Raw genomic sequence first — 67007 nt, forward strand, 5'->3', positions numbered from 1 at the left:
GGGGTCAGATTCTGGATGCATTCTGAAGGTGAGCCAGATTGACTTCCGGATGGGTTGGACGTGGAATGCAAAACAGAAGTCACCTTCTATGCTGGGTTCCCAGCAAAGGCTTCTTTCAGGGATTGGTTCCCAGAACAGCAAAGAGGGCCCGCCTGAAACAGGGCGGGGGCCAAGGATCTGTCCCTCTAGCCTATGTTTGCCAGTGATTGGGTGATGTTATCTGTCACTCACGATGCGAAGCCGCGCCTGGAGGCGGCTCATCAGGGAGGCCCGGTGGAACTGTCCAATCAGGTGCGCCGACGGCGGGGGAGGGCGGGCTTCCGCGGCTTGGCGGGCTTTTGCGGTCTGATAGCCTTTTCTTCCTCAGCAATTCCGCTCCTGCTTTTCAGAGCCGGTAGTCCTCAGCTCGCAAGACTCAGGTGACTGCGCAGCCTGTGTACCGCGCTAGTTTGTGTGCCCGAAGGTCCCTCGAGAGGACATCATGTCCCTATGGAAAGCAGAAATGGCAAGTTAGCGACCAGGGCTGACGGCACGGGTCAGCGCCTGCCTTGAGGCCCGGAGTGCTGGTGAGCTGCGGAGTGTGGCAGAGTCGGTCCTTGCTGGTGGCCCCGGTCTCTGTCCCCTGGTCCCGCGGGTTGGGCTGAGGGGCAGGTTCTTGAAGTCTGAAGCAGGCGTGCAGCCTTCTCCCGCCTGGCAGGTAGCCCTAGCCGCGGTCCCATGGGCCTGATGGCCGGGCTCTGTGGCTAGTCCCTGAGGTCAGCTGCGGACGTGCAGTTCCCGCTGGTGGCCCTGGGCCCTGGGCGGTGGCTCCGAGTGTTGAGTGGGCGGCTCAGGTCCCTGCTTGCCCTCCCCTCCCTGCTGGCTGTCTGCTCCTACTCTTCCACATGTGTCCCAAGTAGGACCTCAGATTGCTTTCCTTCCCCCACTTAGGCGCCTCTGAAGTGGGCTGTAGGTGCTGAAATTGCACCTGCCCTCTGCGTTCTGAAGCGCCATCTGCTCTACAGCTTTGTCAAATAGCCGTTCTTCCTACTGTGTTTCCAACGGACACATCTAGAAATTTTCATTTTCCCCCTCGTGAAGTATTGCAAAGCATCTATCTGTCTGTCTGTCTGTCTATCTATCTATCTATCTATCTACCTACCTACCTACCTATCTATCTATATTGGGAGCAAAACTAGGGAAGCTTTGTCAGTGACATCCCAGCCCCCCTCCCCGCTGTTTTTTTAATTTTTTTTTTTTATTTAGAGATCTTCTCCCAGGTATTTTGGATACTAGCCCCCAAAATGTGATCCTCCTGCTTCAGCCTTCAGAGTCCCTGGGATTACAGCCTGTGCCACTATTCCTGGCAAAAATAACACTTTGAAAGCATTTGTTTTCTGTTATAGGATATTATACTTGAGGGGAAAGAATAATTACCTGACACAAACTGTGTTTGGGTAAAGTAAGTGTTTTAAATGAAATAAGGGAGATTGTATTGGTACTAGGAATATTGAATCATGGGGTACATCATCAGCCCTTTTTTGTTTGTTCCTTTTTTGTTTTGCTTTTTGTCACAAATTATTTATTTTACTTTGTTTTTATTAGTTACACATGACAGGAGAATGCATTTTTGACACATCATACATAGATAGAGTGTAACTTTCCTTTTTCTGGTTGTACATGATGCAAATTCACACTGGTTGTGTAGTCATATATGCACATAGGATAATAATATCTAGTTCATTCTGCTGTCCTTCATCCCCAGCCCTTTTAAACTTTATTTTTAGACAGGATCTGGGTATGTTGCCCAGCCTAGCCTGGAACTTGTGATCCTCCTGCATCAGCTTCTCAAGCTGTTGGGATTAAAGGCATTGGCCACCCCACCTGAGGAAAATAGTTTATTTTGGTTAAAATATTAATGATGATAGTCAAACACATGAATTCATCTCATCCTGAATGATGTATGTGTCCCACCCTGGAAGAGATTCATATATATATATATATATCCCCAACCCCCTCTATAATTCTTTTTTTAAAATTTTGATTCAGGGTATTGCCAGCTTGCTTAGGGCCTCCCTAAGTTGCTGAAGCTGGCATTGAACTTGAAAGCCTTGTGCCTCAGCCTCCTGAATCTGGGGTTTTTGAAAACTCATTTCTAAAAGACACTTTTACTTCAGCATTCTTTATCAGATTTTAGGTGATGGTTGACTGAATAAACAATAATCTGCTGTTTTTCCAGTTGCAGGCTGTTTGTTTACTTAAATCCTTTTAAGGAATTTCTGCTAATTTTTCACAGTGATTGTTTCTAACTTAGAAGAGTGAAGGTTGTTTTGAACATTAAGATAATCCTGTGATGATTTTAGTACAAAATACAGAAACTTGGATAAGATCTGCTTTGTGCATTGTGTAGCCAGTGACCAGGGTCTCACACTGGGATGTGAGGCCACTGTCCTACATAAGAGAGGGACTGTCTGAAAGGGGAGTGAAGGCCACATCATGCTTGCTATTCTCCACTGTTCTTCATGACTGCTTCATGTGGCTGTGGTGAACATTTCAGGGCTTTTGGTCATGATGATGTTCTTGTTCTGATGGTTCTGCTTGTGTTTCCACTTTTCTCTGGAGGGAAAGCTTGAGGAGCACTCCCACTCCCTGGAGCCATCGTCATCTTGGATGTAAATGACTTTTCTTCTTCAAAGATCAGTTGATATATTTGTGTGAGTGTATTTTGGGGGCTCTATTCTGTTGTATTTTATGGCAGTACCAGGGTGGTTCCAGGCTTTCAGTTCTGTTCTATTTCATTGCAGTAGTCTGATGGTTCCAGACTCTATTCTGTCATTTTGGTGTATGTTGATCTTTTTTTTTTTTTAGTGCTTATGATTTTTATAGAATTGCGTAGCTTATGGCAGTACTTTGATGGTTCCAGACTCCCTGTTGTGTCATTTTGGTGTGTTTATCTTTTTCCTTACTGCTCATCATTTTTGTAGAATTGTTTAGCTTATTCTATAAAACTAAATTTCTACTGGGTGCAGTGGTGCATGCATGTAGTCCCAGAAGCTGGGGACACTGATGCAAGAGGATCTCAAGTTTAAATGCTAGCCTCAGCCACTTACGAGACCCTGAGCAACTTAGTGAGTACTGTCTCAGACCAATAAATGTGCTGGGGATGTGGCTCAGTGGCTAAGTGCCCTTGGTTCAATCCCACCTTTTTTTTTATTTGCCCCATAATAAATAAATAAATAAGCAAGCAAGCAAATAAATAAATAAAACTAAATTTTTTTTAAGCTTTTCAAAAGTGTTAGTCTTTCACATTTGAATGTATAATAAATGGACTTTTGTCTACAGAATAGAGGGATGTAATGCCTTTTGCCACCTAGATTCCAGTTTGCCTACAGCATCATTGTGATTTCTCTCCATGATGTCTGCTGTCACTCATCTTTCCATTCTGTGAAGGCCAGCTCACGATGGCTTTCTCATGGTCCCTTTCTAATCTCTGCTGATACTGTGGTGCTCAGAAAAATCACATGTTTTAAGTCCTTGAGTATGGATGTATGTCAGTGGTAGGGGCACCTTCTGGTAGGTGATATTTTAGGCTGTTCCATCACTGTGCAGACACCGTAGTGTGCTTACGTTGTACTTGTGGTGGCCTGTTTCACACCCAAACTGTGTTGGATAGGTGAGGATTTGGGGCTGCAAACCTGCTGATTTACCTCACCCTGGAAGTGCTCCCATGTTTGGTTTATTTATACCAGCATCATTACAGGCATGAGGAATCTCTTTCACAAAGACAACCATTGCACATGTGGCCTATCTTTGTTCAAAGTGCCCTTGAGCAGAACATGGCTGTGTGGCACGTGACTGTACCTTGTTCTAGTGAACCGCCTACTGTTCAGAAGAGATTGACAATCATTTGTCATTCATTATTGCTATGAAAATTAGAAAAGTAGTTTCTGCTGTTTATTAAGAAGACTGTTTTTGAGACTTATATAAAAATTTGTAAGGGTGTTATTTGGACAAGGTGATATCTTAGGGTGATTGAGTTATTTCTAAGACATGTGCTATCTTTCCACTTACCCCATTCTGCTTTGACAGTAACCACAATAAATTATTAAGTGGTTGTGTTTATTAATAATTGTACTTCTTTACTAGTTGGCTAAAGTAGTTCTGGAGTAAAGTGCCTGCAAATTGTAGTTATTCTCTTGGTGTAATCACACAGGATGAGCTCAGTCCTCAGTTAACACATTGTGACCATCTGTGTGAAAGATTTTCTGAATGTTGTCTGAGAGAAGCTCCTTAGTGACCCCACACCAAGAGTTTTTGCATGGGGGCTGAATATAGGCACTTTTTAAAGGAAGAAACAATAGACTTTAAGAAGGAAACAGTAGATCAGTAAATACCATGTTGCTTACATTAACTGTGTAGGCACAGTGAACCACTGTGGTTGGCAGGATCTGTCCCAAATGCTGTGTTTCCTGATTCTAGCAATTTCCTACTCAGTCAACATTCTTTCTAAGTATAAGTAATATCGGGGGTGCTAATATCTGCTAATTGTTAGAATGTGTGTTGGAGGTGCAACCAACAAAGAAGTTAGGAGTGATATGGGAGCTTGTCTTTCTTACTGTGAACTCATCAAAAGAAGACTGTAAAACACTCTACTGTTTTCCTTTTGAGTGACCCAATTCCAGTGTTGGAATAACTGAGGAATTGAGTGCAGTAAAGATTTGGTGGACCAAATCATGGAGTTGATCTCGAGTCCAGAGAATCATTAAACATCATGCTTCTTGAATATTGATTCCTCATGCTGTCAATCTCTCCTGGCCTCCACCATACATTTGTGGGCTATTTTAGATCTCAGTGACCCTTGAGGATGTGGCTGTGTACTTCACCCAGGAGGAGTGGGCTTTGATGGATCTATCCCAGAAGAAACTTTACAGAGATGTGATGTAGGAGTTCCTCAGAAACCTGGCTTCTAGAGGGAATAATGATGTTTCTTTATTTAATCAAATAAAGAACTAGTGTTTATTTTGGTCATTTATGTGGAACACGAAAAGGAAATCATTTGGTGAATTATTGCAGCATAAAAGACTCCTAGAATTTGTTAAAGCATTTCTAGTTCCTAAGAAGTCATAATGATTGTTCTGGATTGTCGTTCTAGCAGAAAAAAAAAAAAAGGAGAAGACAAGAACATTGAAGATCAGATTGAAAATTCTGGGAGCAATCTAAAGTAATCGTACTCAGAAAAGGAAGCAATGTCCTTAAGGGAATCTAAGAATGTCATATTTTTAAAACAAACCAACTTAAGGAATATGCACAACTTGAAATAAATTTATTCTTATAAGATTTTTTTAACTGGAAATATATACTTAACTGTGACAGATATTCAGTCTTCTCAAGTACTTGACATGCAGAAAGTATATGAAACTGCTTGGGTGAATATCACTATTTGGATAATAGACATAGGGAAGCTGTGTTGCAAAGGATTGTTTCCTTTGAATCTCTATTTTCAGGCAATTTGAACAAGTCAGAAAATCTTGCCTTTACCTGATGTTGGTAGTAATGTAAGCCAAAGACCCATGAATAACTACAAAATCATGAATGAATCAAATATCGATAATGTGCTGGTCATTATTCCAAGAAGTCTCATGGTAAACTTCAAAGGTAAAGAAGATAATGTGGGAAAACTTTCAGTAAGACTCTTAACCTGACAAAGATAAATTTATTAGCATAAATCCATGTGACTGAATTATGTATGCAAAAGACTTCATATGTCCTTCACTCTTTCACAGGCAAATTACATCTCACTCTGAGCAGAAAAGCTACAAGCATGAGGAATGTAAAGAGAACCCACATGATTTTAAACAGTATAGGAAATCTCTGGTTTCTTTCAAAAGTGTTCATATACAAATGTCAATACAACCTCAAGATGGACTTTATAAAAGTACACTATGTGGGAAAGTCTTCATTTGTTCCAGTTCCATTCAAAAACACGAGGAAACTCATATTTGATGGCAATCCTATTAATGTAAACAATGTGGTAAAGCCTTTTCTTCTCTCACAAATGTTCAAAGACACATGATTGCACATGGTGGAGATAAACCTTTTCAGTGTAAGGTATGTGGGAAGGTTTTCATTTTCATTTTCATTCTTTATTTATAAGACCTCATTCTGGAGAGAAACCTTATGAATGTAAACAAGGTAGTCAACCCCCCCCCTTTCTTTTACTCAAAAGTCTTCAAATCACATGATTATGCACACTGAGAATGGAAGTTTTAAATGTAAGTTATGTGGGAAAGGCTTTGGTTACACCAGTTTGTTTAGAATACATCAGAGAACTCATCCTGGAAAGGAGCCCTATGAATGTAAACAATGTGGGAAATCCATCACTAGTTCCAGTCACCTTGGAGTACATGGAAGAATGCATACTGGAGAGAAGCCCTATGAATGTAAACAATGTGGTAAAGCCTATAACACTTCCTCTTCAAATATATGAACAAACTCATACTGGAGAGAAGCCCTATAAATGTAAGCAATGTGGCAAAGCCTTCACTCGTTCCTCTACCCTTCGCTTACATGAACAATCTCATACTGGAGAGAAGCCCTATGTTGGTAAACAATGTGGAAAAGTCTTTGTTTCATCCAGTGAACTTCACTCACATGAATGAACTCATACTGCAGAGAAATCATACTAATAGAAACAATTGGCAAAGTCTTCTGTTATTACTTTTTTACTTATAAACATGTAGAAAGTTTTCTGGGAAGAAATTCTTTGAATTTAAAATGTGGTAAATTAATACTCCTTGTCAACTTTAAAGACAAGAAAGGGCTCAAACTGACATAAATATATAAACTGGCATATATATATATATATATATATATATATATATATATATATATATATTGTCCCTGGAAGTTAGTCTGGTGGTGCTCTACCCCTGAGGTACATTCCCAGTTCTTTTTTTTTTTTATTTGGATACACGGACTTGCTGAGTTCCTTAGGGTTTTACTAAGTAACTGAGGGAGGCCTCAAACTTACGATCCTTCAGCCTCAGCCTCCCGAGTCTCTGGGATTAGAGGTGTACACAACCATGTCTGACTGAATAACTTTTTAAATATGAAAAATATGGCAAATCATTCCACTTCCCTAGTTGTCTTCAAAGCCATTTCACTTACACTTGAAAACAAACCCCCTAAATGTTTCCTGTTACATTTTCCTGCTCTTATATGAAAATACTCATAGACAGAAGCCCTGTGAATGTGAGAAATGTGGGAAACGTTCCAGTTTTCCCCACTTCTTCTATGGACTAGGAAGATTCCTGGGAAGGGATATAAATCCCCCAAAGATAAACGTAACATAACCCTTTTTACGTTAAACTTTTTAAATTTGGATTCATCAGGTCTTAGTGCTGCAGAAAGGAACATATGTCCAAAAATGTACATAAGCCAAAAGTACTTTGGAAGGATATTCTAACTGGACAATGGAAAGGTCCTGACCCAGGGATTGTCTGGAGTGGGGGGTCAGTTTGTGTGTTTCCACAGGGAGAACAGCAGCCGATTTGGATTCCAGAGAGACTAACTAAAGTGATATCTACAGACCAAAAAGAAGATGATCTGGCTCAAAATCCAAATCCATAACACTTGATATTCAGAACCTCAGTTTAGCTATTCTTACGTCGGTGATAATGGTTTTCCTACACCTGGAGGCTAATGAGCACCATTACGGCTTATTTCAAATGTGAAAAACCTTGAAGCTTACTTGAGGGAATACCTTCAAATCCATATGCAAGTTACAAAAAGAATTTTTCTATTTTATTTTTTGAGCTCATACAGACCTAGGTTAATGTTTTTCTGATCAGCTTTATTTTTTTTAATCAACTGTGCAGTTTTTAAACATTGAAATGGATATTTCACATGTGAAAAGCTACAAGGCCTTTACTGTTGTATTATGTGTGCACACTTGTGTTATGTGTTATATGTCTGTATGTGTGTATGTCCATATATTAAGAGTGCTCATGAAAAAGTGGATCCAAATATTTTTATTCACATGATTTAAACAGTTTAAATTGGGTATTGCTTTTAAAAGTGAGGTTAACAGATCTGTTTATTTACTTTCACCTTTCCTTTTCATTATATTTGATAATTCTGTTCAGGATAATGTAAATAATTTCCAGTATTACTGAAAAACCAAATGAGACTTCGGAATTACAGCTGCCATCATCACAACTGTTGCTGTTTCTGCTGCTGCTACTACAGCTTTTGCAATGGCTGTCACACAAACTGTACAAATTGTTGCATTAATATTTACTTCAAGAAGAAATATACATATTAATGAATTTCTCTGCTTTAAGCTGCTTGCGAAACTTACCTGGACTATGTATCATTTATATGCATTATGAACTGATACAACAAATTGTAATTAGTACCAAGGTAACTTTGCTGATGGTGTCATCGGTGGTACAATTTTTCCATAAGGAGCTGTCGATTGACTTGGTATAGTGGCATTTTGTATCTTCCCCCTTCTGCTTGTAGCAGGTTATCCACAAGTATGGCTGAGTGTGTTGGGCCAGTAGTCAAAGACAGGTAAGATCCAATTACAATGGTACCAACCTAAGACAGGAGGCTGACGATTTGAAGTCAGACCATCCAATGATGGGTAAGGACCATATGTAGTATTGGATAACCTAAAACAGGCACGGTCCCTAAGCCACATACTTGTTGTTTAAATTAAACAAAACAGGGAGATGATGAGGGCCACAACCAAGTTAAGATGGCACCTGGCAGCATGCTAGGAGGAGTGGTTTCTGAGCCAACGCCAGAGAGCCATTAAGATGATGAGGATTCCTTAATGACTGACTGCTGTATCTAGATGATAATTAAGTTAAGCTGTGTGTAATTATTAAGATGATGAGGATTCCTTAATGACTAATTGATGTATCTAGATGATGTTAATTGAAACAAACTGTGTATAATGAGTTAGGTATAAATACCTCTGCTGTCCTACAATAAAGTGGCTCCCACTGTTTCAACCTCACAAGTTGCTTGTCACCCCCTATTTATTTTGCCCAGCCAGACTGCAGCAGATTCTCATTGAAAGATTTATGCCAAATAAATAAATTCTATGCAAGTAAGAAATGTAAAAGTCTCCAGATGTTCTAGTTTTTTTTTTTCAGTTGTATGAAAGGACTCATACTGTAGAAAATACTGTAAATAAGCAATGTGGGCAGTACTCAACTTTCACAGTTTCCTTCAAAGACATCAACAGATTCACATCAGGGAAAACCGTTCTGCCCTTTAAAAAGTGTGGTAACACTTTCAGCTTTCCAATTGTCTTTAAAAGGCATGAAAGAGCTCATTCTGGAGAAAAGCCTTGAATGTAGAAATGTGGTGAGGCTTCCAGTTGTTTCAGATCCATTCAGTTTTGTTCAGACTGAAGGGAATTTTATTTTATCTATCTATCTATCTACCTATTTATTTATTTTGGTATTAGGGATTGAACCCAGAGATGTTTAACCACTGAGTGATATCCTAGCCCTTATTAATTCTTTTTTTTTTCAATTTTGAGCCATGGGCTCACTGAATTGCTTAGGTCCTCATTAAGTTGCTGACTCTGGCTTTGAACTTGTGATCCTCCTGCATTAATCTGCTGGGCTTTTGGAATTACAGTCATATACTGCTTTGAGCAAATGACTTATTTCTTGAGAAAAGCACTGTAGGTGTGTGAAAAGAATGTTTGCCTTGATTTCTTCTCTTTTTTATTCAGAAGTAATGGAATGGCACCTTGGGGTGGAACTAAGTGTTGCATCAGTGTGAAGATGTGAAAACAGCATTATTTGCTGGGTTAAATCTCTCTTATTATTAGATTCAATTTTCCTGTATTTTAAGTTTTTTTGCATCTGTAGTCAACTCTCATATTATGACACGATCTTATACATACTATGCATAAATATGTGTGTAAATCTAGTATGTAGTATAATTTTATATATAGAAGTATATATTATATAGAATAGTTGACAAAATTTCTAGTTTAAATTTATAAACATTTATTTGCAGCATTTTAATTATTTTTTAAGTTTCCATCTATCTACTTCCTTAAGAACATTTTCTTTCATATTATCTATTTTTTCCACTAAAGGCCTTAGCAAATAAATCATATTTTAAACCTCTGGTTTCATACTTAAAATTAACATTTTAAAGGCCCATGTGTAATTCTAATATTTTCTGTCTCCTCAAATATCTTACAATTTTATATATGTTGTGACAGAATAAAAATGTGATAGGTTTTAAGTATCATTACCAAGGTCAGAGAATGAAGGGGGAGCAGAAAAATAAAATTATCATCATCATCATATCTGCAGTGCTTATAAGATCTTTCTAAATTCCTCCCAAGGGCCTCACCAAATTCCTGAGGCTGGTTTTGAACTTGTGATGCTCATGCTGTAATCTCTTATGCCACTAAGAATACAGGCATATGCTATCATGCCTGGTTCCTGGATGTTTCTTGAAACTCTAATGTAAATCAAAACATGCCTCATTTGTGTATAGTTTCCAGGTGTTGACCAATTCAAAAGCAAGAATTAGTTTCTAATGGGTTTATGTACATTTATGTTCTTCAAGCTGGAAGATTCTGTGCTTCTGTTTTTAATAAAGCTTGGCTATTCAGTATCACTTTTAAAAGAGAATTTTGAAAGCTCCCCAGGACTACTGAAAAGTTTCTTTTGACCTAATATGACAATCTGGCAATTTCCTAGTTTTATATATTTGATTCAGTAGAAATATTGCATACTGGTCTTGATCAGTTGATGCAGAGTCTGGGTTTCTCTATAATAAATCCATTTGCCAAAGGCAGAAGTTACAGGTTTGCTAGTGGCCAGTGTGAAGCACATGAGTGATTGCAAGTGTCCTTGGGTGGGGGCATGCTCTGTAGGCATTCAGTCTTGGTGAGTACATGGGTGCAGGAATCAGACTCCTAGGAGGGTCACAGTATCTCCTGGCAGGAGCTGCCTATGACTTCTGGGAAATTGGCTGGTATGTGAGGTGGCAGGTAGATGACTGCCTTCTGATGTATTTGGTTGAGTAGCTGAACCAGTAGGGAGGAATAAGAAATATGATTCTTCATTATACTAAGACATGTTTTGAGAGCCAAAAACCTTATCATCTTGGATCTTGAGCCACATGTTTTCCTTCAAGTATGCTTTCCCCCACAAACTTTTGTAGCTTGATTCTTTTGTGGAGTGAACTGAGATGGATATGAAGAGGTTTTATTTAATGACATAGTGTTCTGGAAATTTTGAAGACATGCAGCAGATTTAAATTCCAACTCTTGTTACAACTTTATGGAAGATTGGAAAATTCTCAAAATGCTATGACTCATCAGGTGCAGTGGCACCCAGCTGGAATCCCAGTGGCTTGGGGTGAGGTAGGAGGATTGTGATTTCCAAGCTAGTCTCTACAAAAGCGAGGTACTAAGTAACACAGTGAGACCTTGTCTCTAAATAAAATACAAAAGAGGGCTGGGGATGTGGCTCAGTGTTTGAGTGCCCCTGAGTTTAATCCCCTATAATTTCTCCCAAAATGCATATGAATCAAGTTTTAATATACTGTATTATGGGAGGATGGGCCTTTCCATTACACCATTTTTTTCCTTTGGTTTGTCAGGCATGGTCTGGCAGTGCAGGAATTCTGTAAAATGAACAAATTCAATTAAAAAAAAACCCCACAAGCATATGGTTTTTTAAAGTAATGAGATAGCCAGAGTAATCATATTTTAAACCTCTGGTTTCATACTTAAAATTAACTTTTTAGAGGACATAAATGCACATAAACCCATTAGAAACTAATTCTAGGAGGGCCACAGTATCTCCTGGCACTAGCTGCCTACCACTTCTGGGCAATTGACTGGTATGTGAGGTGGCAGGTGGATGGCTGCCTTCTGATATATTTGGTTGAGTAGCTGAACCAGTAGGGAGGAGTAAGAAACACAATATTGTTTTCATAACGACTATTCCAAGAGTCTCCTGCTCTGGGAATCCTCAGTAATTGATGGTCATTACTGGTGACCATGATTTCTTTATTACTAAAAGAGTTGTGAAAGCCTCTGCAGTGCAGGAGTCTCTGAAGCTGATAAGAGTGCCTGTCTGTTCAGAGCATTTTGGTGGAAGAATCCCATATGGGCCTGCCTGATTAGTAGATGGCATGATCATAGAGATTGTGTGAGACTTACAAGTGAGGAACACATTACCACTAGGTCCCCTGCAGCCTAAAAAGTGTCATATTTGCTTGTTTTTAAAGAGTGTGTCAGGGATCCTTGGAGAGGATGTCAGCAATGTAAGGTCAACCCTGTTCTCCTGGAGAAAGGGGGTGCTGTAAGTCTAATCTCATGGTACATGTTAAAAGCTGTTGAGTACTCTAAAACAAGTACTTGGTCCTTTTAGAGGTACGTACAATTTTCAGTAGAATTGCTATTTAAATAAAGGCAACAGAAAACATTAGCCAAATCTTTCTGTTATTAATGTAGAAAATCAAAGTTATATATTTTTTCTTTTAGAATTGCCTTCCTATTCTCTCAAAGATTTGGCATATTGTATCTTCTTTCATTTGTTTCAAAAAATTATTTCTCCCTGGATTTCTTTTATGATAGGTTCTTCTTTAAAAATTGTATTATATAATCTTCAGGTGTTATAATGGTTTCTGCTTTTTATCTTTTTTAAAAAATTTTAATCCATTATGATCTTATCAAATGCAAGGAATTATCTCTAATTTTTTTATTTGATAGACCTGCTTTGAGCCCTAAAATATGATGTATTTTAGGGAAAATTCCATGTGCCACTGAGAATGAACTGAATTTGGTTGTCAATGAATGAAATATTTGATGGATGTCTTCTGGATCCTTTTGATTAACAATGATTTTTAGTTCTGAAAGGTCTTAAATTAGTATATTTCTGGATGATCAATCTACTGGGAAGAAATATGTGTTGGAATCTCCCAGTGTTCTGGTTTCTTTGAATCTTTATATTGAGAAGGGTTTGTTCATGTGGGTAGTTGCATGAATGTTTAGGGTATAAATATATACAATGATTATATTTTGTTGGATGATTCCCGTAACCAGTATGAAATGGCCTTGGCTTATGTTAAGATGCTACTGCAAGCAAAGGAGTGCAGGCATCTCTTTGAAATAAATCATTTCCTTTGTATATACACCCAATGGTACTATTGCTGAATCCTCTGAAAGTTCTACTTTTAGTTTCTAAGGAACTCTTCATTTTTTTTCATAATGACTATACTATTTTATATTCCATCCAACAGTGTGTAAGAGGTCCTCTTCCTCAACAGCCTTGTTAGTTTTGTGAATTATGTTTTTCCCTTTTGTAATAAATAGCCTTTCTAAATTGGGTAGCATGACTGCAGTTTAGATTTGCCTTTACTTGATAACTTATAAAACTGAGAAGATGCAGAAATTAGAAAGTTTTAAACACTAGGATATTTCAATTTGTGCTTAAAGAAGTTTTACAAATGCTTTCTCAATAATTTGATAGCTACAGTTTTCTATTTGTATATTTTTTTATTTTTTATTTTGGTCAATTAAATATGAATCTATCCTTATTTTAGATTCATTACCTAAATATATTTTAGGTGTTAGTTACTTAGACCATGCATTTATTTAAAGCTTGTATGTTTATATTTAATTTCAGAATGCAAAACATACTCATGTATATGTATATGTGTTAAGTGTATATATACATGTAAAATTTTATATGGTTTCATGTATGTGTGTATACAGTGGAATATCTAGAATCTAGAGAAGTTCATGGACTTCAGGCAAGGTACTTACAGCTGTTTTAATGGATAAAAATTAAAGTGGACCTATTATCTCAATTTTATTGATTTTTACATGAGAAAAAACTGTCCTCACATTATTGAAACAAATGCATATTGGTTAAGGCTGCTTCCATGTGATGTGAAGGCTCTATTTTATTATGTTATAGGTATTATAATGTTAACAGATTGGAACATGGGTAATGAAATAGATGCTGTGTTGGCTTTTATGACACACAGTAAAGTAAATAAGATTTATGTGTCATTCATTTTTATCTCTTCCCTTCTCTTTTTCCAAAATTTTGAATCATGATAATTTTGGCCATCTCATGGTAGATGAGTCATTGACAATCCTATGTAAATCAGAAATGACAGAAATTATTGTAGTGGTAGTTGACTTTGAATAGTATATTTTTACTTGCTAATAACTAAGTTATTTAAATACCATGATACATGATGTTGTCAGTCTAAACTGCTTGTTTCATGTTGACTTGAAATGACATTTAAAGAATAATTTGCTCTCAATTTTTTATTTTACAAATTATCAAAATTCATACCTTAATTAAATATCAGTTACTCCATAAAGACTCAGAATTCTACCTAAATGATCTTAAAATTCATTTGGCCATCCAAATTGGAATGACTGAAGCTCATTTAAAAGTTTTGGCTTTTATATTAGGATAAAAATATATAAAATACAGTGAAAGCATTCACATTAATGTACAACCATCACTGCCATGCATTTTCAGAGGTATTTAATCAATCTAAACTAAAAATTGTTAATTAAATGCTCTCTCCCCTTCTGTTATTCCCAGACAACCACCACTCCAATTCTTATTTCTGATAATTTGACTCCCCTGCTTTTTCATGACTGGCTTCTTTCCCAAAGTATAATCTCTTCAGTGTCCATCATTACTGTAGTCTATGACTATATTTACTTTTTTGTAACCCCAGTTATTTTATCATTGTGTTAGTGTTTCACATTTGTTTCTCATTAACCTGAAGATGGACATGGGCACACAGATACCTTGTTTTAGCACTTCCTTTTTTTTTTTTTTTTTCATGTGTGTGCACCCTAGAGGCGAAATGCTGGCCCATTTATTAATTCAGGGATAATTTTTTTTGAGGAATCACTGTATTGCTTTCCACAGTAGCATCACCATTTAAAAATTGCCACAAAACCTAGAAAAGCTTCAAGTTCTACACATCCTTGTCCAAACACATTTGTCTTTTATTTTTGGATGAAACTTTTCCTAGTTTATGTGAAATGGATTCTCATTGCAGTTTTGATCTTCATTTCTCTGATAAGTACATATACTGGGCATGAATAATGTGTTTATTATTCATTTGGATATCCTCTTTGGAGAAATTCAGTCTTCAAGTTGTTTGCTCTTTTTGAGTTGTCCTTCTTCATTGAGCTGTGGGTCTCTTAATGCTCTGGATATTATTTCTAATCAGATGTGTGATTGTGAGAATCCTTCCCTCCTGTGCTGCCTTTGCACTTTCTTTGTAGTGTCTGATGATACAAAAACGTTTTAATTTTTATAAAGTCAAACTGATGTTTTGCATGTTATTTGTACTTTTGGTGTCATATTCAAGAAATCACTGCCTAATGCACTGCCAAATACATTACTATAAAGATTTCCTCTGTACTCTTTCATTGATGTACCTCTCTTATACCTTGACTCCCCCAACCTGCACACCCTTCCATGGCTCAGCACTTAGCACCTTGTGCTGAGGAAGTGACTCCTGGCCACATCACCCCCTGCAGGGTGCTCGCCCTCTTCCAAGTCTCTCAAGGGCTGTATCCCTCGTTATGGCTCAGGGGAGAGTTGACTCCATCCTTGCAGTTATCAATGCTAGTGTTTTCTCAGATGTTTTAGGATCTTGTTCCCAAGGAGAAAATACTTTCAATAAAACCTTTCTGATTTGTTTTGTGATGTTTTCATACAATAGCAAAAATATTTGATTTCTGAGAATTTTCTTTCCTTTTGCCATATGAAATCTATTATTTTATTATATGTTTCTATGAATGCACATAAGTATCCATTAGTTCTCCATTATTATTTCTCTTTTGTACTTTTTTATATTGTCAACTATCTCATGCTGTTTCTTCTGTCTCATATTACCCAGTTTGTCCTTTAAAACTTCTCTTCATATTTTTAACAATCATTGTGATTTGTTTTCCAGTAGTCCTTTACTGTTTTACCTCATCTTGTAAAATTAAAGAGACATGTTTTGTGGATTTAATGACATCAGATTCTTCTCCAAAGTTGTGAAATTTTCTGTAAAAGGATCCTTATCCAAATCACTTCCAATCTAGGGAATACACTTGCATGTATTCTAGTGTATACACTGTGTGTTGTCAAGAGCATCGTGTGTGTGTGTGTGTGTGTGTGTGTGTGTGCAGATGTATACACACAATAACACTTGTATGAATCTTAATGTTTCATGATGTGAACTTTCCTCAAGTCTGTTGACCTTTGGGTCTAAAATAATGTTTAACCTAAAAATCACATACCTTTTGGGAATATTTCTCAAAATTGTTCAGTGATCAATTTCATCAAGACCAGAATCCCCTATACTCCTCTGATCTGAATATTCTCAGGACACAGTTCTTCCATCCACTTAGGAAACTGGCAGGTCTTCTATTCAATTTCTTTTTGTTGAAGGGCCCATAAAGCCATGTGTTTCGTACATAAGTGTCACAGAAGCACAGAGACGTAACACAAATGCTTTTTGGTAAGAGTTTGGGTACAGCTGGGAAGCTGCAGAGAACATTGGCATAAGGTTAGGGACTGACATTCTGTAGCACTCTTGAGATTAAATGAACACCCAAAGGAGATTTGGTGGAGGTGAACACTGAAAATCCAGAGTATGATGAATTACTGTGACTTTGTATGTGAGGTATTTGGCAATAAGATTTCAGGATAGATTTCAGAACAGAGGAAAAAAGTTGATGATCCCTGACTGAACAAATGCTGGACCTGGAAGTGTTGTGCAAGGACCACTCAAGAAGGTAAAATCATATTTCCTTACAGCTAATATTAGAATACTGGAAATTTGGAAGTAAGTCTTACAAATATAAATATGGAAGAAATAAATCATGCTCTGAGGATTTTAAAATATTTTGTAATATGGACCTCTACTGGATGCATTACATGAATTTTCTATGCCTATATTTCTGGGAAAAACACAAATATAATAACTTGTGAGTGGGTTTATTGATATAAGACATTTGTATCCTACTGATATTTTAACAAATGTTATTTTCTGTACATCTTCAAGTTTCTTACAAAACATTTTGTCATAATATTTCTCAGAAAATATTAATTTCTAAGGAAGAATATGAGACTTCTTTTTGGTAAATACATAAAACTGGTTCTTCATTTAAGATGTACAAATTTAATGAATAACACACAAATTGATTCACAAAGGAATTTTCCAAATTGATCTAATAGTCACTACTCAACATACTGATTCTTGTGTGTCACTGCAGAATGAGCAATATTAAAGCTCTGTGGCAAATTATGAGCAAGAGTCAACTGATTTCATCTTGTTGGGGTTGTTTCCATTATTAAGAGTAGGTCTTGCAGAAACATTGTCACATGCCTATAATTCCACTGACCCAAGAGGATGAGGCAGGAGGATGGCAAATTCAGACAACCTCATCAACTTAGTGAGGCTCTAAGCAACTGAGTGAGACCTTGACAAAAATAAAAATTAAAAGGTCTGGGGATGCTCCTCACTGGTTGAGTACCCCTGGGTTCAATATTCTGTAACCAAAAAAAAAAAATTGGTCTTTTCTGTATATTTTCATTGTTCTCATCTTGATTGCTCTAATTGACAACCTATCCATGATCCTTCTCATCTTTCTCAATATCTATTTCCTGCTTAGTTGGCTGTTTCTCATTAATCTAAGTTACATCTCCACAAGTGTCCCTAAGATGACTTCTGCTTTCCTATTTCATGGAATGTAGAATTCATTGTTTCTCCTTTCTTACTTTAATAGGTGGAGAAACACTATTTCTGATATCTGTGTCCTGTGATATATAAGTGGAATTTGTTTTCCTCTCTAGCCCATCTGCATAACAACAACAAAATACCTATTACCTGTACTGGTGATAATGTTTTGTTTTGTTTTGTACCCGCTATTGAACTTAGGTGAACTTAGCCACTGAACCACATCCCTAGCCCTATTATGAATTTTATTTAAAGGTAGGGTCTCACTGAGTTGCTTAGCACCTTGCTTATGCTTAGGCTGGCTTTGAACTTGTGATCCTCCTTTCTCAGCTTCCTTAGCTGCTGGGATTACAGGTGTTTGCTACTATGCCTAGCAATACTGGGTCTTTATAAAGGGCTTCATCAACTTCTGTGCTTATATCACATATGTACTCCATATCTTTTACTGTTGATCCAAGGCCATCAATCATTGCTTCTGGGATATCCCCACCATTTTGGCTCTGGCTTGAATGAAAATTTGGGTCCATGAGTACACAGTGTTTGTGAGCACTACCCTTTCCTCATGATTGTATTAATTGGAGTTACTTCCTTCTGTGGTCAAGTTCTCCTTGCTCTCTGCTTTATGCACTCAGGGTAGGGAAATAGAAGGCTTACTTCCTCTATAGCACCCACCTCACTGTGGTGACTTTCTACTATATATGCTTTGATTACACTTACCCACAGCCAAGATCCCTCTGGTCTCCACCAGAGGACAAGGTTCTGGCTGTCTTCAACACCACCCTCACCCCAGTGCTCAACTCCATCTTCTACAGCCTGAGAAACAAGGAGGTGGTGGGGCCCTGAGCAGATGGACTCAGAGGATCTGTTCTGTGTTATGTAGATAAACCTTCTGCCTTATTCCCCAGGACTTGTCTGAAAGTCTACTCAGCAATGTGTAGTAACTGAAAATATTATTTTATACCTAGAGTGTAGAGACTAAAAAGAATCTAGAATATAAATGAACTGATCATCTGTACAAATTGTGTTATAAATATGTCTAATTTGAAATAAGACTTTTTAATGATGTATTTTCCACTAATTATGAATGTGTTTATTTTCTGCTACTATCAATGAGATTTTTTTTTTGGTCTTGCTGAAATACAATTGGAGATTGACTAACTGAATTGGCATTCAACATAACAATTTTATTATTTTTCAACTTATTATTTATGCCCATCCAAAACAGAAAAAGTAATTCTGCTAAATAATGAAGCTAATCAAAAACTGTAAACTTTGTATTTTCTTCCCCTCATTGTATAAATTTAATCATTATCATTTTTTTAATTTAGGGAAATTATTACAGGATTCATCAAAGAACTCATTAGGAATTTTTAAGTCTTTAAGTATCACGTGTCAAATTAATGCTTCTTTGTGGGGGCTGAATCCTAAGAGTGTGAATATCAGTGAGGACTGATAGGTACCAATAGAGGCAAAGAGTGGAGAGGAGGTGAACCAGAAGATGTACATGTCAGGGTTTAGTCTGATGAGTGGAGGTAAAAATACAGAGGCCCTCCCAGCATCCCCCCTAGCTTGACACACAATCCACTTATATCCCACATGGCCACTACTACTCATGCATCCCCTAATGCCTGTCAAATGGGGCTTTCTTTACTTTCTACTTGCCACATCTCATACATTTATTGAAATGAGTTAGAGAAAGTCAGCATTTATGCACCAAGAATTTCAGTCATTCTTAGCAGATATTTGAAGATGATCTTAATAATTTTCAGCTCATTTAAGTAAAGTTTTGCTGAATATTTACAGTTGTAAAAGGTTTGGTATAAATTTCTGATGTATAAGTGCAAAAAACTTTTATTATGCTAAATTTCACAAATCTTAAGAAGTAATTTATGTTCTAATAAAATATTTAACTCTTGCTAAAAGTGAAATTCATATCATTAAGGGTTTAGGCTTCAAAAATAAGAAACACACACACACACTCACACACACCACAAAAATTGATTTTTGGCAGTGTCGAGTATCCAAACCTGAGACATGCACCTATGAAGCAATCTCTCTACCACTAAGGTATGCTCTTTGACCTAAATTAAAATTTCATCAACAGCATTCAAAAGATTCTCACTGGGCTGAGGTTGTGGCTTAGTGATAGAGCACTTGCTTAGATGTATGAGGCACTGGGTTTGATCCTCAGCACCACATATAAATAAATTAAATAAAGGTCCATTGACAACTAAAAAAAATATTTAAAAAAAGATTCTAACATTTTTTCAAAGTTGTGGAAATTATGCAAAAATAAAATGTGTGCATGCTCAGCCTAGTTATGTATTGTACATCTTGTTGTACAAAGTACACTTAATTTTTTCCTTACTCTTAATAATTGTTTTATTTGGCTCTTTATAATAAAATAGCATTTTGATCCCCAAGATTTTTTACTTTTCATTCATATAATCTTTTCATAAACTTTAAATTTCATTTTTGTATCTCAATTAATGGGTATTCATTTCATAGTAAGAGTACTCCAATTGTTGGAATTCAAACTTGCTAAACTCTAATACGTTCCTGCTAGATGTTTCTGCTTGGTGTTCTTGCAATGATCAGGTGTACACTTCTATTTAGTTATAGTTTCCTAGTGAAGCATAATACCTAAGTTCCCAAGAACTTCCTGCCTGTCTTTCAAATCAGACAGTAAGTATGTTGTAGATCCCTCAGGGCAGAGTTATGGAACAGAAGAGAAAACCAGCTTCTCACCATGGCTAGTGCCACTGCCAACAGAGCTTCTCTTCTCTCCCGAGCTATGTTCCTCTGTTAAATCTGCTGCTGCCACCATAACTACTTTATCTGAACCCAGTACAGCCCTTTGGCTCCCTTGATTACAGAGGAACCCATGATCTTGTCCAAGAAGTGTGTTTGCACAATGTCAGAGGACAAACTAATATCTCTGTGTATAAACCTGCACATAGAGAAAATGTGTGAGCCCTGCTGCTGAACTGAACTCTGTGCTAATGCTGTCACCAGCTCAGCCCCTCAGCTTTAATACATGCTCAGAGATGAAATGATGAACAATCCAATATGTCACAGCACAGCACTGATGCTCTCACAGGCCCTTTCTGAATGGGGGACACTGTGTATATACACAGGTCTCATGTCCTAAGACAGCCCTAGGAAGGACAGCACTCAGATATGGAATTTGATGGGAATTTGCTATGGTGGGAATGTCTGTCCCCTCTAAAACATCTATATCAAGATCCTAACCCTGTGTTGATGGCACTAAGAGGCAGGACCTGTGGGAGGTGCCTATCAGGTCATGAATGTAGGGAGTCATGAATAGAACTGGTACCTTTGAAAAAGACCTCCTAGTGAGCTTGTTCACCCTTCACCATGTGAGGACACAGAAAGAATACACCATGATTAACCAGGATGCAGGCATTGAATCTGTACAAATAGATTTACATTCTTATATGCTTCCCACCTTAAGGTATCTTGGCATCACAGTTTGAATGCCCTAAGGTTCAATCTCTGCTTTTCTTGTTAGTTACTGTCCCTGGAAAGGACCTGGAGGATACAGAATTAAGCAGTGGTGCTGACTGCAGGCCCTGTCTTCATTTTAGTCTGTGAATGATGGAGGCAAACAGTAGCCTGGTCCACTCTTTGACACACCATTTCTTTGGGGGAACTTGTGCATTTCTCTGAACTTAGTTTGTTTGAAAGCAAATGTCAGCACTGTGCCCTGTAATATCAATAGTGATATCACTAAAACTGAGCATGCAAATTGAACTTTTGTAATTACCCATTTAAGGTAGATCTGAGATGTCAGAAGAAAAACAGTAAGATCACACACAACTGTTTCAGGAATTGCCCTAGTAGGTCACAGAATTAGCCTGCTATCTTGTCCTGACTGTATGTTTTGTTCTTAACATCTTTGATGGAACTGCCAGCCATGACCTTAAGATTACCTTTGCGCAGTAGCTGCTGGACCCATCTTGAAGTGCTTTCCAGGTTCCTTAGTGACTTGTGCAGATTCTCCTTCACAATTCTTAAGGTTTGATATGGGGCGTTGTCTCCTAAGTCCAGTACAGACGATAGAAATCCAGTTTCCTCTGTATGAAACAGGCTGGCTACTACATAAAGCTAAGAAAAGAAGGCAGCAAAAAAAAAATTAATTACACACACACACACACACACACACACACACATGACACAGAAAGTAATTTTAGAAAGCGAAGGCAGGACACCTCTTTGACGTTAGGGGTCCAGCTTCCACACTGGAAAGAGAGAAAAAGAGCTTGTGATTGCTTTATTTCTATGGGGGAACTTCAAAAGCTTTCTACAGAATGTTCTTAGCAATTAAGGTAGGAGATGAGCTGTCCATTTCCAAATGGGTCACGCCCAACTTTGGAGCCCCAAGATCAGTCTCCTAGCCAAGTGAAAATAAAAGTCATGTGCACTGGGCAATCCATTAAGTGGGAGGAGCCACAAAATAGCTTGTAGTGCCAAACCATAATCTCTTTGGCTCCAAAACTGAGTGAAGATGCTCAGGGGTGGCTCCCCACAAGGTATCTACCAAAAGTTCATGTGTGAAACAATGCAAGAATTTTCAGAGGTGAAATGATCAAATTATGAAACGTGTGACCTGATCAATGGATTAATGCACTGATTTGGATTAACTAGTTGGTAATGAAAGATGGTAGAATGTGACTGAAGAAAGTATGTTCCTGCTGTTGCCTTTTGTGTTTGTGTTTTTCTCTGATGAGTGGAGGTCCCTCTCTTTGCTTCTTGACCCTAGCATGAGGGCAGCAGCTTTCTTCCACCAAGCCCTTCCCCCATGATGTTCTTCCTGACCCTGGAGTCAGAAGAGTCAAGTTGACTGTGTATAGACTCAGGTCTATACAACCATGAGTTCCAAATAAACTTTCCCTGCTCTGTGTTGTTGACAGTAGTTCTTTTGGTCATGGCAACACAAAACAGATTAAAACACAAATAAACCCCTTAACCTTTCCTGTGTGCTCCATATACTAGCATCAACTTAGTCTTTTCACCAGGATTCTGCACAACAACTCTATTTTTTTTCTTTCTTTCTTTTTAAAAATATTTTGTAGTTGTTGATGGACTCTGTTTATTTATATGTGGTGCTGCGAGTCAAACCCAGTGAGTGCCTCACACATGCTTGGAAAGTGCTCTTCCACTGAGCTATAACCCCATCCTGCAACCCTATTCTTTATTCCCAGATAAAAAAAAATTTGTTGGAGACTCATCTGTCCATATTAGTTTTTTGTTTTAGTTTTAATGGTTTCCATACTGACTTTCCAGTGAAAGTCAGAGATGATGTAATTTTCATGCCAGTATCTCTTTGCTATCAGTGATATGAAGAAGACCAAGGCCATCAGAAATGATTTTCTGAAATCCTTCACCTAGTAGGTTCTTGGGATCAGAAGAATAAGAAAGTTGTGTTCACAACCATGCAAATGCACCCAAAAGGCTCTTTTTCCCTTCAAATCCCTGACATTTGGAGAATGAGTATAGAAAGAGGAGACACCTGCAATCTGTTATGTTTTTTCCCAGCATATACTCCATATGGTCTTGAATGTTGTATGATGATGCAGCTCAGGGAGACTGATCAAATCATCTCCACATCACTATCCTGGTCCCGTATTCAACATGCATCATTGTGGTCATTTTTTATCCCAGTTGTTAACCTGCAGTCAATAGTTTACACTGCCTCTCATTCAGTTTTCCCCTCCAAATGTTAGATGCAAACTTAACAGCACATGTTATCTATTCAGATTATTTTTAATGCTCACCATATGCACTATAGTCTTTTACATCTTAAGATAGCAAAGTTTGATATGAGGAAAAAGAAATGAATATTTTCTCTTTCTCATTCACAATTGTGCTTCAGCATTGTGATAACATGGAATGTAGCAACAATTGACTTAAAAAATCTACATCAAAGTTATTCAGTAATTTTTTCTTGGTAAAAAATTTTTAGTGGGTAAAACAGCAATTACTTGTACAAGCATATATTGTATCAGTCTCTGAATACTGATAATTTAAGACATTTTTGTGAACACAGATATGTAAGTTCCCATAAGTTGAAGGCTAGTTTGATATTTGGGCCTTAAACTGAGCCATTCTCTTCCTTTTTCAAAACTCTGAAAGATCATAAAACAATTTTACTTTTCAGCCAGCTCTAGGGTCACTATCCTTACTTTCTGAAGTACTTCCTAGACACAGTTAAACTGACATTTACAATATGATTGCAACACCCAGGGTTCTTAATTGAAAGAAAAACAAGTAATCAATCCCCCCTGATACAAAAACAAAGAACACTGGTGGCCCATTAAATCTTCAGACACAGAAGAAGCAGGATGAATGTGTATACATTAATAGTGCCTAACAGCCATGAGGCAGAATTAATAGAAATTGTCACTTGGTCAAACCTCAGCTAGATGTGCTGAATAACTCCAGGACTTTCAGGACAAGGGACCTCAAGACAGCCCATTGCATGGGTTTGTGGAATGTGAACATTAAATTGGATGGTGAGTCACCTCCAGGAAGGAGCTGGGCATGTGGCTGGTGGCTCATGGAATTGGCCAGGCAGATAGATTACAAAGGATAGATCATAGTGACAGTATACACACAGCTGCTTGTGAGACATTGGATTTTAAAACTAATGTGCCCTGTTAGAGCACACTAAGTACTTAGATTTTAGGGAATCAGAGACCCAATGTCCAGCTCAGGTGACCACTGATGACAAAAGCTCAAGATGATCTTTCAATGAAGGCAAGAACCATGGCAATTATTCCATCATGGAATGAGAAAAAGGCAAAGAGAGAAAACTGTGGCATTGGTCCCTGTGGCAGAAAGAACTCTTTTATGTATTGTGTGCCTGGAGAAAAATTTCAAATGTAAACGATTGTGTTTTCTAGGAGCTTTTTGGATTTCAATATGTCTATGTAAATTAAAACTAAAATTTATAAGAATAGAAAATTTTTGTTTGTTTGTTTCTGTTGTTCCTGACATTTTTATTGGTACTGGGGATTGAACCCTGGGGTACTTAACCACTTGAGCCACATCCCCAGCCCTTCTTCTTTCTTTTAATTTTGAAATAGATCTCCTTAAGATGCTGAGGGCCTTGCTAAATTGCTGAGACTGGCTTGGAACTTGCAATCCACCTGCTGTGTTCAAAAACACAGTAATACTGAATGAAACCTGTGACACTCAAATATTTAAATATTCATATGTTTGGTCTTCGAGTTTATCAAAATCTTTCAAGTATCCAAACATGTTAACAATACATTTAGTACAAAAGATTTTTGTATGCATGTACCCATGATGTTCAAGGATCAGCTGCATATGGTATTTCCTAAATCCTACCAGGTGGTTCTTTGAGGTGATCTTTTGTTCCTCTGAATTTTGGACAGGAGCTCAGGAACTTGTGGTTCTGGAAGAAGCAAAGGTTCGATCTTGGCAGGTGTGTGTCTTGCCTCTCTGGAATGACAGAGCACCAGGGTGGATAAAGATTAAGATATCAGCCATATTCCCTGAATGCAGACCAGCTCTGACAATCTACATGTGACATTTACTTAATACATAGGTGTGTCAGTTTCCTTTTCTGTAAGATGAGGATAATAATAATAATAATCATAGGAGAACCTCCACACCACTGTTTAGGGGGTAAGTGAGTAAATGAATCTGCACTGTGCTCATTTATGCCTGACAAGGAGTCCATACTCCCCAGCATCAGCCATTGTCATTACTGGAGTTGACACCTCTCCTGTGGTGCAGTAGAGATAGACTGGAAAACAGAAGCAGCCAGGGCTTCTTCATTCTCTTGGGATTTTCTGACACTCTCCCCTGGAGAGGATCCTCTTTATGGTCATTCTGGTAGCCTACCTGCTGACCCTGGTGGGCAACAACAGCATCATTCTGGTGTCTCGGCTGGACCCTTGGCTTCACACGCCCATGTACTTCTTTCTCACCCACCTGTCCTTCCTAGACCTCAGATTTACCACCAGCTCCATCCCTCAGCTGTTCCAAAATCTGAGTGGCTGTGATAAGACTATCAGCTAGGTGGGCTGTGTTGTCCAGCTCTTCCTGTTCCTGGGCCAGGGTGGCCTGTTTATTGCAAGCAATCATGGCCTATGAAAGGTCTGTGGCCATCCGCAAGTCTCTGCACTACATGGTGATCATGAATTCCAGACTCTGCCTGGGCTTGGTGACCGGAGCCTGGGGCTGTGGGGTGGCCACTTTCTTGGTCATGTCTCCAGTTGCCCTATGATTACCTCGCTACTGGCACAACAAGTTGGACCACTTCCTGTGTAAGATGCCCTCCCTGGACTGCATGCCCTGAATCAGCAAGATGGCTATCAAAGGTACTATTTTTGTCCTGGCCGTGGGCATCATGCTGTCTCCCCTGGTCTTCAACTTGATGTCCTATGGCCACATTGTCAGGGCTGTATTCAGAATCCAGTTGTCCTCAGGAAGACACATAATCTTCAACACCTGTGGCTCCCACCTCAACATGGTCTCCCTGTTCTATGGGAACATCATCTACATGTACATGCAGCCAGGAAGCAGGTCCTCCCAGGACCAGGGCTAGTTCCTCACCCTCTTCTCCAACATCATCACCCCCCTCCTGAACCCCCTCATCTACACCCTCAGAAACAAGGAGTTGAAGGGGGCACTGAGAAGGCTGCTGCTGGGAAACCGAGATGGGGGCAAAGAGTGAGGGCCTGAGGAATGTAATGTATCCAGCCTGAAGCAGCTGCAGTGGGACCACTACTGGTCTTTGAGCTGTGGAGCAGAGGAGGTTTCAGCCTGCAGGTCTCAGCACCCTTGTATGGCTGGCCTTCTGGACGTCTGTTTAAGGTCAGCATTTTGAGTTCTTTGAGAGAAAAGATCAGGGTCTGTCATCAATACCCTAGATGCCCAGACCTGACCCCACCAACTCATACCAGGGCCACGCTGGAAGCAGCTCCACTATGAGTCCTGCTTCTGTTGTGTGTTTTTAGTTCACAGTAGTGCTCTCATCATTTTATCTAGAATCTCAGATCTATCAGGGTTCTAGGTGTGAACCACGATCTCTTTCTGGATGGTATCAAATGCTAAGTTCAGTGTGGTTTGGCATTTTCTCTTCTCATATTCTCCAACAGGCTTACATAAAATCATGTCTTTTTATGACCTTTGTCACCAGACAGATGGATAAGGATTGTAGGAACACAAGGTTAAGAGAATAACTATAAAATGGGCCCACTGCTGACCCCACATGCTTTCTTTGCCAAAAATCAATTTTCCTGCAGCTGTGCCTGGCCTAAGACGACAGGATACATCACATTCCTGAGCAAACTACCTGCTATCTGCATAGATATTCAAGTAGTAATGAACATTAATGGGAGTAACTTTCATGACCCTCTTTTTCCAGACCAGATTCTGAAAGATAAGGTTAATTCCTCCTAATGATAAACCTGTAAGAATATATAGTTAAGAATCCAACTAGAATGGGTCAGCAGGGGAAAAGGTAACATAGGGTTGCAATGACAGTGTTCTGATGTCACCCTATTGTCAGTCAAAAATCAAGAGGCAGACATGAGCTGGTCTTACTGAAAACTTCGCTGTAGGACCTCAATAAAACTGGAGTGCAGGAGTGGTACACTGTTCATCACCTCTCTGAGTGGACTTACTCTCTCCCTTGAAAGTGTCCCCTTCCCCTTTTTCCTATCGCTTCAGTAGAGGCATGCCTGTTACTGTAACATGTCTGAAACCTTTCTGACTTGATCAAGAATAAGGGTTTGAAGGGAATTTCTGCTGTGTTTCAGTCTCTCTGAAGACTCCATGCCTGTAACACCTCCTTCCTCAAACTTGGTCATTGTACCTGATATCTGGTTTGATTCTGTATTCACCACGATTTTCACATGTGACATTGATTTTGAATCATTTAACTCTTGAAGCATGATGATTTTGCGGTTGTGTTATAATTGTGCTTGTGAGAAGCACCTGGTGTTTGCCAGGTTCCCACCTGGTGCTTCAAGGTCATCTCATCTCTGTGCTTGTGAGAGGCCAGTGTGACTGGCATCCTTCCCACTGTACCCAATTGGTGCTTGAGATGTGGAGGTTGCATCAGGAGATTTGTTCAGGAGAAGAGAACCAGGATTTATCCAGGGCCTCTCTGACTCCAATCCCTGAGGTTCCTACTGCACAGCAAACTTTCAAAGTGAAAAAGTCCTTTAGCCTTTGACAGGTGGAGACTCTCCCCAGGACTCCTCCACTTACTGAGCACACAGATCCCCTGAGAGCTAGGAGGCACACTCTGATTCAGGGGTCCTGGGAGGGCTGAGGGTCTGCACTTCCCTCATCTCCCAGGTGACATTCACTCCTGGGACTCAGGTCACAGTTTGAGGACCTAGGAGCAGGTCCCCTTTGCCCTGAGGGCAGACACCTCTATGGAAGACCCAAGACAACATCACAAGACCAGGGAAATGAGGTGTTAGAAGATGGCACAGGCTCCTCTGCCACCATAGCCCTTCCCAGCCCCGTGCCTTCCCAGACCTCCTTGGTCTATTCCTGTCCCCAGTCCTCTTCTCATTTCCTCCTCTTCACGTCCCATTGTGGGTTTAAGTGGAAGCAAATCAGAGCTCCTTGGATGTGCTTCCTGGGCTTCAGGGAACACAGGTGTAAAAGATTAAGGGTGTGGCTAGGCTGAGAGTAAGTGAGGTACAGGGGGCTTCCTGTGAGACTGTCCCCAAAATGAAACCCAGGAGTCCTGCTGGAGCTGAGCCAGTCCAGGGTGAGGTTCCTGGGAATGGGGCAGAGCTCCCTGGACTCCTGGGAACCCTCCTTAGTTTAGAAAGTGCTCAGTGGTGCTCTGAGTAGACTCCATGCTTTTTGTCCCCAGGCAGCTGGGGATGTCCAAACTTCCTGCTTCCAAATATGCTCCTGAAAGAACAAAGCATCACCAGTTTTTGTCCTCAAAGGTCATTTTCCCTTCTTGCAATTTTGGAAGCCAAAACAAGACCAAGTGCCAAATGAGCAGCCAAGTAGATTTTTACTTTTGCAAGAGGATAAGCAGAGATAAACTCCCAAGTTAACCCCCCCACACCTGAAATAGGGTGGTGATTTTTTAAATTATTTTTTAAATGAAGCATATGACGACAGAATGCATTTGATTCATTGTACACAAGTGCAGCACAACTTCTCATTTCTCTGATTATACACAATGTAGCGTCACACCATATGTACAGTCATACATGTACCTAGGGTATTAATGTCCATCCACTATTTTTCCTTCCCTATGTGCCCTCTTTCCCCTTTGCCTAATCAAAGTAGAGTAAGACATGAGTGGTCAGACCTCTAAAAGTGGAAATATTCATGTGGGTTATATTGATGATTTCTGAGATGGTCTGGTGGTCACTGTCAACAAGTTCATCAGCCCCTGAAGAGGGACTCTGGCCTCCATCAGCCTGTCCTCTAGACAAGATTAGGTTGGGGCAGAAATTCAGTGAGACCACCAAGGCTGGCCAGGACCAGGCAGGTAACAATCGTGGTTTGCCTAACTCTTAAGTGTTTCAGAGCAGGGATCATCAGGGAAACTGGGGCCCTAGGAAGCCCCCTTCAAGCCCCAATTTTTGCCATCAAGTCCAAAAGATTTTAGACAGGGTGCTCAAAGTAGCAGTCATGATTGTATTATAAGGGATAGGAAAGAGAAAAGGGACAGTTTCAAGGAAGAGAGAGGGTTCTCTCAGACAGGAGTGGGACAACCTGCCTTTCTGCCTTCCAGTTTTACTGAGTACCAGGGAAATTTCCAGAGTCCTGCCCAAGTCCACCTTCTGACCTTCTGACTTTTTACTGACAGCATAGGAAGTGCATGGACCTCCTCCAGAGATGGGGTGGTGCTCACAGAGGACATTGGGTCCCTGAATGTGCCTCAGTTTTCTGCCACCTTACTTGTTTTAGCACCCTTTGAAGACATCAGCAAATTATCTTTTTGGTGGTCTTTGTGTTTGGTTGCCAGGGTAACTGAGTTGAGATAGCTTCTGTGATAAGGGAGGATCCAGGCCACCTGGCAGGGAATGGCCTGATCTTGAAAAACTAGTTTGTCTCAGGGATGTGCTTATGGCTGGTGAGGTGTTAATACATCTGATCCCCTCCACTTCTCTGAAGGAGAGGACGTTGAGTCTCCCAGAAGTCCTGTAATTTTGGAGACACTGGCCCTATGTGTTGTGGGACACTTGAAGGGTTTATAGTCCAAGTTGCTAGGGCTTGGGGGCTATAAGTAATAATTAGACACATTGACAAAATGGAAGAAAAACAAAGTATACAGACAATAGTAATTTCATTCAAAGCATTTAGATGTGATAACATATCAACATCAGTGTGAACATTATTACTTTAGTATAGTAGAACATATAAGGTATATGATAATTTATAATGGCACAAAATAAAATGTGATTAATATCCCCATTGTTAATATGGAATTTATTGTTTTCCATTAAGGTCATTAATTATTATTATGTTTGTTTATAGTGATCAATATATTCCTTGAATTAATTTTACTGACAAAAGTGTCACTAGAAATGTAATTACAGATGTAGACTACATTATACATCTATAGGTCAGCAGTGCTCTAGATTTTTTCAGTCTGCATGGAGAGAAGCCATGCAGAGAAGCAGGGACAACGGTGCTCACTTCTTCCTGGGGGAGAACATCCCATACACTCTTCTCATGGCCCCCAGGACCTCTTTGTTTCTTAGGCTGTAGATGATGGGATTGAGCATGGGGGTGAGGATGGTATAGAAGACTGCAAGGATCTTATCCTCTGCTGGGGAGCGGAGACTCCTGGGACGTAGGTAAGTGTAGACAAAAGGTGTGTAGTAAAATGTCACTACAGTTAAATGTGCTGAGCATGTGGTGAAGGCCTTTTTTCTTCCCTCTTTTGAGCGCATGTGGAAGACAGCAAAAAGGACCCGTCCATAGGAGGCATTGATGCCAAGGAAAGGAACAAGGAGAAATAGGCTTGTGCTCACAAACACCATGTACTCATAGACCCAGGTGTCCACACAGGCCAGTGGCAACATAGCAGGAACATCACAGAAGAAATGATTGATGGCCCTGGACGTGCAGTAAGGAAGATGAAGGGCATAGACAGTGTGTGCCATGGAGTTGATGGAGCCCAGTGTCCAGGACCCCAGGATCATTTTCCCACACAACCTTTTACTCATACGGATAGGGTAGTGGAGTGGGTGGCAGATGGCCACAAATCGGTCATAGGCCATGGAGGCTAGTATTAAACCTTCTGAGCCGGCCATGGTCAGGAAGAAGAAGCTTTGCACACCACAGCCCAGGAAGGAGATGCTCTTCTGGCCAGAGAGGAAGTTGATGGCCATCTTGGGGACCGTGGAGGAGATGTACATCAGGTCCATGAGGGAGAGCTGGCTAAGGAGAAAGTACATGGGGGTGTGGAGCCGTGGGTCCAAGAAGATGAGGGCAGTCATTCCTGAGTTCCCCAAACAGGCGAGAACAAATACAGAGATGATCAGGAGCAAGAGAAGTAGGCCAGTTTGGTTTTGAGGAAACAACCCCAGCAAAGTAAAATCATTTGATGTTTGGTTCCATTTCTCCATGAAAATAAACTGCTTTAACTTTTTAAAAATGAAAATAAAAACAAAATTAAGCAATGAACATGACAAAATAACAGGAGAATAAAAGAAATTATATTTACTACTGTTTATTTAGAATGAATTGGTAATCCTAAAACATCACAGCTTTGCTCATTGGATTTTTAAATACAAGTATCTGTGTAATTCAGATAACTAATGTATAGTAGTAGCTCATATTTTTTATATCTTTTCTCATTTTTAATTGGTACATTATACTTGTACATAATGATTGTATTTTTAGTAACATATATGCACATAATATAGCCATATAATATTGCTGACATCACTCCCTAGTATTTCCCTCTTTCCTCTCTGCCTTTACTCCTTGATCCCTTTCCTCTACTGATCTCCCTGTGGTTTTCATGAAATTCCCATTCACTTGGCTTTCTTTTTCTTTTTCTTCTCTGGCTTCCACACAGGAGAGAAAACATGATTTTTAACTTCTCAGTTTTCCTTCTTTCACTTAACATAGTGGATTCCTGTTTCATCTATTTTCCTTCAATTGGCATAAGTTATTTATTCTTCCTAGCTAAATAAAAATACATCATGTGTGTGTATCATATTTTCTTTTTTTTGAGACAGAGAGAGAGAGAGAGATAGAGAGAGAGAGAGAGAGAAATTTTTAATACTAATTTTTTAGTTTTCAGTGGACACAACATCTTTATTTTATTTTTATGTGGTGCTGTGGATTGAACCCAGCACCCCGTGCATGCCAAGTGAGCATGCTACTGCTTGAGCCACATCCTTAGCCACACCATATTTTTTTTTATCCATTCATCCATAGATGGATACCACCATTGGTTCTATAGCTTGCATATTGTGAATCATGCTGCCATAAACATGGGTATGCATGTATCACTATCATATGATGAATTTAATTCTTCCATTTAAATACTGAAGAGTGGCAGGGCTGAGTCATATGGGTTGGTTCCATGCCTATTCTTTTGAGAAACATTGATACTGATTTTCATTATGATTAACTAATTTATAATGTCAACAGTGTAAAAGTGTTTCTTTTTCTCCACATCTTCTCTAGGGTTTATTATTATTTGTGTTCTTGATGACTGTCATTCAGAGTGGTATGAGATAAATCTAAGTGTAGTTTTGATTTGCATTTTTCTATTGTTACTGATACACACTAGAAAACACAGAGACAAAGTCAGACACCAATTCTCATCTGATCCCTGATAAAGATTCCAAAAATACAGTGGAGAAAGAATAGGGTTTTTTTTTCAAAAATTTGCAATAGGAAAACTGATTATACATATGTAGAAAAATGAAACAAGAACTTTACCCTTCACACAGCCTAAAGTTCAACACAAAAGAGACCTAAGCATAAGGATAAGATCAGAAACTTAAACTCCTAGAAGAAAACATGGGGTCAACATACCAACAAACAGACACAGGCAATAACTACTTAATAGGACCCTTAAAGCTCAACAGATAATGTCTAGAGTTCATAAAGGCATGCCATCAAATTAAAACCTTTCTTTAGAGCAAAAATATCAACAAGGAATGTGACGAGAGAATCTAGGAGATGGGAGGAAACCTTTGTGAGGTACTCTTCTGCCAAAGGATTAGTGTCTAGAATATATAAAGAATGAAGAAAATGTTTTAGACAACAGTAAAACAGCTCATTTAATAAGTGGGCAAATGAATTAAACAGACCCTCTCAAAAACAGAAATACAAATGGCCAACAAATATATTAAAAACTATTCAATTGATTTTGATATGCTAATTGAATATTTATAGTTCCTGCCCCAGTTCTCTATGGTAACCATCTCAACTTGAAATCCAAGGTTTCTTGTATGTGAACCAATACAAATTAAACAACCAAGAAAGTCCTTCCTAGACACTTCTGGGCAGGAACATTCCTCAGGACTATGCACCACCAGAAGAAAACATGGGGTCAACATTTCAGCATTCAGGCACATGGAACAACTACTCAGTAGGACCCCTGAGGAAGCCAGGATCCCTGCATTGTTACCACCTCAGCTTAACACTGACTGTTTACCAAACTTGTGGAGTGTGTGACTCAGAAATTTTCTGTGTGCTTGACACTATGTACTCAGTGACGTTGCCTTTTCAAATCTTCAGTTCCTGCTCTTTCCTCCCCACTGCCATTACTGAAGCTAAGTAAACCAGGGTCTTATTCCAAGTGCTGTGCTGCTCTTTCAGATGCTGTAGATCACCATCCAGAGCATTGTTTTTAAACTGTGAAGGTTTTGTGTGTCCTATATGATCCACCTAGTATGTCTCTATATGATCATGCTTAATTCTATAATTCAGACAGGTAAAAGCACATGGACCTTAGACAGAATGCTTATTTCCTCTTCCAGTTCTGAAGTTTGGTTTCCATAAGGGGCAGGCAGAGGGGGAATCTGCTGCTATGTGGATCAAATAGGAAAGAATCTTAAATGTGGCACATTTGATATTTATAGCTTATATGTATTTTCAATTATTCTCTTCAGATGTAATTACATAAGTAAAGCAACAAAAATTAGATGTTCATCATTAAGAATAGAAAAAAGGTAAAGAAACCATTAAGAGGGAAAAGTGAGTAACCTTCCCCTCCTAGATAAATATTTTATACTTTTTATGCAATTCTTATTAGTATTTATGTTTTTATGTAAGTACTTTTTACTTGTTGACTTATTTTATTCTGACAACAACCCTAAGAAGTGTTAAAATATCACTATTTTATAGGTGAAACAACAGAGGCACAGAAAGATTAATTTACAAAAGTTCAGATCACTAGTAATCGTCAGATCCCAGATGCTAACCAAGTAGTCTAGGGTCAGGTAGTCTAAATTCCACTGTACCCTAATTTCTCTAATGTTACTGAAATATTAGTTAACTCAAATATTTTAAAGTTGATTGCCATTGTTAATATTTTGGTACACCATTCGCAAACTGATAAAATTTCAAGTCTTTATTAGTTTAATTTTTATAGTACAACTGAAATATAATGTTTATATTTGTAACTCAACTTTAATACCCCCTCTTTTTCTCTTTAGGTCTTCTCATTTCTGATAATGAATTTTGCCTTTCATTTATTTTCCCACATTTGTATGAACTTTGATTATGATAGTTTATAATACCTACCACAGGTAGCCTTGGTATGAGATATGCTGCTTTACGGTTTTGTACACATCCATCTGAAAGTTTGCATCCTGTCTCAGATATAAAGTTTTATCATTTTGGATTATCGTCTTTTCAACAGAAAACAACAGTAATTAATAGCTTGTTGTCACAATTTACACTTAGTAACACAATTTTTGGCTTCATGTAACCGCTGAAAACAAGTAACATTTTGGAAAAGGACATCTAATAAAAAATGAAAAGCATTTTAGAGCTTTCTAATTGACAAATATTAGGAGTAAAAACATGTTTGGGGAACTGGACAGATAAATGGATGTGTTGGGCATGTGGGAGAGATGGGATCACAGACAGCTCTTCTTCTAAAAACTTTTGGAAACAAAACACTCAACCTCAGTGAAAATGAGAAAACACCAGACAATGATCTTCATGAGAAACTCATTCCTTAAACATGTTCACTCCTTCCATTTTGTGCCAGTGCTGCTGGGTATTCACTTGCCCTAATAGACAAAATACAGAAGATTCCACTGTCTGAATTTAATATTTAGTGGGTGATAGACAATAGAGCAGCAGCTCACACATGCTCTCTGATCACACAACTATTTCTAAAGGTAAAAGAAATCAATCAGGGAATAAGGACAGAGGGACAGCTGGGCAGCAGCACTGAGGAAGCCCCTCCAACGAGGTGCTATTAGAGCCCTCAGTTCCTAGACCACTCTTGCACAGACTGAGGAGCAGGACCAGCCCTGGGGAGAGCCTTCCTGAGTCATCAGGGCAGCAGCAGAGATAAGAGGGCTCTGGAAGTTCAGGCCCTAGGCAAGGGTTTAGGAAGGAGTGAGGACTCAGACTCTGCTCTAGACTGGTGAGAGGCCAGTGGATGTGGCATGGGGGCAGGGCCCTTCTGAAGCTTACTCAGCAGGCTCTGGATGATCAGACAGGTGAGAGGAGGAGCCTGTGACAGAGACTGGATGGAGGGCAATGAGGACACCTGGGGCTAACCTGGGTTTAGAAAAGGTAGTCAAGCAAGCAAGGGAACCCTGAGGCCTGAGCATATCAGCATAGCTGTGTACTGCTTAGGGAGAGGGTAGGGACCTATTGACTCCTCTGTGTGTCCCCTGGCTCAGGGGCTATTGCTTATTGTGCTGTCAGTATATCTGCTAATTGACAGAACCAAATAATAATCTTAGGAGTAAATTAGTGATATAGACCAAACTACAATCTGACCAGATCATTTTATAAATTAGTCTTTAGTATGCACACCATAGAAATGAAGGTACTTTCTTCTTTGTTTAGTAAAGGTATAATTGCAGAGGAAGAAAGGACCTAGCAGCCCTTACAATGTCAAGCCCTGAACACACAGTGTGCTGTAAATTTGTATCTCAATCTCCCAGTCATTTTGAAGAGAGATCTGTGTTAACAATTAGATTCTCTGCTATGTAATTCAATGTCAAAAAATTGTTTAATGATAATTACTGCAATAATTATTTTTTTCCAAAGTTGAAACTTTTTCTGTTGTCAGGTAATTGATAAGAATATTTACTTTCAGTGTCCTACATCTTGAGTTTGAAAGTGTTATAATCTAGGACATTGGAGTTTGTCCTGAGGGTCTTTTTTCATTGGTGATCAACAAGTTTCTTCATCAAAGATGGAATTTATTTTTATGCTCCAGCTTTATATAAAACACCACCTTTTAGTAAGTTTATAACTTGAATAGTATTGTTTCTGTGGCTACAGATCAGTGTCTCTCTTAATCATCCTTCCAGGCATGTTGTTCAATTCTATAGTTAAAAAACCCTGCATTTGACAGGTCCTAACAGAGGTAAGGGAAGCAATTGTAGAAACCCAAATTTATGTTGCAAAGTTTACAAGTACTGCACATTTTAAAAAGTATTACGGACACTCATCCCAAGACCAATGAGCAAACAGTTGAGTCTCTGCTAACTCAATCCCAGCAACCTCAGGTGAGAGCTGTGGAGAAAGGAGTAAGAGAGCTTTGTGTGTCCAGCATATAGCGGGTCATGAAGGCTTTATTCAACTCCCCTCTTCCTTCCATACCTCAAATTTGGAGGAGACTCAGACCCAGAGAAATGCATTATCTCAATTAAGGTCACAACCCTGGGGAAAAGCACAATGTGGAATTTTGAAAGTTCATATCACCTCATTTTACTTTTTTTTCTTTATTTGGTGCCTGGCATTGAACACAGTGCTTAACCACTAAGTACATCCCCATCCCTTTTCATTTTTATTTTGAGACAATTTCTGGCTGAATTGCTTAGGGCCTTGTGAAATTGCTGAGGCTTGCTTTAAACTTGTGATCCTCTTGCATCAGTCTCCAGAGCCACTGGAATTAAGGCATGCACCACCATACCCAGCACCTCATTTTACTTTTATGTTTACCCTTAACTTTCCCAGTCTGTCATGTAATGACTTACTCATTGTACAGTAGAAAGTGTTTTCTTTTGAAAGGAAAACCACATCTCCACAAGGTCTCCATTAGTTAAAGCTACCACAGATCAACAGCTCAGCTAAATAATATCATTTTGTCTCATCTCATTTGAAACTCATGAGTTTGTATTTGGAGAGAAGTAAGTTTATAATTAAAGGATGCCCTGCTTACATTTATTGAGTTTTTCAAAAAGGTTTATACACCAGTGCGTCCTCAGTCTTCCAGGCTAAGCAACTAGGGCCTGCCACTGAGTAGAAAGGAATTCTCAGAACATATTCATCTTCACTGCTCCTCCCTTTAGCCATCATCTTTATACTGAAATCACAAAGCTCTTGACCTTCTGCATGGTCCCCTATGTTATAGCTTTGTCCATACATCTTCCTTTGCTGTTACCTTGTTCAAGTGGAAACAGTAAAACATTCCTTACTTACTCAGGTTCTACAAGGAGGACAGAAGGATGAGCTGCTGCAGCTGGTGTGCAGGACCTTCCTCCAGGAAGCCTCACATGTTCTCCTTTTACCTCTAATTGATCCCCAGTGTCCAAGTCCACAGGGAGAGGAGCCTGGCCATTTCACCTGAATTTGCTGACTTGGAAATGAACTCAGTTCAAACTTCGAGCAAATCCACCAATCCACTCAGCTCTTCAGCTTTGACCTGCTGCCCAAGGTTAGTCTCAAGAGGGAGGAACAAGCTATTCCAGAACAGCATGGAGAGCTGTAAAGGGTGTTAGGTAATGGTTATTGAATCTCCTTGTTTTTCTTATTTAGAGACCTAAGGATCAACCAGATGTAGGAATCACATATGAGTCTTCTACTGGAGAATAACTACATTAGTTGCAGGAGCAATTACCCTCTCCAATCTGGTCAGTTTCCAGAGGAAATTATTGGATCTAATGTGACTAAGATAAATTATGCTCTGACCCATACATTCTTCTATTTGAGCAGAGGTAGATGATGGTTTTGTGATAAACCAGTCAAAAATTTTACTAACATAAAAATTTGATTTAGACAAAATGTGAAAAAATAACATTTAAATTCAGATTAAATAAATCTATCCTACCAAGTCCACCACTGACTAGATGACTGAGTTGGGATTACACACTTAAAATATTAGTTCATTGGAAAAATCATTAAAATAAGACTAATTGGAAGAACATTATGAGAACTAATTTGAAGTATGCATGCTCAATGTTTGCAGAGTATTTTTTGCAGGGATGGTAATCTCTTACTATCTTATTGAGTGTCTTACTAGATGTGAGGATCTCTTACTATCTTATTGAATCAAGAGACTGATAAAACTGTGAGGTGTGCATTCATGTTGTTTTTGGTGCTTAATTTTGATCTGGAGTATTTTATTATATTGTGAGATGACCAAATTATTTAACGAGATTGTATTCAAATAATACTAGTAAATCATATTATGGAAATATAATGAATTACAAAACTTAATTATTTCAAATTTTAGGAGTGCATATGTTCTAAATGAATAAATAAATCTATTATTATTATTACTAATCTTTTACAAATACCTCCTGCCTCCTCCTTGTGCAGAGGGGGTGCCTACTGCATCTACCTGCAGAACTCCAGCCCAGCCTATCCTCAGCCTGTCCCCAGGCTTCACAGTTGACCTAGAGCAATGAAACATGGCTGCAGAAGTGTGCAAGCCATAATGACAAATCTTAGTTTGAATTTAAGAACACAAATATCATATTGGTTATTTGGCATGTCACAAAACATTCTTATTTTCTAAAATCTAGTCAAACATTTCTTTTGCAAAATCCAATACTCTTCCATGTTTCCTTGACTTAACTTTGAAATAAATGGATTTAGTGAGAAAATACAGTCAGTATTCAAATCTCCTGAAATTAACTGTATCAGCCTCCTTCTCTCTGGACCCACATGCTAAGCCTTTTCACCACTGACAGTGCAAGACGTGGCCCTGCCCCAACCTAGGTGCACCATCATTTTCTGCAAGTAGATCATCTCTTCTGCATCTTCCCTTTCCATTTGTCTCTCAGCTGGATTAGTCTCATTAAGCATGTAAATAATTTGTTAAAGAAAATGTGTGGTAGTAGGAAATTTAATCATAGTCTTCAAACCAATGTAAAAAATCAAACAACCTGAGGTAAAGTTCAGGATAGTTTTCAGTTGGTAGAGATGGTAGCTGTTCCATATTAAGGTGGGTAATGTGGGTATGATGGGTATTAAAGTGGATGAAGTGGGTATTAGGGCCAGGGGATCATACTGACCTGCGAAGATAAAAGGACCCTAAATTTCCATGATGGGAATGGGTGAAGACAAACAAAGCAAGTATTTTCATAAGTGTGTGACACAGATGAAGGGTGTAACATGGGAGGGACACACAGTAAACTTCGTTCCTTGAACACCTTGGAATGTATGTTTAGAAACTTTACTAAGAGTTTTAAGGGAGACTATGGGGTGAAACTCACTCCACAAAGGTTGCATACTCTGTGAACTAGAATGACCCAACTTAGATGTGATCTGGACATCAGAAGAATCTTTAAATGAGAGAGTCATTGCTGAGGTCTTTTTAATAGTTGTTGGAACACCTGGACACCCAAAACAGTTCCCTTATATTGATTGCTGGCAAGAGGTACTACAGAAACATCCCCCTTGGTTCAGGGCCTGTCTAAATGGACAGTCCAAGCTGATGTTGGATTAAACCATAGCAGCCTCTAAGACCCCCTGAAAAGGCAGCTAAACAGAAAAAAAAACTGACAAAGAAAATACAGAAAAGGAACCAGTTTTTCCCCAATGAGGGAGAAAAGAACACACCACCTTACACCTCTATTCAATATAGAGGAGCTCATGTGGGTGACCCAAGCTGCTAAGGCAACATCCAAGTCTATGCCCAAGCCCAGTTCCCTGACACAGACACAGAGTCGGACCTCAACAAAGATGAAAATTTCCCAAAGATAAAAACAACCCACTCCACCCAACCTTACCAAGACCTATGAGACAACAAACAGGCTGCCCCCTCAGCCCATTCATCCCGAGAGGCAATGGATGATGCCTCTTCTACACTAGCTACTTCTTCCTCTGTGATGTCTTCAGGAATCAAAGGGAGTGAAAATCAAAGGAAGTGAAACTATTGTAAGATGGAATTCAAGCAAGTTACTTCAATCTCTTTCAATGGATAAAAATTAAAATGGATAAATTACCTCAATTTGATTCATTTTTACATGATGAAAAAAAATATCCTAACATTATTGAAACAAAATCACAATGGTTAAGGCTGCTTCCATGTGAGGTGCAGGGTCTATTTTATTAACAATATTTTATGATAGGTGTTGTTAAAGTTAGCAGATTAAAACATGGGTAATAAAATAGATACTGTGTTAGCTGTTATGACACACAATAAAATATATCATATTTATGTGTCGTTCATTATCTCCTCTTTTTTCAAAATTTTAAATCAGGATAATTTTGGCCATCTCATGATAGGTGAGTAATTGATAGTATATAATTAAATTAATACAATAAAAAATACAGAAATTGTTGTAGTGTTAGTTAATTTCAAATAGTATACTTTTTACTTGATAATAACTAAATTATGCATCATGATATATGATGTTATCAGTTTAATATGATTGTCTTGAGTTGATTAGAGATTACATTCAAAGAAATAATTTACTCTCCTCAATTTTTTTCTTTTGCAAATTATGAAAGTTCATACCATAATTAAATATCAACTGCTTCATAAAGACTCATAATTCTACTTTAATAATCTTAAAATACGTTTTAGTATCCAAATTTGGAATAATTTAAGTTTATTTAAAAGTCTTGGCTTTTATATTAGGGTAATAATAAATAAGATAATGTAAATCATTTTAATATTTTTAAGTGTATAATTTTGTGCTATTAAGAGCATTCACACTGATGTACAACCAGCACTGCCATGCATCTTCAGACTTTTTAATCAGTTCAAACTAAAACTCATGAAAAATTTATCTCCCCTTCCCTTAGCCCCAGGTATCCACCACTCCAATTCCTGTCTCTCTTAATTTGACTACTCTTTTTCATGACTAGTTTCTTTCACTAAGAATAATGTTTTCAGTGTTTATTCTTATTGTGGTCTATGTCTAAATTTACTTTGTTGTAATCCCAGTGAGTTTTACATTGTGTATATGTACCACGTTTTGTTTATCATTCACCTCCAGATGGACAGGGCACACAGAGAGTTGTTTTAGCATTTCCTTTGGTTTCTTTGTGTGAATACCCAAAGGTGGAAATGCTGGATCATTTATTAATTCAGGGCTATTTCTTTTTTGAGGAGTCACTCTATTATTTTCCATAGTGGCATCACCATTTCAAATTGCCACAAAACCCTGCAAAACTTCAAGTTTTATACCTTCTTATCCAAACATATTTTCTTTTACTTTTGGATGAAACTTTCCTTAGTGAATGTGAAATGGCTTCTCTTTGTGGTTTTGATCTTCAGTTGCCTGATGAGTACAGAGGTCTGTGATAGCTTCATGCCTGTGGTATGCTTGGCAGCTAGGGAGTTTCTGTGCAAAGACACAGAGTGCCTTTGAGGGAAAACTTCTATGCAAAGACACAGGATACCTGACTGCTATGGCAATGGACTTCATGAGGATGCTCTATGTTAGAGTCTTATCAGTCTCTTCTTGATCTCAGGCCCACAACTCTTGGGAATAAATGAACACTTGTTAGACAGCTGCAATGTTTCACTGAGCCTAAACTTGCACATAACAGTAACTTTATACAATGGAATTACCTGAGAGCTACACAAAGCTCCTAACATTGCATATTGCAACTTAGTATGTAACTGAGGAATAAGCTGCATAATGTTGCTAAGTCTGTAACATGTCTAGTAATACAAAGAACAATATGTATTAATGATACCAATATAACCTATTATTATAAATAAAGCTAGCATCTCAGGTGAGCAGCTTTGTTTTTGCCTGTGTACTGTGCTTCTTTCTCCTTTTATTTTCCTTACACCTCCCAATGCATATACCAAGATCCTCACCCTGCATTGATGGTTCTAAGAAGTAGAACCTGTGTGAGGTGAGTATAAGGTCATGAACATAGGGACTCACAAATGGAATCAGGGCCATTGAAAATTAGCTCCTAGTGAGCTTTCTCACCCTCCACCACGTGAGGACATAGAACAAAGGCACCATGTTTAATCAGGATGCAGCCCTCACCAGGCACTGCATCTGCAAGAGTAGATTCACATTGCTTACATATTTCCTACCTTGAATGCACTAAGGTACAATCACAACTTGGATGCACTAAGGTACACTCTCTGCTGTTCTTATCAGGTGCCACCAAGCATGACACAGGCATCAGTATATCACAGACCTCTGTACTCATCAGGCGACTGAAGATAAGAAGCACAAAAAAATACTGAATTCAGCAGAGGTGCTGAGTGCAGGCCCTGTTCTCATTCCATGTGGTGAATGTTGGAGGGAAGAGGAGCCTGGTCCACTGTTCTCTGACACTCTATGGCCTTGGGAAACTCATGCATCTCTCTGAACTTTATTTGTTGGAAAGCAAAATGTCAGCATTGTTCCCTGTAATATCGGTAATGGCATCACTGAAACTGAGCTAGCAAATTGAACCCTTCTAACACCCATTTAAGGTTGACCAGAGATGCCAGATGAAAAACAATAAAGTCACTGCTTCAGGAATTGCCCCAGTAGGTCATGCAAACTGCCTGCTGTCTTTACAACTCTATTTTTTTTCTTAGCACCTTTTTATGGAACTGCCAACCATGACCATAAGATTGGATTTATACAGTAGCTGGTGAACCCATCTTTAAGTGATTTCCATTTTTATTAATGACTTATGCAGATTCCACTTCAAACTTCTTAAGATTTTGATATGAAGTATATCTGAAAAGATCATATTTGAAACAATGTAAGAATTTTCAGAGTGAAATCTAATCATTTTCAGAAATGATTAGATTAGGAAAAGTGTGACCTTATCAGTGGATTAGGCAGCTATCTAGGTGGTAACTATATGCAGTAGAGCATTACTGAAGCAGGTAGGTTTCTCTGTGTGTGCCTTTTGAGTTTATATATTGCCCTGATGAATGCAGTGCATTCTCTCTCTCTCTCTCTCTCTCTCTCTCTCTCTCTCTCTCTCTCTCTCTCTCTCTCTCTCTCTCCCTCTTCTTCTCCCTCTCCCCCCCTCTCTTTCTCCCCTGTCCTCCTTCTTGACCCCACCATGAGGGCAGCAGCTTTCCTCTACCATGCCCTTCCTCCATGATGTGCTTCCTGACCTTGGAGTCAGAACAATCAAGTTGACTATATAGACTCAGATCTCAGAAACCATGGGTTGCAAATAAAATTTCCTCTTCTGTGGTTTTGACATCAGGTCTTTTGGTCATGGCAAAACATGACTCCTCCACATACTAGAATTTACTCAGTCTTTTCACCAAGATTCTGCAAGTCAATCCTAGTTTTTATTCCCAGATAAAATTCCTCTGTTGGAGAGGATATATCTGTCTAAATCTAGTTTTTTGGTGTTTTATTGGTTTTCACGCTGACATTCCAAAGATGGGCAGAGATGATGTAATTTTCATTATGGTAACTTTTTGCTATCAGTAAACATGCACATGTCAAGGCCATCAGAAATGAAGTTCTGAAATATTTTTCTAGTAAGTCCTCTGGATCAGGTGAATTATAAAGTAGAGCCCACTGACATGCAAGTAAACCCAGAAGCTCTCCTTCCCCTCAAGTCCCTGACATTCAAAGATGAAATGTAGAAATCTGTGGCATTGCTCAGATTTCTGCAATCTGCTAGGTTCTTTATTATCATCTACTTCTTATAGTCTTGAATGTTGTGCAATGATGCATCTCAGGGAAACTTATCAAATCCTCTTTCTCTCAGCATCCTGGTTCTCTACTCAACATGCATAATTGTGGCCACATTTTTAACCCAATTGCTAACCTGCAGCCATTATTTTGTACTTCCTTTCATTCATTTTCCCCTTGCAACTGTTAGATGAAAAATTTATAGCACATTGTATCTATTCAAGTTATTTTTAATGCTCACTGTATGTACTGGTCTTTAATATATTAATTAGGAAAGTTTGATATGAGGAGAAAGAAATGAGTATTTTCTTAACTTTTTCATTACAAATGTAGTTAAGCATTGTGATAAAATGGAATATAGCAACAATTAACCCTTTTTATCCACCTAAATGCTAATGAGCATTTTTTTCTTGCCTTTAAATCTACAGGAGACAAAGAACTTATGTTAAAGAGTAGATGTATAAGTATCTGAATATTGAGTACTTAAGTTATTTTAATGGACAAAGATGTATAAATGTCTCATAAGTTGGATACCAGTGTGATACTTGTGCCTTAGCCTGAGTTCTTCTATTCCTTTTTCAGAACCCTAAACAATCATGAAACAATCTCACTTTTCAGCCACATATTAAAATATTGTTTTAATTCTCCTCAAGCCCTGTAGTCACTACCATTAGTTTCTAAAGAACTTCCTAGCCACAGTTAAACTGATATTTACAATCTAATTGTAGCACATGGGGTTCTTAATTCAAAGGGAAAGAAAGAAATTAATCTCCATTGAGACAAAAAAAGAACATTCTGAAAGATGTCTGGTTGCCCATTAAATCTTCAGATACAAAAGAAGCAGGCTGGATGTGTACACACCAAGAACAGTGCCAGAACAAGCATGAGGCAGCATTATTATAAGATGTCACCTGGTCAAACCTCACTCCAGGACTTTCAGGTCAAGGCACCTCAACACAACCCATAAGCACAGGTTTGGGGATGTGGACAGCATATGGGATGGAGAGTTACTCCAGGAAGGAGTTGGGCATATGGTTGATGGCTCATGGAACTGACCAGGCAAACAGGAAGAATGGGATACAGTGATGTAAGGCTGCCAAGTAGATGTTTGATGTTGACAGTAGTGTGCCCTGTTGGAGGCCCAGGAATTACTTAGATTTTAGGGAATCAGAGACCCCATGTCCAGCTCAGATGAGCCACTGATAACAAATGTCAAGGATAAATTTTTAGTAAAAGCAAGGAACATGGCAAGTACACAATCACAGAATATGAAAAAGGCAAAGAGAGAAAACTATGGCCTTAGTACCTGTAGCAGAAAGAGCTTCTTTATGTATTATGTGCCTGGAGAAAGATTACAGATGTGAATAATTATGCTTCCTAGGAGCCATTTGGATTTCAATATCTCTACAAAAGTTAAAACTAAATGTTAGAAGAATACAACTTGTTGTTGTTATTGTTTTTTAATTTTTTCCACATTGGTACAGGGGATTAAACCCAGGGTACTAAACAATTAAGCTACATTACCAGACCATTTAATTTTTTTTTAATTTGAGACATGTCTGTATAAGATTCTCAAAGCCATGCTAAGTTGATTAGGCTGCCTTTCAATGTGCAATCCTCCTGCCTCAACCTCCTAAGTTGTGATTTTCGGCACCACATCCAGGTGAAATAGTTGTTTTAAGAGTATAATTCCTTGTCCCAAGACCAGAAACCATAGAGAGAATAATAAGCCATATGTGATCCTAAAGGAGAGGACTACTAGCTACCCAGAAGTGCTGGATATTTGGAGACCCAGGCCCCATGTTGTTGTGGGAAACTTGAAATGTACACAGTGCAAGCTGCTAACAGGATATAACATGCAGTGCTGGAAAACATAAAATAAAAACACAGGATACAAACACAGCAAGAGTATAATGTCAAACAGAAATAATATTTCAAAATCAGTTTATTATTACTTTAAAATATTATGTGAACAAATAGCATATTGTATATTACATATAATAGGATAATATCAACATTGTCAATGTTATCATTGAGTTTTCAATTAAATATATTAATTATTAATTATATATAATAATATGTAATTTAATATCACATTTAAACATGTTACTAGAAATCTAATTACATATGTGGAATAACATGTATCTATACGTCAGCAGTGCTCTAGAGAGTTCCAATCTGCATGGAGAGAAGACATATAGAGGAACAGGGATGGCCATGCTCATTTCTTCTTGGAGGAGAACATCCCACACACTCTTCTTATGGCTCCCAGCACCTCCTTGTTCCTCAGACTATAGACAATGGGATTGAGCATGGGGGTTAGGATGGTGTAGAAGACAGCTAGATTCTTATCCTCTTCAGGTGAGCGAAGACTCTTGGGCCGAAGATAAGTGTAGGCAAAAGGAGCATAGTAAAATATCACCACAGTTAAATGTGTGGAGCACGTGGTGAAGGCCTTTCTTCTTCCTTCCTTTGACCTCATGTGGAAGATAGCAAAAATGACTCGTCCATACGATGCTGTGGTGCCAAGGAAAGGAAGGAGGAGAACCAAGAGTGCACTAAAAATAACCATGTACTCATAGATCCAGGTGTCCGTACAGACCAGAGGCATCATGGCTGGGATGTCACAGTAGAAGTGACTGATGGTCCTGGACCTGCAGTATGGAAGATGAAGAGCATACACAGTGTGTACTAGGCCATTGAGGGAACCTAGTGTCCAGCACCCAAGGATCATTTTCACACACATTCTTTTGCTCATATATATGTGATAATGCAGGGGGTGACAGATAGCCACAAAGCGGTCATAGGCCATGGAGGCCAGGAGTAAGCCTTCAGAACTTGCCATGGTGACAAAGAAGAACATTTGCACACCACAGCCCAGGAAAGAGATGCTCCTCTGGCCAGAGAGGAAGTTGATGGCCATCTTGGGGACAGTGGAGGAGATGTACATCAGGTCCATGAGGGAGAGCTGGCTGAGGAGAAAGTACATGGGGGTGTGGAGCCGGGGGTCCAAGAAGATGAGGGCAGTCATCCCTGAGTTCCCCAAACAGGCGAGAACAAACACAGAGATGATCAGGAGCAAGAGAAATAGGCCTTTCTGATTCGGGGGAAACAACCCCAACAAAATAAAGTCATTTGAAGTATGGTTCCAATTATCCATAAAAACCTATTTTCTCAAATTCCTTGAAAAGAAATAAAAATGAAAATTGAGCATATAAGATGAAATAAAACAGTAAAGGGAAAAAAGAAGAAATTGCCTTTATTAGTGTTTATTTAAAATTAATTATTTTAATTTCAACCTGTACCTTTTCTTAAATTTATTTTGAGACCTGAATTGAATTTTCCTTCCCCAGTTCTCTCTGATAACCATTTCAGCAAGTCATAGGCACATACATGCTCATGAAATACAAAGTTTAATATGACACACAGCAAGGACAGTTGAATTCCCTGGAGCCTTCCTGCCTGTTGACTCCTACTAAGAGCATTCCTAGGACTATACACTAGGCTCAGCCCTGGAGGAAGCCAGGATCCTGCTTTCCCAGCTCCCCAACTCAGCACTCAGGTTCACCACAGACATGGCCTTTGGGGCACAGAAGTGCCCTGTGTGCTTGAGTCTGCATCCTCAGTGACCTTGCCTCCTCCACACCTTTAGTGCCTGCTCTCCCCTCCCCACTGGCACTGCTGCAGCTGAGTAAGCCAGGGTCTTCTCCCAGAGCTGTGCTGCTCACCTCCTAAACAGAAGCTGCTCAGCTGGCCCTAAAAGGGGGTCACCATCCAAAGCATTATTCTCGTCCTGTGAAGATATAGTGTGACCTATAATATCCATACTTATTATAATATGTCCTTTAGATATTGTCTCCTCCCTAATGAGTTTTCTATTTTCTGAAGTCTTATAGACTCATTTTTTTCTTTTTTATATGTGTGTTTGTGTAAGGAAAAAACACATGATAAAAATAACAGGTTACAGTAATATGCAAGATTTTTATTCTATTTTTCACAGCAGCAAGCATACTTTATGTGGTGATGGGTATACCAACATGGGTTTTGATTACAGAAACACATAGTCAGAGGCTTTTTTTCTGTTTACATAGGAATCTTTGAGATGTCATTGCTTATATGAACTCTTATTTATGTTACTTCATTTATCTTAATCCATATACAGCCCAATTATGTAAATATAGACACTGATGTCTTCATTTTCTAAGTATGAAAAGTAGAATTCACCAATGAAAAGAGAAGTTTTTGAAGCTACAGTGTGTACTCAGAGTAGGAATTGAGCCTGTGTGACTCCTTTACATTTTCAATCATTTTTTAACTATTTGGTAAAGTCTTTACTGTTTATACACATTCAAAACAATTTCTATAACTATCACTGTCCTCCATAAGATGAGGCCTGTTTTCATATCTGCGACTAGGTCAGAGCACATGGACCTTAAAGAGGAAGTTCTTTTGTTCTCCCTGTCCTACACTGCAAGTTTTCATCTTGTCATTTAATAAGGAGGCCTATGATTCCATTTAGAATAGCAGCTACAGAGAGTTCAGAGTATCATAAAAATATAGATGATAATTGCTGTATTAATTATCTTTGTTTCCTAAATTGAAAACGCATGTGCATTTTCAATTCAATGCATGAGTATATTGACTTCAGGATCACATTCATCTGTATTGAAGATTTTGCAATCTGGAACTTTGGAGTTAGATATGAGGGTATAATTCCTTTGAAGACCAGAAAATTTCTATATTGGGTATTGGACCTTATTTTATATCCTAGAATATCTTCAAACACCACTCTTTTTGTTACATTATAATATGGAGAATATTGCTCTGTGATTACAAGCTGTCTCAAGGATTAGTGTTTCCCTTGATTATTTTATAAGGCATGTTATAAAATATTGAGAGTTTAAAAATATAACCTTGATCTGACAGAACCTAATACATACAAGTGCAGCAAGTGTAGCTGGATGAGTTCATTTTGCAAAACTTACAAAAAAGCAAAACTAATTAATACAATGAAAATTAATGGTCCCTGAAAAAAATGTTACAGTCAGCCCTGGACTAAAAAGTGAATTGTTTAATTGAACCTAGGCTAACTCAGTTCCAATAACCTCATATAAAAGCTTTGAAGATGGAATTAAGTGAGATTTGGGTTTAGCTTATAGAACTCTGAATAAGTTTCACTCTTCGCTCTTCCTTTTATATTTTAAATTCAGAAGAGGTACACCCAAAAATATTAATCTCTCAATTAAGTTCACACTCCTGGATAGCAGTACATTCTAAAATTTTAACGGTTTCACATCAAATAATTTTACATTTAAACTCTCTCTTATATTTTACATTTTGTTATACCATGGCCTATTCTGTGTGCAAAATAAATGATTCCTAATGACAAGAAAATATTAATTCTAAAATATTTCTTGGTTAAAGCTAACTCAAATTAATTTAGCACAATTAATTAATTTTGATTTTTATTTTGTGAAATTCTTCAGACTGGGTTTTGAGAGAAGATGAGTCATTTTAATTACAATATACCCTGCTAAAAGTCCATTGAATACTTTGAAATATTTAAACCCAAAGCTGTGCTCACACTCTGCCAGGATAAGCAAATAGGTTCTGACACTGAGCAGCTGGCCTGGATCTCACCAAGCTCTCCTGATGTGAGGAGCCAAAGGTACCAGGAGGAAGTTCTCAGAACACATTCAGTGCCCACATCTCCCACCTCTAGTATTCTCTTTTTCTGAACTCTCAGAGCTCCTCACCTTGGGAGCTGCTTCCTTATTGCTTTGCTCAGTCATCTCCCTCTTCTCTTCCCTTGGTCAAGTAAAACAGACTCAAACATGACACACTTACTTCTGGAGAGTGGACAGAAGGATGAACTGCTGCCTCTGATGCACAGAACATCCCTCCTTCAAGCCTTAAATGTCCTTCCTGTAATGGATCCCCAGGGTCCAAGCCCATGGGAGAGAAAACTTGGTCATTTCACCTGACTTTGCTAATTTCCCAGTGAACTTGATTGAAGTGTGGAATAAATCAGCCAACCCACTCAGCTGCCACTCTCTCCTGCTGCCCAGAATTAGTCTCAAGAGGGATGAGTCATTCCAGAACAGGATGAGGAGCTGTAGGGGTGTTAGGTCATGTCTAATAAAACCTCCTGTTTTGTAAGTTAAAATCTGAGGATCAACAAGAAGCAGTGTTGAGCTGGGTGATATCAGCTATAGTAGTGAGAGCAATTACCTTCTATAGTCTAGTCAGATTCTTAAACAAATTATTGGCTGTGGTGGCTGAATTAAAAGACAAAATATCTTTTTCTATATGAGGAAAGTTATTAATTGATTTGTGAAAATGTGAATGAGGAAAGCAATTCTCCTAAAGTAAAGGTTGACTTTGAGGTTTTGTAATACAATGAGGATTTGGAAGCACAGTGGTTTCTACCAGGCAGCTCCAACACTGACTAGGGAAAAAAACTGGAAAAATCCCTTCACACTTTTCTCGATTGTCAATGTTTTTTGGTTTTTGTTTTGTTTGTTTTTGTTTTGTTTTTCGTTTTGGTACAAGAGGTTGAACCCAGTGGTGCTTAAACAATGTGCCACATTCTCAGCCCTTTTCTGTTTTATTTTGAGACAGGATCTCACTAAGTTGCTCAGGGCCTTGCTAAATTGCTGAGGCAGGCTTTAAACTTGTGATCCTGATCCCTCAGCCTCCTAAGCTGCTGGAATGACAGGCATGTGCCACCAACCCTGACAGCTGTCAACTCCTTAAACAAGACTAATTGGAGGGACATTCTGAGAACAGCATGGAAGTATGCATGCAGATGTTTGCTCCCTGTTGCATGGGTAGCAGTGACAGATGTGAGGATCTCTTCCTTTCCTGGCAAACTACAGATTGGTACACCAGGGAAGCGTATATTTCACGTCATCTGTGGGTCTTAACTGTGACCTGGCTCTCATCATATATGAAGAAAATATTCACCCTTTGACTTTCTGAGTCTGTCTTTTCCACAGAGTATATGTTTTCTTGTTCCATCAGTTTACTGTCAAATGCCATAACTTCATTTTTCTTTATGAGTGAGTAAAACTCCATTGTATATATATAGCACATTTCCTTTATATATTCATCTCTGTTTTTAAAGAGAGAGAGAGAGAGAATATTTTAATATTTATTTTTTATTTTTCGGCGGACACAACATCTTTGTTTGTATGTGGTGCTGAGGGTCGAACCCAGGCCGCACACATGCCAGGCAAGCACGCTACCACTTGATCCACATCCCCAGCCCAATTTATTCATCTCTTGAGAGGCACCTTTCTCATAATATGGGTATCATGAATTTTCCCGCTATAATCATTGATGTCCGTATAGACTTTTGGTGATCTTCTACACAACTTTTAAAGTGGTTTCATTAATTTGCAGTCCCATTAACAATGCATGAGTGTATTTTCCCCATATCTTCACTAGCATTTATTATTATTTATATTCTTGATAATGTCCTTTCTGGCTGGAGTGACATGAATTTTCAGTGTGGTTTTAATTTCAATTTCCTAGATTCTTATGGATATGAAACTTTCTTTTTCATGTATTTGTTGGCCATTCTATATCTACTTTTGAAAAATGACTGTTTGGTTCTTTACCCATTAATCCATTTGGTTATTTGCTTTTTGTGGTAAATATTTTGGATTTTAGAAGAATGCCCGGTGAATATTTTCTCTCTTTTTGCAGGCTGTCTCTTCATACTTTTTTTTCTTTTTTTGATGATGTAGAACTTTTTATCTTGATGCTATACCACTGATTGACTGTTGCTTTTATTACTGGAGCTTTAACATTCTTGTTAATAAAGTTAATACCTGTGCTGATGTTTTGGAGTGTTCACCCTATGTTTTATTCTACCTTTGCAAAGTTTCTGGTGTATTTCTTTGATATTTATTGCACTTTGTGTTGGTTTTTGTATAGAGTAGGGATCTAGTTTCATTCTTCTGCAAATGAACATCCAGGTTTCCCAGCCCTGTTTTGTTAAACAGTGTTGAGGGCCATTGCCAAGTAGGAATGACGATTCGAAATCCTTGCCAGCATACCCCATGTTAAATGGACTTGCCTTTGAAATCCGCTGTGACCTTGCATGTGTGTTTGAGAAAGGCGACCCTGCTCAAGGTGATCGAGGGTGGATCCAGGTTTGAGGAAGTATCCTGCAGGTTTGAGGAAGTATCCGGGTTTAAGATAATTTGGGTTTAGGGCGTTCCCAGTTTAAGACAATAGGGGTTTTAGGGAAGTTGGAGGTTGAAGATTTTTGCTGCTGGGATTAGGGTGTTCCTGCTGCTTGTTCCCGTTGAGTTCTCATGAGATTCAAATAGGATTTGGAAAAAAGCCTCGTGGAGTAGATTGGGGGGCGGCGGATTATTGGAGATTGGAGCAGAATGTGTTTGCAGACGGCTGGTGTGAGTTCGGGAATAAAGAATTGCTGTTTGAACCTACAAAGCTGTGTGGTGGCTCGTGATTCAGTGCCAAGTCTAGACACTTGCAAAACAGTCTGTCTTTCTCCAATGCTTTTGGGAACTTTGTCAAGTATCTGATGACTTTGTGTATGTCAGTTGTCTCTGTGTCTTCTATTTTATTCAATTGTTCTTCATGTCTGTTTTGAGACCAATATTATGTGGATTTTGTATAGTTCTGTAGTATAATTGAAAATTTGATATTGTGACACTTCCTGCACCACTACTTTTGTGATGGATGGCTTTGTGTACTCTGGGATTTTTATTCTTCTAAAAGAGTTTTAGGGCTATTTTCTCTTCTTCTTTGAAAAATGTCATTGTTATTTTGTTGAGGGTTCCATTGAATCTGTATATTGCGTTTGGAAGTATGGCCATTTTGACCATAATAATTCTACCTATCCAACAAGGGCAGTCTTTCCATTGTCAATGTCTTCTTGAATTTCTGTCTTTAGTGTTTGTAGTTTTCATTGCAGAGATCCTTCAGCCTATTCATTGAATTCATTCTAAAATATTTGTTTTTTTTTTTAAAATATTTATTATTTTTTAGTTCTCAGCGGACACAATATCTTTGTTGGTATGTGGTGCTGAGGATCGAACCCGGGCCGCACGCATGCCAGGCGAGCACGCTACCACTTGAGCCACCTCCCCAGCCCCTAAAATATTTGTTTTTGAAGTTATTGTGTATAGGAAAGTGTTCCTGATTTCTTTCTCACCAGATTTGTTATCACACTGTAGGAAAGCAATTTTTTATGCCTTCTGTTCTTGTGTCTGGCAAGTTTGCTGAATGTATTTTTCAGTGTTAGAAGAATTCTGGTGGAGTTTGAAGGGTCTTCTAGATCATGTCATCAGCAAATAGATAATATGAATTATTTCTTACCTATTTGTATAGTCTCAGTTTCCTTGTTTTGTGTCATGTCTCCTGAAATAGATTCAAGACACATGTGGAATAGTAGATGTAAGAGTGTCCATTCTTGCCATGTTCCTGATTTTAGAGAAAATCCTTATTTTTTTTTCCATTCAGTACAATGTTGGCATTGGGTTTTTCATTCATTTCCTTTAAACAGTGGAGGTAAGTAAGTATCTTATATTCCTTTCACTGTTGTGGTAAGTTTTTTCCACATATTCAACATTAATGAATACTGGATTTGTTGAATGATTTTTCTGCATTTATTGAGGTGATTATGTAATAATTGTCCTTAATTCCACTTATGTGGTGAATTATACATATTGATTTGTATTGAAAGGGTAAAATTTCTAAGCTGGAAGGCTTGAATTAAAATGTAAAAGATTAGGTATTATTGAGTTCCTCTGTTACACCCAGATTCCTGAGATAGTTAAGACAACACCCTACTAGCCATTTAGCCTAGGGCCCTGTGCAGTTTGTCACAGGGCCCGAACCAATCAGTTTGAATGTGTACCCCGCTTAGGAATGACCAATCACCCCTGCCCGAGCTGTTCCCACCAATGAATTTGCCAATCACATCTCAGAGTTGTTGTTCAATTTCCCCACGCCTCATGATGATTTGTTCTGATGTATGCAGAGCCCACCGCCCTCTCCAGAAAGTGTACTTAAGCTCTGCTTGACCTCAGCTTGGGGCTCTGGGCTGCTCTCCCTTCTTGAGTGAGCACAGAGTCCCAGCGCACTGGAATGGATCCCCAATAAATCCCCTTTTGCCAATTGCATGGAGTAAGTCTCTTGTGTGGTCTCTCCCTCCGACGATTCACCAGACCTTTACAGTATGTAGAACCAAACCTGCATAACTGGGGTAAAACTTGTTCATGGTGGACTTAATGTGTTTTTACATGTGATTTGGTCATATTTTATTGGGGGATTTTGCATGTATGTTTACTAAGTACATTCTTCTGAAGTTTTCTTTTCTTGATGTGTCTTTGTCTGGTTTTGGTGCCAGGGTGATACTGGCTCCATAGAATGAACTGGTAGTGTTTCCCCTCTTTGTATTTATGGAATAGTTTGAGGAGGATTTGATTATTTTATTGTTAAGGTCTGGTAGAACTACATGCAGTCCAGCAGTTTGCTTTTTAAAAGGCTTTTGTTCTCTGCTTCAATCTCATTGTTTGATATTAGTCTATTTAGGTTTTCTATTTCTTTCAGGCTCAATTTACGAAGGTCATATGTGTCTAGGAATGTTTCCATGTCTTCATTTTTCCAACTTCTTAGAGTATAAGTTTTCAAAATCATTTCTGATAATCCTCTAGATTTCAGTAGTGTCTGTGGTGATATTTCCTTTTTATGTTAGATTTTGCAATTGTGCCATCCCTTCTTATTTTTAGTTAGTTTGACTAAAAGTTTAACAATTTTATTTGTCCTATCAAAAATCAACTCTTTCATCAACCTTTTGTGTTGTTGTTGTTGTTTATCTTAATTTCATAAATTTTTGTCTCTCCTTTCAATTATTTCCTATTTTCTACTGATTTTTGATGTTGGTTTGGTCTTTTTTTATGTCCCAGAGATGTAAAGTTAGATTATTTATTTGGTGTCTTTCTATTCTTTTAAGGTATGCACTAAATGCCATGAATTTTCCTCTTAGAACCGTATTTTTACTTTCTCAGAAATTTTAATAAATTGTATCAATATTCTCATTTACTTTTCAGCATTTTCTACTTTCTCCCCTGATTTTTTCTGCTAGCCATTTATCATTCAAAAGCATATTATTTAAAGTCCAAGTCCTAGCATAGTTTCTGATTTTTAATCTATCATTGATTTTAATTTTATTACATTAAAATATGCATGTATAAATATATCACAGTGAATCTTGTCACCATGTACATCCACAAGACAGCAATTTTTAAAGGCTTTAATTAAGTAGCAGAAAAATCAATGGATGGGACAGGGGGACAAGTAGGGGAAGTACTGGTGATTGAATTAGAACAAATTATATTCTGTTCTTTTATAATTATGTCAAAATAAACTCCCAACATGCATAACTAAAAGAAATGCACACAAACAAAATTTTTGAGAATCCTTATGAAAAACAAGACAACTAAAGGAATGCACAAGCTTTTCAATAAAAGAGTAGGAAAAAATAAATTCCAAAGTTTTGGAATGAAATTGAAATTTGAATGCAAGATATATTTAGAACCCTGAATAAGAAAGATTAAAAAAAATTCCTGTTTAACATAAAAATGCCTAACCAATAGTATAAAGATATACTTTTAAAATCCAAAAAAGAAAAGCACATGTCACATTTACAGGCAAGCTATTCAACTGATTTTCCAGGCCAGGCAATAAAAACCAAGGAGAATTGGAGAAATTCTGAACAAAAGGAGGTACCCAACAAGAATTTCATACCCAGGAAAACTACCTATCAGTCTTGGGGATGAAATTCATCTTTTCAATGACAAGAAGAAACAAAAACAATTCACAGTGATTAAGCCTGCATTACAAAATTATATATTGAAATATTTCATCCCAAATAAATGAAATATAGACATCAGAGCCATCCTAGGGTCCAATCCTACTAGAAGAATAGCAATTGTAAGAAGAAACAAATCTGAATTAATTATTAGAAATAAATCAAAATGGCAAAAAATATAAATCATCTCTCTATAATAATACTGAATGTAAATGGTCTAAGCATTCCAGTCAAAGACTTAGATTAACATAGTGGTTTTACAAACAAACAAACAACAACCAAAAACCAACCACAATATTTTAAAAAGCCTTAACTGTGAAGACAAAAACTGTCAAGTTGAAGAATAACCCATGTGTGTTGTTGTCTGTATAAAGGGGAATGGCATGCATGAGTCACTGGATAACTGGGTCATTCTACCCAAGAGCTGGCCACAGCAGTGAGGACATGTATGCCTGCACACTATATCCTGCCACCTGAGATTTTCTGACTAATAAGCTTCAGCATTTCTCTTGGCATCCTTACATAATAGCTTGAATTGTAATGTCACTTTTAGTGATTATTTATTAGAATATCATTCTCCAACAACAGATTTTTCAGGTGTAAGAATGAATAGAAATGTTTTTCAGAAGATTAAAATTATCTCATGAGGGGTTCGGGAGACAGAGGAGGGGAAAAAAAGGGGAGGTACCAGGGAACAACACTGACCAAAATATGTTGTTATATTATATAAATGAAAATACACTATTACGTATAATTAAAATGTGTCAGTGAAAAAAGAAATAAACAACAACTAAAAAAATTGTGGGTATATAAAACCTGATATGCAATATAACCTTAATTACTGAATATTTTACAAAAAGCTGTAATAAAAAAGCTTTCAATTCCTACATAATGGAAAAAACTTCATTATTTAATGGTAATTTTTACAATAAAGAAATAATTTGAGCATACATAATACCTAAAATTAGGTAATAAATACAACATATGAGATACTCAAATTTTTATTCATGGTTTTATTAGATTCATTTTATTGTAATTTTGCTATTATAAAGCAAATGGAAAGAAATTATTATATTCAGAGACATTACTATGTGCCATTACTGTGCATATATTGAATAACAACACATGAAATACAGATTTCAGAAACTACCAGGCATTGAGCAACATTGTGGCGATCTGAATGAAGACCTTTCTTACTTGCCACACCTCAGCAGCCCTTGACTGAGGCCCTCTTGTGTCATTACTGATGTGGCCTCTGTTGTCCACATCTCAGGGACTCCCTCATCAAGAGAAGCAGATCATTACCCTCAACACACAGGAGGCTGTCCCCTGGCTGCTCCTTAGTCTCCACAGAGGTCTCCATGGTGTGAAGAGGAGAGGAGTGATAAAAATATTCATTTCAAAAATATTCAAAGAATTTCCTCAGAAAAATGACCTTGTTGGTGGATGACTTCAGGACACACTGCTCAGCAAGGCAGTGAGTGAGTAAGTGTGCTGAGGCCATAAAAGGTATGAACCTATTTATTTGTTATTTTTATGTATTACCTGGGAGAACTCTGCTTCAGAAATGGACTTGAAGTTGACTTTGAGGTCAAGAGCTCTACTTTCAATAGCTCTGTGTAGTGGAAATCCTGGGCATGGAACACAGAAAAGAGTAAGTGATTTTGAGCTAATTGATAAATTCATTGTCAGGAAGGGAAGGGAGGTGAGGTAATGGAAGAAGCAGCCCATGACACCTGGGAGGAAGCTTCTGATGGCAAGTGAAGCTGGAGACTGACTAGGCCCCCAGAGCCCAAGTTCACAGTAATGAGGTGATGTCCCATTTCTCACATGGATTTTCCTTTCCTTGGTTCTTGCTTTAAGTTTATTTGTCTTTTCCATAGTGACAATTGATTACATAACACCATTTGTATATATATTAGTTGTGGTTGGACACAATACCTTTATTTATTTGTTTTTTATTGTTCCTGAGGATGAAACCCAGCTCCTAGCACATGCTAGGCGAGTGCTCTACTGTTGAGCCACAACTCAACAGTAATCTTAATGCTGTTTTCCTCTTGCTAAATTTCCTTCTATGGCTTCATGGTATTCCAATTAACTACCTTGAAACTACTACTGTTGATTTTATGTGAAAGAAGAAGAAAAGGGATTGAGACTTACTCTGTGCTAAATAGCTAAACACAGTGTTTAGTTAATTGCATCAACACAGATATCAGGTATGTTTTGGGGAGTGAGTTAGCTGAGGCTCAGACAAACAATTGGCTTATTGGTCATGGGCTGATTGTCTGTAACTCTTTTTCAAGGATATTAAGTCTCATTGTATTAATTATTATTGCTTTCTTGTAACTTTTGCAAAATGAACTCAGCCACCTACACTTGCTGCAGTTATATGTGTTGGGTTCTGTCAAGTGAAGGATATTTCTTTCAACTCTAAGTATTTGAACAGTATGCCCTGTAAATGACAAAGGGAGACCATCATCCTGACACCCTTGTAGTTACAGAAGCAGTACTCCTCAGGTTCTAGTGTAACCAAGAGAGTGGGGTTTCAAGAAATTCTGGCACATGAAATAAGGTCCAATACCCAATAAAGAAAGTTTCTGGTCATTCATGGAAATAGACCCTCGTATCTAACTCCCCGATCCTGACACTTCAGATGAATGGGATCCTGAAGTAAATAATCTCATCCATTATCTGAAGTATGAAAGTTTTTAATTTAGTAAAAATGATCACTAATGTATCAGTCACCATCATCTTTTTGATGGTACTCTGAACTCTCTTCTGATGAGAATCTAAGTGTAAACATATGTCTCCTTATTAAATAACTCGACCACGGAAGACATAAACTTACAGCCAGCTGTGTGATCAGGGCTTGGCACTTCCAGAGATTCTGGCACCTTTCTTCATCGAAAATGAAACCTGGACTAAACAAAGGAGTGGAGAAAGTACCACAGAAGGCCCTCATGCCCTAATATTCAGTGCACATATACTACATAGTGACGTAAAAATAATATAAACTCACATATCATTAGTTTAAACATTCATACTAATTTATTTCAGAAAGTCATATTTAGTTCAGTTAATCAGTGGATCTGCTGAGAGCCTACTATGCAATAGCCCCTGAGCCAGGGAGCAGAGACAGAGGATTCAGTGGTCCCACCCTGTCCCTTAGTAGCATCCAGCCGTGCTGGTGGGCCCAGACCTCAGGGGTCCTTGGCATGTTTGTGTTCCTTTGATAAACCCAGGGTAGCACCAGCTGTCCTCATTGCCCACTGCCCAGTCTGTCCCATGGATTCCCCCTCTTAGCTCTCTGATCAACCAGATCTTCCTGTGTGAGCTCCAGAAGGAGACCTGACCCCATGTCACACCCACTAGCCTCTCATCTGGTCCAGAACAGAGTCTGAGTCCTTATCCCTCCTTTCACAATTTTCCTGAAGTCTGAAACTTCTAGAGCCCTCTTGTCTCTGCTGCTGCCCTGATGACCCAGGCAGGCTCCCCCCAGGACTGGTCCTGCTCCTCAGTCTGTGCAGAGTGGTTCAGAGCCTGAGGGCCTCTGCAGCACCTCCTTGGAGTGGTGGTAAGTGCTGCTTCCCAGCTGTCCCTCGGTCCTTCCTTCCTGCTCTATGGTTCTTTCTGTCACTAATGTCCACACAGCCCACAGCATGTGTCTGAACTGCTGCTCTGTTGTCTGTAACACTCACTAAATATGAGCTCCAGACTGTAGAATCCTGTGTATTTTAACCACTAGAGCCAGGAGCACTGCTATCAATCATTACATAATTCAAAGGACCATGTGTCACCTTGATGGGGATATTGTGTTCATCTTCTCTGTGAGGTCATGAAATTTTTTCCTAGTGTAGTTAGAAGCAGAGAAGCTCATAATCCTACCTCCCCAGTTGCCTTGTGATTCTGTGCTCCTTTTGGGTTCCTGACCATGCATATTTAATTCTCAGTGTGTCTCAATTAGATAGGCATGAAAAAGCTCTTCCATTTTTATGACAAATTCTCTTTTACATTTTTATTCATTTTTACCAGAGTTATAATGTTGTGACAAGTGATTTAAAGTTACTAAATATAAATAATGACAACAAACTCGTAATAGTTTTTCTTTCCTTTGGAAAATTAATAATGCAAATTGATTATACAATTAATAGCTGGGACATAATGTGGCATAGTATTTCTGTAAGATGGAAAAACACAAAGATATGAAGTCGATAATCTCATACCAAGTCTAGATAAATAAAGAAGTAAAAAACATATAGACTGTAAATATAAATCATAATTTCTCCATATTTGGGAGAATGAATGATAAAGAAACTAATATGCTGGACTGGGATGACTCAGAATAAAAGAGAAGTTATTTAGAGTGAAATTACAGATATAAGTTCCCAAGTAAAAGCATGGGCACAAAAATGAAGACAATATTATTTAGGAAGGGAATTTTGCTCATTTTATCTAACTTTGATTTTCACTCTAAATGATTAACATCTTTTACTTTAATGATTAACTCTAAAGATGAGAATTACAAACACATTAGCTATAATTCCTAAGGAACCACTGCTCACATGCTTCCTACTTGCACAGCTCAGCATAAGATCCACCCTCCTGCCTGTATTGGGTAAGAAATAAACTACAGTACAGGGAGATAAAACCAACAACCCAAGATCCATGTGCTCTTACCTCATCTCAAACATGTAATTAGGCATGATCTCTAAAGGAGATCAAGACTAATACAAATTGAATTGAACAAATTGTTATGTACAGAGTAAGACATTTTCCAATGAATGACTAAATGCTTAAAAATATAATGTAGGTACACAGGCTCATAGTCTGATATGCAGCATAAGTTATTTTGAAACTGTTATCATTCACAGCAATGAAGTCTATTGTATATATGTGTCAAACGAGGACACTAATGCCTGAATTTATAGAATTTGGGCTATGGATACATTATAATAAATTATGTAATATAAAGAATAATTAACAAACTTGGGACATTTAAAGATTCCTATAGAAATAAGAATATCTGCAAGTGTGTTTTCTCCTTTATCTATACCCATTCTACCATGATATTTTTAACTGCTGCTCTGAAAAACAGGGTGAGTTTTGCCAGTAAATGGATGGAACTGGAGACTATCATGCTAAGTGAAATAAGGGCAATCCCCCAAAACCAGAAGTCAAATGTTATCTTTGATACATAGGTGCTAACACACAACAAGCGGTCAGCGGAAGGATAAAAGACCAGTGGTTACACAATGATGAGCCAAGAGAAGGGAGGGGAAGGGAATGGGAAAGACGTGGACTGGATCTGACCTAAGGCTGCTATGTTCACATCAGAATACACCACACTGAGACCCATTCTCATGTACAGCCACAAGACTGGGATCCTGGATAGAAAAGATACACTCCATGTTGGTATAAATGAGTCAAATCAAACTCTGCATGTATAACTAAAAGAGGAAATAAAAAAATCAGGGTGAAAACTACTTTGCACGTTATTTGATTTGTCACTTTTGTCATTTGTTATTTGCTTATATGAAGAATAAAAACATGCATGACTTACTTTGTTTTAGAGTTTGTAGGGCATCAACAAGTATAATGTCTTCAGGGAAGAGCCACTATCCAGAACACATTTAAATTAGGGTGAATCCTACAGGACGCACAACAAGTTTATCTTCAAGAACTTTTGGATGGTGGCCCACTTTGAGGGCCAGCAGAGCAGCTTCTGTGTAGGAGGTGAACAGCATAGCTCTGGGAGAAGACCCTGGCTTACTCAGCTGCAGCAGTACCAGTGGGGAGGGGAAAGAAGGCACTAAATGTGTGGAGGAGGCGAGGTCACAGAGGATGAAGACTCAAGCACACAGGGTACTTCTGTGCCCCACAGGCCATGCCTGCGGTGAACCTGAGTGCTGAGTTGGGCAGCTGGGAAAGCAGGATCCTGGCTTCCTCCAGGGCTGAGCCTGGTGCATAGTCCTAGGAATGCTCCTACCAGGAGTCAGCAGGCAGGAAGGCTCCAGCTACCTCACTGGGTTTGACACAAGTGGTATTCAAGTTTATATCTTAAGACCTTACATTTGTCTATGACCTGCTGAGATGGTTACCAGAGAGAACTGGGCAGGAACATTGAGTTTAGGTCTTAAATTCAATAAAAGCTACGCTGTTGGAGAAATATAATTCTTTCTAAACAAACACTAACAAAGATGATTTTTTAAATTTTTCTCTTCTATTTTTTTCAGGTTAGATTTTAGTTTTTATTATGTTTACATCTCAAAGAATTAAAGAAGTGTGTGTTCATGGAGAAATGGAACCAAACTTCAAAGGATTTTATTTTGTTGGGGCTGTTACCCCCAAACCAAACTGGCCTACTTCTCTTGCTCCTTATCATATTTGCATTTGTTCTTGCCTTGGTGGGGAACTCCTGAATAACTGTCCTCATCTTCTTGGACCCCGGCTCCACACCCCCATGTACTTTCTTCTCAGTCAGCTCTCCCTCATGGACCTGAAGTACATCTCCACCACTGTCCCTAAGATGATATATAACTTTCTATCTGGCCACAATAGCATCTCCTTCCTGGGCTGTGGTGTTCAAATGTTCTTCTTTATAAACATTGCATGTTCTGAAGGCTTAATCTTGACCTCCATGGCCTATGACCGCTTTGTGGCCATCTGCCACCCCCTCCACTATCCTGTCCGTATGAGTAAAATCATGTGTTTGAAGATGATCATAGGAACCTGGATACTGGGATCCATTCACTCTCTGGCATATACCACCTACACCCTTCATCTTCCTTATTGCAGGTCTAGGGCCATCAATCATTTCTTATGTGAGATCCCATCCATGCTGCCACTGGCCTGTGTGGACACCTGGGTCTATGAGTACATGGTGTTTGTGAGTACAAGCCTATTTCTCCTTGTTCCTTTCCTTGGCATCCATCAATGCCTCCTATGGATGAGTCCTTTTTGCTGTCTTCTACATGCCCTCAAAAGAGGGAAGAAAAAAGGCCTTCACCACGTGCTCCAAACATTTAACTGTGGTGACATTTTACTACACACCTTTTTTCTACACTTATCTCTGGCCCAGGAATGTCTGCTCACCCACAGAAGATAAGAACCTGGCTGTCTTCTACACCATCCTCACCCCCATGCTCAATCCCATCATCTAGAGCCTGAGGAACAAGGAGGTCCTGGGGACCACAAGGAGAGTGTGAGGGATGCTCTCCTCCAGGAAAAAATGATCATGGCTGTCCACGCTTCTCTGGATTGCCTCTTTTGACACAGACTGTAACTCTCTCAAGCACTGCTGACCTATAGATGTATAATATGATCCACACATATAAGTAGATTTCTACTGAGATATTCATCAGTAAAATTAATTAGATGATATATTGATTATGATGTATAAATATAATAATTATTACATGTGTTAGAGAGAAAATGTTATTGTTAATGCTATTACTAACAAATGAATTTTATATTGTACTATATAGTATACATTTATTTTTTTCATATACTAATATTAATAAAATATTTTTTCTCATGTTGACAATTATAATTTTTATATATTTGACATGAATTATTACTGTGCTTGAATACCTTATTTTCATTCTAAATTTGCACAGCCTTGTGGGAGTTTTAGAACCCATACCAACTTGCACTTAACGTATTTCAAATGTCCCAAGGTCATATTTGTCAGTGTCTATGGACAGCGTGGGAGGCAAGCATGAAGAAGAGAGGTCAGTTGTAATTAATGCATACTGCATGATGAGTGGGAATATCACGTGAACCCGTTAATCTGCACCACCGGTGCCTGTTAGTGGAACAAAGATGAGAGCTGAAAGAAAGTTCCAGTCATAGAAAATCCATCCTGCCCCGGGTGGCTCAGACTCAGCCCAAATTCCTCAGACAACATGAATTAGAACTCGGCTTTTTGAGGGCATGGCTCAGTAGTGGAGTGTGTGCCCAGCATGTGCAAGGTCCTGGGTTCAATCCCCAGCATGGGAAGTAAGGGTTGGATCTCCATAGTTGCTCACAGGGAGGTCCCCCATGCCCTCTCAGGGCTAAAGGAGCCAGAGTCAGTTTCAGGTGGTTCCCAGGGAGTAGGGCTCTTCTCTGCCCCATCTTCTTAATGAAGGAAGGATGATACAGGTGCTTTGCTATACATGCCGTGCTCCACAGGGTTTCTTGCATCATTTGTGATTGGCGCATGCTCTGTGAGTACCTTAGACACCCCTGTGTATCGGCCGCTGCCAGCATCTGTGCCTACCAGGCATGGCTTCACTTCACTTCATGTTGTTGATCAGAAACCTTGAATAATGAGTAGTGAATCCATCAATTTTTATCTCATAGTTTCTATTTTTTTTTTTTTTTTTGTCTGTTAAAATACATTTCCTTGAGTGGATTTCTGAACTGAGGCAAGGTTTGCACATAGTGAAATGGCGCGTTCGCCGTAACACTTGCTGACTTTTACGAGTGCTCGCACCCACAGTTACAATGTCTGTGATTTCTGTCAACCCAGGGAGTTCCTGGTATTCCCCCGGTCAGTCACCTCCAAATGTTGCTGTGGTTTCTATTGCTGGGTGTGACTCCTTATGAGTGGATGCACTCGATGTCACCTCTTCTGTGCCTGCTTTCTTTCTCCCATATCGTCAGAAAGACTTGGCCACACCACAGGCACCAACAGCTTACTCTATTTTTTTTTTAATTGAATGTACCAGAGTCTGTTTATGTGCAAGTGTATATGAGCATGTGTGTGCATCCTCCACCGACGGCATTTGGGTTGCTTCAGTTTGGACTGTCATGAAGGGTCTCCATAAACACTCACGCCCAGTGCTCCTCGGGGTGTAGGCTTCTGCTTCTCTTGGGAACCTCTAGGTTATTCTTTCGGGATTTATGATAAAGTCCTGCCCCTCATGTTTGTTTTCTGGTGCGGGGAGGGATCCCAGGGTCTTGCACATAGTAGGCCCTGAGCACTCTACTACTGAGCTGCATCCCCAGCTCTGTTCACAACTGGGTCACAGAGTCATTATTCTGAGTTTTCTTCCACTGAGTCTGTGCTTTTGCCTTCCCTTTTAGACATTGAATCTCCATTACCATATGGCATAAAGTGGGGTTTTAGCTTTCTTTTCTCCAAAATGTAAAACAGATTTTGCAAGTTAGAAGATCCATTTTTTTTCCCATTGAATGTAATTCTTTTTTGTAGACTATGCGCCAAGTGCCTGTACTTGGATCTGTTTCCTTAGGTAGTGTTCTCCATGTCTGTGCAATTTCTTTTTGCTGCAGCCTTTCATGAGCAACACACTGTCTTCATAGTGTAACTGTTGCATGCTAAGTGCCTGCGCCAGTGTCACTGTTAGTCATAGTCACTGTGGGAAATAGGAACCATTTGGAGGGTTCTCCAGTGGGGAGAGCTCTATACAGAACCGTGGGGTGGCTGGGATGAGGGTTTGAGAACTGACTCGGGAAGCTCGGACACCAGGAGGCTTTGTGAGTAGTTTCACATTCAAGCCTCCCCAGTGCCCTCTGCCAGGCTGCAGAGTGGACACTAGAACTTGACACAAAGATGGTTCTGTTTGTCAGAGGAGAAGCCAAAGCCTCCTGGTCCTTTGGACAGCACCTGTTTTGCCACCAGAGACCTGGCAGCGGCTGTGAGAGTCCCTCGCAGCTTGGCGGTCCTTATGCCAGGAGGGCAGGGTAGTATTGATGATGCCCAACGGTGTCCAGTTCACGTGTGCCTTCTCGATGCTCCTCAGCACTGTCGGTTAAAACTGGACCCGTGAGCCCTATCAAAAGTACCAATTTGAATTGTGATGGGGCAACACTAAATATTCAGCTGAATTTGGTGGCTAAATGTGACACCTATGCAGACAGTCTCCTCCAGCCAAGTACTTGCGCCGACCCTCTTGTGTGCTCTCCAAGTTTCAGGTTTCATTCCTTTCTTGAGTTGTTTTTAGGTTGAGTTCTAGATGCCATACATGATGGCAATGAGTCTGAGGTCACCGTTTCTGGCCACCCTTGTTGGGGTGCTGCTGGATTCTGTGAGATGACTGCCCACCAGCCTCACTGAGTACCTCGTCTCCACTGCTGATGGTCAGTGCCTGGGCTCCTGCCTGGGGATGCACCCTCTGTGCAGATAAGGACCTATCCCGGCTCTACTGCCCACAGCACTCGGGCCTTTTCTTTTTTAATGTCATTTCGCTTCAGTATTTGTAAGCATGCTTGTCCTGTCTCGACCTTAGTAACTCTCCCGAAGGTGTTTCCACGGAGTTTGCTGTGTATTTGTGGCCCATGGCCTTTATCAAAACAAGAGCATTTCATGTTAGAACAAGCATGATGAGAACATTTGTGGCTAATGGGGGCTAAATCTTATCAAATGGATTTTTTAAACTATGATATAACTTCACAATTTTTCTGTTAAATTAGTTTTTTTTATGTTAATTGGTTTTTTGTTGGTGATGGTGACCTATCCTTGAATTTCTGGTGCAGAGCCCACTTGGTTGTGATATATATTATTTTTGCATCTTTAGATTTGGTGGACTCTTGCTTTAGCAAGGATTACTGCATCCATTTTCATGAGCAAATTGAGCTGTGATTATTTTTCTTCTCCTTGCCTCCTTTTGGAATGAGATCATACTAATCTCATGAAAGGGTCTGACAGCAGTTGACGTTTTCTACTGTCTGAAGTGCAACAGAGGCTGCATTTGTCTCGTGGGCTGGATTCTTGAGAGCCCCTAAGTGCACTTATGCGCCACCTCCTACACTTGGTTTTTCTGGTTTCTGTTACAAGCCGTGTTTATTATGATAATCTTTCGTGGTTGTCCTCAGGCTGCAGCACTTGCTCTTAATTTTCTGCTTATTTATTTCCTTAGGTCCTTTCCCTTTCCCGTGGCTGGTCTTGCCAGGGCTATGTAGCACCTTCTCGACAGCCTTCCTGTCTAATAGCTGGCTCTCCACCATGTTTATTTCTACCCACAACTTGCTCCCCATCCTTTTCCAGCTTGTTGAGATGAACTCTCACTTCCTCCTGGTTGGCCCCCAGGTCTTCCTTCCAAGTCATTTAGAAACCCGCCCTCACATTTTGCCTTGGCTTTGGTTCCTGGCACTGTGAGCTCCAGGAAGTCCCTCGAGGTCCTTACCGTAGGGGTGTGCAGCACGTTGCTCATACCCAGACACGCACCTTGAGTTACAGTTTTACTCTTGGTCTTTACTTTCACTTCAAAATAGTTGGAGAAGCAGGCGCCAGTGGCTGATGTGGGAGTTGCCCACTGAGACTTCCTTTATGGCTCTATGAAGTCACAAGTTAGCATGGAAAACTTGAAAAATCAAGAAAAGTGTAAAAAAAGCAGAGTGTCTGAAAAAGTTCCCATAATCCCAAAACTTTGGCCAAGATACATTTTAAAGTTTAATATCTA

General features: G+C 38.9%; 2 protein-coding genes and 3 pseudogenes across 2 annotated transcripts; 3 read left to right on the forward strand and 2 right to left on the reverse strand.

Annotated features, from left to right (window-relative positions):
* Positions 1–16665: 16665 nt before the first annotated feature.
* LOC144372917 (olfactory receptor 2L3-like) lies at positions 16666–18632 on the forward strand (annotated as a pseudogene).
* A 5618-nt stretch (positions 18633–24250) lies between these two features.
* Positions 24251–26476, forward strand: LOC101968121 (olfactory receptor 2W3-like; annotated as a pseudogene).
* Positions 26477–30425: 3949 nt separating this feature from the next.
* On the reverse strand, positions 30426–31364 carry LOC101967845 (olfactory receptor 2L13-like). Its single transcript, XM_078036123.1, has one exon. It carries the CDS (start codon positions 31362–31364, stop codon positions 30426–30428), a length of 939 nt encoding a protein of 312 aa, XP_077892249.1.
* Positions 31365–45938: 14574 nt separating this feature from the next.
* On the reverse strand, positions 45939–46911 carry LOC101967559 (olfactory receptor 2L13). The gene has a single exon (XM_021721569.2). It carries the CDS (start codon positions 46909–46911, stop codon positions 45973–45975), a length of 939 nt encoding a protein of 312 aa, XP_021577244.1. The 3' UTR covers positions 45939–45972.
* Positions 46912–61892: 14981 nt separating this feature from the next.
* Positions 61893–62807, forward strand: LOC144372916 (olfactory receptor 2L13-like; annotated as a pseudogene).
* The last annotated feature ends 4200 nt before the right edge of the window (positions 62808–67007 follow it).

The sequence above is a fragment of the Ictidomys tridecemlineatus genome, unplaced genomic scaffold, assembly GCF_052094955.1.
Source record: "Ictidomys tridecemlineatus isolate mIctTri1 unplaced genomic scaffold, mIctTri1.hap1 Scaffold_1877, whole genome shotgun sequence".
NCBI classification, from domain to species: Eukaryota; Metazoa; Chordata; class Mammalia; order Rodentia; family Sciuridae; genus Ictidomys; species Ictidomys tridecemlineatus.

Bases quoted from the DNA above. Each gene is read 5' to 3' on its own strand.
- LOC101967845 (XM_078036123.1), bottom strand. From the start codon at position 31,364: ATGGAGAAATGGAACCAAACATCAAATGATTTTACTTTGCTGGGGTTG.
- LOC101967559 (XM_021721569.2), bottom strand. From the start codon at position 46,911: ATGGATAATTGGAACCATACTTCAAATGACTTTATTTTGTTGGGGTTG.